The sequence below is a fragment of the Martes martes genome (genome assembly GCF_963455335.1).
Source record: "Martes martes genome assembly, chromosome: 1".
In the NCBI taxonomy this organism is placed as follows: domain Eukaryota; kingdom Metazoa; phylum Chordata; class Mammalia; order Carnivora; family Mustelidae; genus Martes; species Martes martes.
This window is the reverse complement of record NC_137888.1, coordinates 157231279-157298479: the sequence shown is the minus strand read 5'-3', so window position 1 is coordinate 157298479 and position 67201 is coordinate 157231279.

Below are 67201 nucleotides of genomic sequence, written 5' to 3'. Positions count from 1 at the left end.
ATCGGCAGCCTCCTGGTTCCCGGTCCTGGTGGGCGCCTGACGGGGATGTGGCCCCAGGGAGGCATGCAGGGGGCTCCCGCTCTGCGGATTCAGCTCATCTCCAAGGGCGTGCTTTCCTCCTACGCGGAGAGGCCATTGTGGGCTGAAGCTCAGGGCTCGCCCGTCTGGACAGTTTGGGAAGCAGGCCTCTGCGGCCGGAAGCCTGAGCACCCAGGCTGGGCTTCGGGGCAGGTTGAGGCTTAGGGTTCGGGCTCGGCTTAGGGTTCGGGTTAGGTCTGAGGGACGAGGCCCGTCTGATCTGGCAACACCGTCGTGGCCTCACCCCGGGCCTGACTTGAGGGCGGGACTCAGGAGGCTCCTCGGGCCCTGGGTTTGGGGCCTGCAGGGGCCAAGAGAGCGGCAATGGCCTCAAGGGAGCATGCTGTTTCCCACCACTCCGAGGGCAGGAGACTACACCCGATGCAAGCGTGGGCTCCTGGCTGAGAGGCTGAGTCCGGCCGGCAGTCGGAGGCCGCCATGCCCGGGAGGAATTGGGTGGCAGGCCTCTGGGGTCCGGGTCCGGAACACGCCACCTAGGGTTAGGGTTTGGTCCTGGGAGCAGGGCAGGCCTGAAGTGCCGGTGCCCAGGGAGGCTCCGAGGAGGGCCGAGTTGAGGGCGTTGGTCGGGCGGTCCGTCGGGCTGCGGGATTTTGGTGTGGGTGTCCTCCGGAGGTGTGTGGGTCGGAAGGGGGGGCATGTAGGTGTGGGCCGCCCGGAGGGTTCTCCACGGGGCCAAAGGGCACGGTTTCAACGTGGGGGGGCACCCAGAGTCCGACGCTGTGAATCGGGAGTCCCCCAAGTGCAGGGCTGCCGGGCCAGGCCCCTGGGGACGGAAGTCCGAGGAAGCAGCCTAGGGTTAGGGTTAGGCCGACGGGGCCCGGCCGGCCCGAGCTGCCCGCGCTGACGTGGCCTCTACCGAAGGCTGAGTTGAGGGCTTGGGTCTGCAGGATCGGCAGCCTCCTGGTTCCCGGTCCTGGTGGGCGCCTGACGGGGATGTGGCCCCAGGGAGGCATGCAGGGGGCTCCCGCTCTGCGGATTCAGCTCATCTCCAAGGGCGTGCTTTCCTCCTACGCGGAGAGGCCATTGTGGGCTGAAGCTCAGGGCTCGCCCGTCTGGACAGTTTGGGAAGCAGGCATCTGCGGCCGGAAGCCTGAGCACCCAGGCTGGGCTTCGGGGCAGGTTGAGGCTTAGGGTTCGGGCTCGGCTTAGGGTTCGGGTTAGGTCTGAGGGACGAGGCACGTCTGATCTGGCAACACCGTCGTGGCCTCACCCCGGGCCTGACTTGAGGGCGGGACTCAGGAGGCTCCTCGGGCCCTGGGTTTGGGGCCTGCAGGGGCCAAGAGAGCGGCAATGGCCTCAAGGGAGCATGCTGTTTCCCACCACTCCGAGGGCAGGAGACTGCACCCGATGCAAGCGTGGGCTCCTGGCTGAGAGGCTGAGTCCGGCCGGCAGTCGGAGGCCGCCATGCACGGGAGGAATTGGGTGGCAGGCGTCTGGGGTCCGGGTCCGGAACACGCCACCTAGGGTTAGGGTTTGGTCCTGGGAGCAGGGCAGGCCTGAAGTGCCGGTGCCCAGGGAGGCTCCGAGGAGGGCCGAGTTGAGGGCGTTGGTCGGGCGGTCCGTCGGGCTGCGGGATTTTGGTGTGGGTGTCCTCCGGAGGTGTGTGGGTCGGAAGGGGGGGCATGTAGGTGTGGGCCGCCAGGAGGGTTCTCCACGGGGCCAAAGGGCACGGTTTCCACGTGGGGGGGCACCCAGAGTCCGACGCTGTGAATCGGGAGTCCCCCAAGTGCAGGGCTGCCGGGCCAGGCCCCTGGGGACGGAAGTCCGAGGAAGCAGCCTAGGGTTAGGGTTAGGCCGACGGGGCCCGGCCGGCCCGAGCTGCCCGCGCTGACGTGGCCTCTACCGAAGGCTGAGTTGAGGGCTTGGGTCTGCAGGATCGGCAGCCTCCTGGTTCCCGGTCCTGGTGGGCGCCTGACGGGGATGTGGCCCCAGGGAGGCATGCAGGGGGCTCCCGCTCTGCGGATTCAGCTCATCTCCAAGGGCGTGCTTTCCTCCTACGCGGAGAGGCCATTGTGGGCTGAAGCTCAGGGCTCGCCCGTCTGGACAGTTTGGGAAGCAGGCCTCTGCGGCCGGAAGCCTGAGCACCCAGGCTGGGCTTCGGGGCAGGTTGAGGCTTAGGGTTCGGGCTCGGCTTAGGGTTCGGGTTAGGTCTGAGGGACGAGGCACGTCTGATCTCGCAACACCGTCGTGGCCTCACCCCGGGCCTGACTTGAGGGCGGGACTCAGGAGGCTCCTCGGGCCCTGGGTTTGGGGCCTGCAGGGGCCAAGAGAGCGGCAATGGCCTCAAGGGAGCATGCTGTTTCCCACCACACCGAGGGCAGGAGACTGCACCCGATGCAAGCGTGGGCTCCTGGCTGAGAGGCTGAGTCCGGCCGGCAGTCGGAGGCCGCCATGCCCGGGAGGAATTGGGTGGCAGGCCTCTGGGGTCCGGGTCCGGAACACGCCACCTAGGGTTAGGGTTTGGTCCTGGGAGCAGGGCAGGCCTGAAGTGCCGGTGCCCAGGGAGGCTCCGAGGAGGGCCGAGTTGAGGGCGTTGGTCGGGCGGTCCGTCGGGCTGCGGGATTTTAGTGTGGGTGTCCTCCGGAGGTGTGTGGGTCGGAAGGGGGGGCATGTAGGTGTGGGCCGCCAGGAGGGTTCTCCACGGGGCCAAAGGGCACGGTTTCCACGTGGGGGGGCACCCAGAGTCCGACGCTGTGAATCGGGAGTCCCCCAAGTGCAGGGCTGCCGGGCCAGGCCCCTGGGGACGGAAGTCCGAGGAAGCAGCCTAGGGTTAGGGTTAGGCCGACGGGGCCCGGCCGGCCCGAGCTGCCCGCGCTGACGTGGCCTCTACCGAAGGCTGAGTTGAGGGCTTGGGTCTGCAGGATCGGCAGCCTCCTGGTTCCCGGTCCTGGTGGGCTCCTGACGGGGATGTGGCCCCAGGGAGGCATGCAGGGGGCTCCCGCTCTGCGGATTCAGCTCATCTCCAAGGGCGTGCTTTCCTCCTACGCGGAGAGGCCATTGTGGGCTGAAGCTCAGGGCTCGCCCGTCTGGACAGTTTGGGAAGCAGGCCTCTGCGGCCGGAAGCCTGAGCACCCAGGCTGGGCTTCGGGGCAGGTTGAGGCTTAGGGTTCGGGCTAGGCTTAGGGTTCGGGTTAGGTCTGAGGGACGAGGCCCGTCTGATCTGGCAACACCGTCGTGGCCTCACCCCGGGCCTGACTTGAGGGCGGGACTCAGGAGGCTCCTCGGGCCCTGGGTTTGGGGCCTGCAGGGGCCAAGAGAGCGGCAATGGCCTCAAGGGAGCATGCTGTTTCCCACCACTCCGAGGGCAGGAGACTGCACCCGATGCAAGCGTGGGCTCCTGGCTGAGAGGCTGAGTCCGGCCGGCAGTCGGAGGCCGCCATGCCCGGGAGGAATTGGGTGGCAGGCCTCTGGGGTCCGGGTCCGGAACACGCCACCTAGGGTTAGGGTTTGGTCCTGGGAGCAGGGCAGGCCTGAAGTGCCGGTGCCCAGGGAGGCTCCGAGGAGGGCCGAGTTGAGGGCGTTGGTCGGGCGGTCCGTCGGGCTGCGGGATTTTGGTGTGGGTGTCCTCCGGAGGTGTGTGGGTCGGAAGGGGGGGCATGTAGGTGTGGGCCGCCAGGAGGGTTCTCCACGGGGCCAAAGGGCACGGTTTCCACGTGGGGGGGCACCCAGAGTCCGACGCTGTGAATCGGGAGTCCCCCAAGTGCAGGGCTGCCGGGCCAGGCCCCTGGGGACGGAAGTCCGAGGAAGCAGCCTAGGGTTAGGGTTAGGCCGACGGGGCCCGGCCGGCCCGAGCTGCCCGCGCTGACGTGGCCTCTACCGAAGGCTGAGTTGAGGGCTTGGGTCTGCAGGATCGGCAGCCTCCTGGTTCCCGGTCCTGGTGGGCGCCTGACGGGGATGTGGCCCCAGGGAGGCATGCAGGGGGCTCCCGCTCTGCGGATTCAGCTCATCTCCAAGGGCGTGCTTTCCTCCTACGCGGAGAGGCCATTGTGGGCTGAAGCTCAGGGCTCGCCCGTCTGGACAGTTTGGGAAGCAGGCCTCTGCGGCCGGAAGCCTGAGCACCCAGGCTGGGCTTCGGGGCAGGTTGAGGCTTAGGGTTCGGGCTCGGCTTAGGGTTCGGGTTAGGTCTGAGGGACGAGGCCCGTCTGATCTGGCAACACCGTCGTGGCCTCACCCCGGGCCTGACTTGAGGGCGGGACTCAGGAGGCTCCTCGGGCCCTGGGTTTGGGGCCTGCAGGGGCCAAGAGAGCGGCAATGGCCTCAAGGGAGCATGCTGTTTCCCACCACTCCGAGGGCAGGAGACTGCACCCGATGCAAGCGTGGGCTCCTGGCTGAGAGGCTGAGTCCGGCCGGCAGTCGGAGGCCGCCATGCCCGGGAGGAATTGGGTGGCAGGCCTCTGGGGTCCGGGTCCGGAACACGCCACCTAGGGTTAGGGTTTGGTCCTGGGAGCAGGGCAGGCCTGAAGTGCCGGTGCCCAGGGAGGCTCCGAGGAGGGCCGAGTTGAGGGCGTTGGTCGGGCGGTCCGTCGGGCTGCGGGATTTTGGTGTGGGTGTCCTCCGGAGGTGTGTGGGTCGGAAGGGGGGGCATGTAGGTGTGGGCCGCCCGGAGGGTTCTCCACGGGGCCAAAGGGCACGGTTTCCACGTGGGGGGGCACCCAGAGTCCGACGCTGTGAATCGGGAGTCCCCCAAGTGCAGGGCTGCCGGGCCAGGCCCCTGGGGACGGAAGTCCGAGGAAGCAGCCTAGGGTTAGGGTTAGGCCGACGGGGCCCGGCCGGCCCGAGCTGCCCGCGCTGACGTGGCCTCTACCGAAGGCTGAGTTGAGGGCTTGGGTCTGCAGGATCGGCAGCCTCCTGGTTCCCGGTCCTGGTGGGCGCCTGACGGGGATGTGGCCCCAGGGAGGCATGCAGGGGGCTCCCGCTCTGCGGATTCAGCTCATCTCCAAGGGCGTGCTTTCCTCCTACGCGGAGAGGCCATTGTGGGCTGAAGCTCAGGGCTCGCCCGTCTGGACAGTTTGGGAAGCAGGCCTCTGCGGACGGAAGCCTGAGCACCCAGGCTGTGCTTCTTGGCAGGTTGAGGCTTAGGGTTCGGGCTCGGCTTAGGGTTCGGGTTAGGTCTGAGGGACGAGGCACGTCTGATCTGGCAACACCGTCGTGGCCTCACCCCGGGCCTGACTTGAGGGCGGGACTCAGGAGGCTCCTCGGGCCCTGGGTTTGGGGCCTGCAGGGGCCAAGAGAGCGGCAATGGCCTCAAGGGAGCATGCTGTTTCCCACCACTCCGAGGGCAGGAGACTGCACCCGATGCAAGCGTGGGCTCCTGGCTGAGAGGCTGAGTCCGGCCGGCAGTCGGAGGCCGCCATGCACGGGAGGAATTGGGTGGCAGGCCTCTGGGGTCCGGGTCCGGAACACGCCACCTAGGGTTAGGGTTTGGTCCTGGGAGCAGGGCAGGCCTGAAGTGCCGGTGCCCAGGGAGGCTCCGAGGAGGGCCGAGTTGAGGGCGTTGGTCGGGCGGTCCGTCGGGCTGCGGGATTTTGGTGTGGGTGTCCTCCGGAGGTGTGTGGGTCGGAAGGGGGGGCATGTAGGTGTGGGCCGCCAGGAGGGTTCTCCACGGGGCCAAAGGGCACGGTTTCCACGTGGGGGGGCACCCAGAGTCCGACGCTGTGAATCGGGAGTCCCCCAAGTGCAGGGCTGCCGGGCCAGGCCCCTGGGGACGGAAGTCCGAGGAAGCAGCCTAGGGTTAGGGTTAGGCCGACGGGGCCCGGCCGGCCCGAGCTGCCCGCGCTGACGTGGCCTCTACCGAAGGCTGAGTTGAGGGCTTGGGTCTGCAGGATCGGCAGCCTCCTGGTTCCCGGTCCTGGTGGGCGCCTGACGGGGATGTGGCCCCAGGGAGGCATGCAGGGGGCTCCCGCTCTGCGGATTCAGCTCATCTCCAAGGGCGTGCTTTCCTCCTACGCGGAGAGGCCATTGTGGGCTGAAGCTCAGGGCTCGCCCGTCTGGACAGTTTGGGAAGCAGGCCTCTGCGGCCGGAAGCCTGAGCACCCAGGCTGGGCTTCGGGGCAGGTTGAGGCTTAGGGTTCGGGCTCGGCTTAGGGTTAGGGTTAGGTCTGAGGGACGAGGCCCGTCTGATCTGGCAACACCGTCGTGGCCTCACCCCGGGCCTGACTTGAGGGCGGGACTCAGGAGGCTCCTCGGGCCCTGGGTTTGGGGCCTGCAGGGGCCAAGAGAGCGGCAATGGCCTCAAGGGAGCATGCTGTTTCCCACCACTCCGAGGGCAGGAGACTACACCCGATGCAAGCGTGGGCTCCTGGCTGAGAGGCTGAGTCCGGCCGGCAGTCGGAGGCCGCCATGCCCGGGAGGAATTGGGTGGCAGGCCTCTGGGGTCCGGGTCCGGAACACGCCACCTAGGGTTAGGGTTTGGTCCTGGGAGCAGGGCAGGCCTGAAGTGCCGGTGCCCAGGGAGGCTCCGAGGAGGGCCGAGTTGAGGGCGTTGGTCGGGCGGTCCGTCGGGCTGCGGGATTTTGGTGTGGGTGTCCTCCGGAGGTGTGTGGGTCGGAAGGGGGGGCATGTAGGTGTGGGCCGCCAGGAGGGATCTCCACGGGGCCAAAGAGCACGGTTTCCACGTGGGGGGGCACCCAGAGTCCGACGCTGTGAATCGGGAGTCCCCCAAGTGCAGGGCTGCCGGGCCAGGCCCCTGGGGACGGAAGTCCGAGGAAGCAGCCTAGGGTTAGGGTTAGGCCGACGGGGCCCGGCCGGCCCGAGCTGCCCGCGCTGACGTGGCCTCTACCGAAGGCTGAGTTGAGGGCTTGGGTCTGCAGGATCGGCAGCCTCCTGGTTCCCGGTCCTGGTGGGCGCCTGACGGGGATGTGGCCCCAGGGAGGCATGCAGGGGGCTCCCGCTCTGCGGATTCAGCTCATCTCCAAGGGCGTGCTTTCCTCCTACGCGGAGAGGCCATTGTGGGCTGAAGCTCAGGGCTCGCCCGTCTGGACAGTTTGGGAAGCTGGCCTCTGCGGCCGGAAGCCTGAGCACCCAGGCTGGGCTTCGGGGCAGGTTGAGGCTTAGGGTTCGGGCTCGGCTTAGGGTTCGGGTTAGGTCTGAGGGACGAGGCACGTCTGATCTGGCAACACCGTCGTGGCCTCACCCCGGGCCTGACTTGAGGGCGGGACTCAGGAGGCTCCTCGGGCCCTGGGTTTGGGGCCTGCAGGGGCCAAGAGAGCTGCAATGGCCTCACGGGAGCATGCTGTTTCCCACCACTCCGAGGGCAGGAGACTGCACCCGATGCAAGCGAGGGCTCCTGGCTGAGAGGCTGAGTCCGGCCGGCAGTCGGAGGCCGCCATGCCCGGGAGGAATTGGGTGGCAGGCGTCTGGGGTCCGGGTCCGGAACACGCCACCTAGGGTTAGGGTTTGGTCCTGGGAGCAGGGCAGGCCTGAAGTGCCGGTGCCCAGGGAGGCTCCGAGGAGGGCCGAGTTGAGGGCGTTGGTCGGGCGGTCCGTCGGGCTGCGGGATTTTGGTGTGGGTGTCCTCCGGAGGTGTGTGGGTCGGAAGGGGGGACATGTAGGTGTGGGCCGCCAGGAGGGTTCTCCACGGGGCCAAAGGGCACGGTTTCCACGTGGGGGGGCACCCAGAGTCCGACGCTGTGAATCAGGAGTCCCCCAAGTGCAGGGCTGCCGGGCCAGGCCCCTGGGGACGGAAGTCCGAGGAAGCAGCCTAGGGTTAGGGTTAGGCCGACGGGGCCCGGCCGGCCCGAGCTGCCCGCGCTGACGTGGCCTCTACCGAAGGCTGAGTTGAGGGCTTGGGTCTGCAGGATCGGCAGCCTCCTGGTTCCCGGTCCTGGTGGGCGCCTGACGGGGATGTGGCCCCAGGGAGGCATGCAGGGGGCTCCCGCTCTGCGGATTCAGCTCATCTCCAAGGGCGTGCTTTCCTCCTACGCGGAGAGGCCATTGTGGGCTGAAGCTCAGGGCTCGCCCGTCTGGACAGTTTGGGAAGCAGGCCTCTGCGGCCGGAAGCCTGAGCACCCAGGCTGGGCTTCGGGGCAGGTTGAGGCTTAGGGTTCGGGCTCGGCTTAGGGTTCGGGTTAGGTCTGAGGGACGAGGCACGTCTGATCTGGCAACACCGTCGTGGCCTCACCCCGGGCCTGACTTGAGGGCGGGACTCAGGAGGCTCATCGGGCCCTGGGTTTGGGGCCTGCAGGGGCCAAGAGAGCAGCAATGGCCTCAAGGGAGCATGCTGTTTCCCACCACTCCGAGGGCAGGAGACTGCACCCGATGCAAGCGTGGGCTCCTGGCTGAGAGGTTGAGTCCGGCCGGCAGTCGGAGGCTGCCATGCCCGGGAGGAATTGGGTGGCAGGCCTCTGGGGTCCGGGTCCGGAACACGCCACCTAGGGTTAGGGTTTGGTCCTGGGAGCAGGGCAGGCCTGAAGTGCCGGTGCCCAGGGAGGCTCCGAGGAGGGCCGAGTTGAGGGCGTTGGTCGGGCGGTCCGTCGGGCTGCGGGATTTTGGTGTGGGTGTCCTCCGGAGGTGTGTGGGTCGGAAGGGGGGGCATGTAGGTGTGGGCCGCCAGGAGGGTTCTCCACGGGGCCAAAGGGCACGGTTTCCACGTGGGGGGGCACCCAGAGTCCGACGCTGTGAATCGGGAGTCCCCCAAGTGCAGGGCTGCCGGGCCAGGCCCCTGGGGACGGAAGTCCGAGGAAGCAGCCTAGGGTTAGGGTTAGGCCGACGGGGCCCGGCCGGCCCGAGCTGCCCGCGCTGACGTGGCCTCTACCGAAGGCTGAGTTGAGGGCTTGGGTCTGCAGGATCGGCAGCCTCCTGGTTCCCGGTCCTGGTGGGCGCCTGACGGGGATGTGGCCCCAGGGAGGCATGCAGGGGGCTCCCGCTCTGCGGATTCAGCTCATCTCCAAGGGCGTGCTTTCCTCCTACGCGGAGAGGCCATTGTGGGCTGAAGCTCAGGGCTCGCCCGTCTGGACAGTTTGGGAAGCAGGCCTCTGCGGCCGGAAGCCTGAGCACCGAGGCTGGGCTTCGGGGCAGGTTGAGGCTTAGGGTTCGGGCTCGGCTTAGGGTTCGGGTTAGGTCTGAGGGACGAGGCCCGTCTGATCTGGCAACACCGTCGTGGCCTCACCCCGGGCCTGACTTGAGGGCGGGACTCAGGAGGCTCCTCGGGCCCTGGGTTTGGGGCCTGCAGGGGCCAAGAGAGCGGCAATGGCCTCAAGGGAGCATGCTGTTTCCCACCACTCCGAGGGCAGGAGACTGCACCCGATGCAAGCGTGGGCTCCTGGCTGAGAGGCTGAGTCCGGCCGGCAGTCGGAGGCCGCCATGCCCGGGAGGAATTGGGTGGCAGGCCTCTGGGGTCCGGGTCCGGAACACGCCACCTAGGGTTAGGGTTTGGTCCTGGGAGCAGGGCAGGCCTGAAGTGCCGGTGCCCAGGGAGGCTCCGAGGAGGGCCGAGTTGAGGGCGTTGGTCGGGCGGTCCGTCGGGCTGCGGGATTTTGGTGTGGGTGTCCTCCGGAGGTGTGTGGGTCGGAAGGGGGGGCATGTAGGTGTGGGCCGCCAGGAGGGTTCTCCACGGGGCCAAAGGGCACGGTTTCCACGTGGGGGGGCACCCAGAGTCCGACGCTGTGAATCGGGAGTCCCCCAAGTGCAGGGCTGCCGGGCCAGGCCCCTGGGGACGGAAGTCCGAGGAAGCAGCCTAGGGTTAGGGTTAGGCCGACGGGGCCCGGCCGGCCCGAGCTGCCCGCGCTGACGTGGCCTCTACCGAAGGCTGAGTTGAGGGCTTGGGTCTGCAGGATCGGCAGCCTCCTGGTTCCCGGTCCTGGTGGGCGCCTGACGGGGATGTGGCCCCAGGGAGGCATGCAGGGGGCTCCCGCTCTGCGGATTCAGCTCATCTCCAAGGGCGTGCTTTCCTCCTACGCGGAGAGGCCATTGTGGGCTGAAGCTCAGGGCTCGCCCGTCTGGACAGTTTGGGAAGCAGGCCTCTGCGGACGGAAGCCTGAGCACCCAGGCTGTGCTTCTTGGCAGGTTGAGGCTTAGGGTTCGGGCTCGGCTTAGGGTTCGGGTTAGGTCTGAGGGACGAGGCACGTCTGATCTGGCAACACCGTCGTGGCCTCACCCCGGGCCTGACTTGAGGGCGGGACTCAGGAGGCTCCTCGGGCCCTGGGTTTGGGGCCTGCAGGGGCCAAGAGAGCGGCAATGGCCTCAAGGGAGCATGCTGTTTCCCACCACTCCGAGGGCAGGAGACTGCACCCGATGCAAGCGTGGGCTCCTGGCTGAGAGGCTGAGTCCGGCCGGCAGTCGGAGGCCGCCATGCCCGGGAGGAATTGGGTGGCAGGCCTCTGGGGTCCGGGTCCGGAACACGCCACCTAGGGTTAGGGTTTGGTCCTGGGAGCAGGGCAGGCCTGAAGTGCCGGTGCCCAGGGAGGCTCCGAGGAGGGCCGAGTTGAGGGCGTTGGTCGGGCGGTCCGTCGGGCTGCGGGATTTTAGTGTGGGTGTCCTCCGGAGGTGTGTGGGTCGGAAGGGGGGGCATGTAGGTGTGGGCCGCCAGGAGGGTTCTCCACGGGGCCAAAGGGCACGGTTTCCACGTGGGGGGGCACCCAGAGTCCGACGCTGTGAATCGGGAGTCCCCCAAGTGCAGGGCTGCCGGGCCAGGCCCCTGGGGACGGAAGTCCGAGGAAGCAGCCTAGGGTTAGGGTTAGGCCGACGGGGCCCGGCCGGCCCGAGCTGCCCGCGCTGACGTGGCCTCTACCGAAGGCTGAGTTGAGGGCTTGGGTCTGCAGGATCGGCAGCCTCCTGGTTCCCGGTCCTGGTGGGCTCCTGACGGGGATGTGGCCCCAGGGAGGCATGCAGGGGGCTCCCGCTCTGCGGATTCAGCTCATCTCCAAGGGCGTGCTTTCCTCCTACGCGGAGAGGCCATTGTGGGCTGAAGCTCAGGGCTCGCCCGTCTGGACAGTTTGGGAAGCAGGCCTCTGCGGCCGGAAGCCTGAGCACCCAGGCTGGGCTTCGGGGCAGGTTGAGGCTTAGGGTTCGGGCTAGGCTTAGGGTTCGGGTTAGGTCTGAGGGACGAGGCCCGTCTGATCTGGCAACACCGTCGTGGCCTCACCCCGGGCCTGACTTGAGGGCGGGACTCAGGAGGCTCCTCGGGCCCTGGGTTTGGGGCCTGCAGGGGCCAAGAGAGCGGCAATGGCCTCAAGGGAGCATGCTGTTTCCCACCACTCCGAGGGCAGGAGACTGCACCCGATGCAAGCGTGGGCTCCTGGCTGAGAGGCTGAGTCCGGCCGGCAGTCGGAGGCCGCCATGCACGGGAGGAATTGGGTGGCAGGCCTCTGGGGTCCGGGTCCGGAACACGCCACCTAGGGTTAGGGTTTGGTCCTGGGAGCAGGGCAGGCCTGAAGTGCCGGTGCCCAGGGAGGCTCCGAGGAGGGCCGAGTTGAGGGCGTTGGTCGGGCGGTCCGTCGGGCTGCGGGATTTTGGTGTGGGTGTCCTCCGGAGGTGTGTGGGTCGGAAGGGGGGGCATGTAGGTGTGGGCCGCCAGGAGGGTTCTCCACGGGGCCAAAGGGCACGGTTTCCACGTGGGGGGGCACCCAGAGTCCGACGCTGTGAATCGGGAGTCCCCCAAGTGCAGGGCTGCCGGGCCAGGCCCCTGGGGACGGAAGTCCGAGGAAGCAGCCTAGGGTTAGGGTTAGGCCGACGGGGCCCGGCCGGCCCGAGCTGCCCGCGCTGACGTGGCCTCTACCGAAGGCTGAGTTGAGGGCTTGGGTCTGCAGGATCGGCAGCCTCCTGGTTCCCGGTCCTGGTGGGCGCCTGACGGGGATGTGGCCCCAGGGAGGCATGCAGGGGGCTCCCGCTCTGCGGATTCAGCTCATCTCCAAGGGCGTGCTTTCCTCCTACGCGGAGAGGCCATTGTGGGCTGAAGCTCAGGGCTCGCCCGTCTGGACAGTTTGGGAAGCAGGCCTCTGCGGACGGAAGCCTGAGCACCCAGGCTGTGCTTCTTGGCAGGTTGAGGCTTAGGGTTCGGGCTCGGCTTAGGGTTCGGGTTAGGTCTGAGGGACGAGGCACGTCTGATCTGGCAACACCGTCGTGGCCTCACCCCGGGCCTGACTTGAGGGCGGGACTCAGGAGGCTCCTCGGGCCCTGGGTTTGGGGCCTGCAGGGGCCAAGAGAGCGGCAATGGCCTCAAGGGAGCATGCTGTTTCCCACCACTCCGAGGGCAGGAGACTGCACCCGATGCAAGCGTGGGCTCCTGGCTGAGAGGCTGAGTCCGGCCGGCAGTCGGAGGCCGCCATGCCCGGGAGGAATTGGGTGGCAGGCCTCTGGAGTCCGGGTCCGGAACACGCCACCTAGGGTTAGGGTTTGGTCCTGGGAGCAGGGCAGGCCTGAAGTGCCGGTGCCCAGGGAGGCTCCGAGGAGGGCCGAGTTGAGGGCGTTGGTCGGGCGGTCCGTCGGGCTGCGGGATTTTGGTGTGGGTGTCCTCCGGAGGTGTGTGGGTCGGAAGGGGGGGCATGTAGGTGTGGGCCGCCAGGAGGGATCTCCACGGGGCCAAAGGGCACGGTTTCCACGTGGGGGGTCACCCAGAGTCCGACGCTGTGAATCGGGAGTCCCCCAAGTGCAGGGCTGCCGGGCCAGGCCCCTGGGGACGGAAGTCCGAGGAAGCAGCCTAGGGTTAGGGTTAGGCCGACGGGGCCCGGCCGGCCCGAGCTGCCCGCGCTGACGTGGCCTCTACCGAAGGCTGAGTTGAGGGCTTGGGTCTGCAGGATCGGCAGCCTCCTGGTTCCCGGTCCTGGTGGGCGCCTGACGGGGATGTGGCCCCAGGGAGGCATGCAGGGGGCTCCCGCTCTGCGGATTCAGCTCATCTCCAAGGACGTGCTTTCCTCCTACGCGGAGAGGCCATTGTGGGCTGAAGCTCAGGGCTCGCCCGTCTGGACAGTTTGGGAAGCAGGCCTCTGCGGCCGGAAGCCTGAGCACCCAGGCTGGGCTTCGGGGCAGGTTGAGGCTTAGGGTTTGGGCTCGGCTTAGGGTTCGGGTTAGGTCTGAGGGACGAGGCACGTCTGATCTGGCAACACCGTCGTGGCCTCACCCCGGGCCTGACTTGAGGGCGGGACTCAGGAGGCTCCTCGGGCCCTGGGTTTGGGGCCTGCAGGGGCCAAGAGAGCGGCAATGGCCTCAAGGGAGCATGCTGTTTCCCACCACTCCGAGGGCAGGAGACTGCACCCGATGCAAGCGTGGGCTCCTGGCTGAGAGGCTGAGTCCGGCCGGCAGTCGGAGGCCGCCATGCCCGGGAGGAATTGGGTGGCAGGCCTCTGGGGTCCGGGTCCGGAACACGCCACCTAGGGTTAGGGTTTGGTCCTGGGAGCAGGGCAGGCCTGAAGTGCCGGTGCCCAGGGAGGCTCCGAGGAGGGCCGAGTTGAGGGCGTTGGTCGGGCGGTCCGTCGGGCTGCGGGATTTTGGTGTGGGTGTCCTCCGGAGGTGTGTGGGTCGGAAGGGGGGGCATGTAGGTGTGGGCCGCCCGGAGGGTTCTCCACGGGGCCAAAGGGCACGGTTTCAACGTGGGGGGGCACCCAGAGTCCGACGCTGTGAATCGGGAGTCCCCCAAGTGCAGGGCTGCCGGGCCAGGCCCCTGGGGACGGAAGTCCGAGGAAGCAGCCTAGGGTTAGGGTTAGGCCGACGGGGCCCGGCCGGCCCGAGCTGCCCACGCTGACGTGGCCTCTACCGAAGGCTGAGTTGAGGGCTTGGGTCTGCAGGATCGGCAGCCTCCTGGTTCCCGGTCCTGGTGGGCGCCTGACGGGGATGTGGCCCCAGGGAGGCATGCAGGGGGCTCCCGCTCTGCGGATTCAGCTCATCTCCAAGGGCGTGCTTTCCTCCTACGCGGAGAGGCCATTGTGGGCTGAAGCTCAGGGCTCGCCCGGCTGGACAGTTTGGGAAGCAGGCCTCTGCGGCCGGAAGCCTGAGCACCCAGGCTGGGCTTCGGGGCAGGTTGAGGCTTAGGGTTCGGGCTCGGCTTAGGGTTCGGGTTAGGTCTGAGGGACGAGGCACGTCTGATCTGGCAACACCGTCGTGGCCTCACCCCGGGCCTGACTTGAGGGCGGGACTCAGGAGGCTCCTCGGGCCCTGGGTTTGGGGCCTGCAGGGGCCAAGAGAGCGGCAATGGCCTCAAGGGAGCATGCTGTTTCCCACCACTCCGAGGGCAGGAGACTGCACCCGATGCAAGCGTGGGCTCCTGGCTGAGAGGCTGAGTCCGGCCGGCAGTCGGAGGCCGCCATGCCCGGGAGGAATTGGGTGGCAGGCGTCTGGGGTCCGGGTCCGGAACACGCCACCTAGGGTTAGGGTTTGGTCCTGGGAGCAGGGCAGGCCTGAAGTGCCGGTGCCCAGGGAGGCTCCGAGGAGGGCCGAGTTGAGGGCGTTGGTCGGGCGGTCCTTCGGGCTGCGGGATTTTAGTGTGGGTGTCCTCCGGAGGTGTGTGGGTCGGAAGGGGGGGCATGTAGGTGTGGGCCGCCAGGAGGGTTCTCCACGGGGCCAAAGGGCACGGTTTCCACGTGGGGGGGCACCCAGAGTGCGACGCTGTGAATCGGGAGTCCCCCAAGTGCAGGGCTGCCGGGCCAGGCCCCTGGGGACGGAAGTCCGAGGAAGCAGCCTAGGGTTAGGGTTAGGCCGACGGGGCCCGGCCGGCCCGAGCTGCCCGCGCTGACGTGGCCTCTACCGAAGGCTGAGTTGAGGGCTTGGGTCTGCAGGATCGGCAGCCTCCTGGTTCCCGGTCCTGGTGGGCGCCTGACGGGGATGTGGCCCCAGGGAGGCATGCAGGGGGCTCCCGCTCTGCGGATTCAGCTCATCTCCAAGGGCGTGCTTTCCTCCTACGCGGAGAGGCCATTGTGGGCTGAAGCTCAGGGCTCGCCCGTCTGGACAGTTTGGGAAGCAGGCCTCTGCGGACGGAAGCCTGAGCACCCAGGCTGGGCTTCGGGGCAGGTTGAGGCTTAGGGTTCGGGCTCGGCTTAGGGTTCGGGTTAGGTCTGAGGGACGAGGCACGTCTGATCTGGCAACACCGTCGTGGCCTCACCCCGGGCCTGACTTGAGGGCGGGACTCAGGAGGCTCCTCGGGCCCTGGGTTTGGGGCCTGCAGGGGCCAAGAGAGCGGCAATGGCCTCAAGGGAGCATGCTGTTTCCCACCACACCGAGGGCAGGAGACTGCACCCGATGCAAGCGTGGGCTCCTGGCTGAGAGGCTGAGTCCGGCCGGCAGTCGGAGGCCGCCATGCCCGGGAGGAATTGGGTGGCAGGCCTCTGGGGTCCGGGTCCGGAACACGCCACCTAGGGTTAGGGTTTGGTCCTGGGAGCAGGGCAGGCCTGAAGTGCCGGTGCCCAGGGAGGCTCCGAGGAGGGCCGAGTTGAGGGCGTTGGTCGGGCGGTCCGTCGGGCTGCGGGATTTTGGTGTGGGTGTCCTCCGGAGGTGTGTGGGTCGGAAGGGGGGGCATGTAGGTGTGGGCCGCCAGGAGGGTTCTCCACGGGGCCAAAGGGCACGGTTTCCACGTGGGGGGGCACCCAGAGTCCGACGCTGTGAATCGGGAGTCCCCCAAGTGCAGGGCTGCCGGGCCAGGCCCCTGGGGACGGAAGTCCGAGGAAGCAGCCTAGGGTTAGGGTTAGGCCGACGGGGCCCGGCCGGCCCGAGCTGCCCGCGGTGACGTGGTCTCTACCGAAGGCTGAGTTGAGGGCTTGGGTCGGCAGGATCGGCAGCCTCCTGGTTCCCGGTCAGGGTGGGTGCCTGTCGGGGATGTGGCCCCAGGGAGGCATGCAGGGGGCTCCCGCTCTGCGGATTCAGCTCATCTCCAAGGGCGTGCTTTCCTCCTACGCGGAGAGGCCATTGTGGGCTGAAGCTCAGGGCTCGCCCGTCTGGACAGTTTGGGAAGCAGGCCTCTGCGGCCGGAAGCCTGAGCACCCAGGCTGGGCTTCGGGGCAGGTTGAGGCTTAGGGTTCGGGCTCGGCTTAGGGTTCGGGTTAGGTCTGAGGGACGAGGCACGTCTGATCTGGCAACACCGTCGTGGCCTCACCCCGGGCCTGACTTGAGGGCGGGACTCAGGAGGCTCCTCGGGCCCTGGGTTTGGGGCCTGCAGGGGCCAAGAGAGTGGCAATGGCCTCAAGGGAGCATGCTGTTTCCCACCACTCCGAGGGCAGGAGACTGCACCCGATGCAAGCGTGGGCTCCTGGCTGAGAGGCTGAGTCCGGCCGGCAGTCGGAGGCCGCCATGCCCGGGAGGAATTGGGTGGCAGGCGTCTGGGGTCCGGGTCCGGAACACGCCACCTAGGGTTAGGGTTTGGTCCTGGGAGCAGGGCAGGCCTGAAGTGCCGGTGCCCAGGGAGGCTCCGAGGAGGGCCGAGTTGAGGGCGTTGGTCGGGCGGTCCGTCGGGCTGCGGGATTTTGGTGTGGGTGTCCTCCGGAGGTGTGTGGGTCGGAAGGGGGGGCATGTAGGTGTGGGCCGCCAGGAGGGTTCTCCACGGGGCCAAAGGGCACGGTTTCCACGTGGGGGGGCACCCAGAGTCCGACGCTGTGAATCGGGAGTCCCCCAAGTGCAGGGCTGCCGGGCCAGGCCCCTGGGGACGGAAGTCCGAGGAAGCAGCCTAGGGTTAGGGTTAGGCCGACGGGGCCCGGCCGGCCCGAGCTGCCCGCGCTGACGTGGCCTCTACCGAAGGCTGAGTTGAGGGCTTGGGTCTGCAGGATCGGCAGCCTCCTGGTTCCCGGTCCTGGTGGGCGCCTGACGGGGATGTGGCCCCAGGGAGGCATGCAGGGGGCTCCCGCTCTGCGGATTCAGCTCATCTCCAAGGGCGTGCTTTCCTCCTACGCGGAGAGGCCATTGTGGGCTGAAGCTCAGGGCTCGCCCGTCTGGACAGTTTGGGAAGCAGGCCTCTGCGGCCGGAAGCCTGAGCACCCAGGCTGGGCTTCGGGGCAGGTTGAGGCTTAGGGTTCGGGCTCGGCTTAGGGTTCGGGTTAGGTCTGAGGGACGAGGCACGTCTGATCTGGCAACACCGTCGTGGCCTCACCCCGGGCCTGACTTGAGGGCGGGACTCAGGAGGCTCATCGGGCCCTGGGTTTGGGGCCTGCAGGGGCCAAGAGAGCAGCAATGGCCTCAAGGGAGCATGCTGTTTCCCACCACTCCGAGGGCAGGAGACTGCACCCGATGCAAGCGTGGGCTCCTGGCTGAGAGGTTGAGTCCGGCCGGCAGTCGGAGGCTGCCATGCCCGGGAGGAATTGGGTGGCAGGCGTCTGGGGTCCGGGTCCGGAACACGCCACCTAGGGTTAGGGTTTGGTCCTGGGAGCAGGGCAGGCCTGAAGTGCCGGTGCCCAGGGAGGCTCCGAGGAGGGCCGAGTTGAGGGCGTTGGTCGGGCGGTCCGTCGGGCTGCGGGATTTTGGTGTGGGTGTCCTCCGGAGGTGTGTGGGTCGGAAGGGGGGGCATGTAGGTGTGGGCCGCCAGGAGGGTTCTCCACGGGGCCAAAGGGCACGGTTTCCACGTGGGGGGGCACCCAGAGTCCGACGCTGTGAATCGGGAGTCCCCCAAGTGCAGGGCTGCCGGGCCAGGCCCCTGGGGACGGAAGTCCGAGGAAGCAGCCTAGGGTTAGGGTTAGGCCGACGGGGCCCGGCCGGCCCGAGCTGCCCGCGCTGACGTGGCCTCTACCGAAGGCTGAGTTGAGGGCTTGGGTCTGCAGGATCGGCAGCCTCCTGGTTCCCGGTCCTGGTGGGCGCCTGACGGGGATGTGGCCCCAGGGAGGCATGCAGGGGGCTCCCGCTCTGCAGATTCAGCTCATCTCCAAGGGCGTGCTTTCCTCCTACGCGGAGAGGCCATTGTGGGCTGAAGCTCAGGGCTCGCCCGTCTGGACAGTTTGGGAAGCAGGCCTCTGCGGCCGGAAGCCTGAGCACCCAGGCTGGGCTTCGGGGCAGGTTGAGGCTTAGGGTTCGGGCTCGGCTTAGGGTTCGGGTTAGGTCTGAGGGACGAGGCACGTCTGATCTGGCAACACCGTCGTGGCCTCACCCCGGGCCTGACTTGAGGGCGGGACTCAGGAGGCTCCTCGGGCCCTGGGTTTGGGGCCTGCAGGGGCCAAGAGAGCGGCAAAGGCCTCAAGGGAGCATGCTGTATCCCACCACACCGAGGGCAGGAGACTGCACCCGATGCAAGCGTGGGCTCCTGGCTGAGAGGCTGAGTCCGGCCGGCAGTCGGAGGCCGCCATGCACGGGAGGAATTGGGTGGCAGGCCTCTGGGGTCCGGGTCCGGAACACGCCACCTAGGGTTAGGGTTTGGTCCTGGGAGCAGGGCAGGCCTGAAGTGCCGGTGCCCAGGGAGGCTCCGAGGAGGGCCGAGTTGAGGGCGTTGGTCGGGCGGTCCGTCGGGCTGCGGGATTTTGGTGTGGGTGTCCTCCGGAGGTGTGTGGGTCGGAAGGGGGGGCATGTAGGTGTGGGCCGCCAGGAGGGTTCTCCACGGGGCCAAAGGGCACGGTTTCCACGTGGGGGGGCACCCAGAGTCCGACGCTGTGAATCGGGAGTCCCCCAAGTGCAGGGCTGCCGGGCCAGGCCCCTGGGGACGGAAGTCCGAGGAAGCAGCCTAGGGTTAGGGTTAGGCCGACGGGGCCCGGCCGGCCCGAGCTGCCCGCGCTGACGTGGCCTCTACCGAAGGCTGAGTTGAGGGCTTGGGTCTGCAGGATCGGCAGCCTCCTGGTTCCCGGTCCTGGTGGGCGCCTGACGGGGATGTGGCCCCAGGGAGGCATGCAGGGGGCTCCCGCTCTGCGGATTCAGCTCATCTCCAAGGGCGTGCTTTCCTCCTACGCGGAGAGGCCATTGTGGGCTGAAGCTCAGGGCTCGCCCGGCTGGACAGTTTGGGAAGCAGGCCTCTGCGGACGGAAGCCTGAGCACCCAGGCTGTGCTTCTTGGCAGGTTGAGGCTTAGGGTTCGGGCTCGGCTTAGGGTTAGGGTTAGGTCTGAGGGACGAGGCACGTCTGATCTGGCAACACCGTCGTGGCCTCACCCCGGGCCTGACTTGAGGGCGGGACTCAGGAGGCTCCTCGGGCCCTGGGTTTGGGGCCTGCAGGGGCCAAGAGAGTGGCAATGGCCTCAAGGGAGCATGCTGTTTCCCACCACTCCGAGGGCTGGAGACTGCACCCGATGCAAGCGAGGGCTCCTGGCTGAGAGGCTGAGTCCGGAAGGCAGTCGGAGGCCGCCATGCCCGGGAGGAATTGGGTGGCAGGCCTCTGGGGTCCGGGTCCGGAACACGCCACCTAGGGTTAGGGTTTGGTCCTGGGAGCAAGGCAGGCCTGAAGTGCCGGTGCCCAGGGAGGCTCCGAGGAGGGCCGAGTTGAGGGCGTTGGTCGGGCGGTCCGTCGGGCTGCGGGATTTTGGTGTGGGTGTCCTCCGGAGGTGTGTGGGTCGGAAGGGGGGGCATGTAGGTGTGGGCCGCCAGGAGGGATCTCCACGGGGCCAAAGGGCACGGTTTCCACGTGGGGGGGCACCCAGAGTCCGACGCTGTGAATCGGGAGTCCCCCAAGTTCAGGGCTGCCGGGCCAGGCCCCTGGGGACGGAAGTCCGAGGAAGCAGCCTAGGGTTAGGGTTAGGCCGACGGGGCCCGGCCGGCCCGAGCTGCCCGCGCTGACGTGGCCTCTACCGAAGGCTGAGTTGAGGGCTTGGGTCTGCAGGATCGGCAGCCTCCTGGTTCCCGGTCCTGGTGGGCGCCTGACGGGGATGTGGCCCCAGGGAGGCATGCAGGGGGCTCCCGCTCTGCGGATTCAGCTCATCTCCAAGGGCGTGCTTTCCTCCTACGCGGAGAGGCCATTGTGGGCTGAAGCTCAGGGCTCGCCCGTCTGGACAGTTTGGGAAGCAGGCCTCTGCGGCCGGAAGCCTGAGCACCCAGGCTGGGCTTCGGGGCAGGTTGAGGCTTAGGGTTCGGGCTCGGCTTAGGGTTCGGGTTAGGTCTGAGGGACGAGGCACGTTTGATCTGGCAACACCGTCGTGGCCTCACCCCGGGCCTGACTTGAGGGCGGGACTCAGGAGGCTCATCGGGCCCTGGGTTTGGGGCCTGCAGGGGCCAAGAGAGCAGCAATGGCCTCAAGGGAGCATGCTGTTTCCCACCACTCCGAGGGCAGGAGACTGCACCCGATGCAAGCGTGGGCTCCTGGCTGAGAGGCTGAGTCCGGCCGGCAGTCGGAGGCCGCCATGCCCGGGAGGAATTGGGTGGCAGGCCTCTGGGGTCCGGGTCCGGAACACGCCACCTAGGGTTAGGGTTTGGTCCTGGGAGCAGGGCAGGCCTGAAGTGCCGGTGCCCAGGGAGGCTCCGAGGAGGGCTGAGTTGAGGGCGTTGGTCGGGCGGTCCGTCGGGCTGCGGGATTTTGGTGTGGGTGTCCTCCGGAGGTGTGTGGGTCGGAAGGGGGGGCATGTAGGTGTGGGCCGCCAGGAGGGTTCTCCACGGGGCCAAAGGGCACGGTTTCCACGTGGGGGGGCACCCAGAGTGCGACGCTGTGAATCGGGAGTCCCCCAAGTGCAGGGCTGCCGGGCCAGGCCCCTGGGGACGGAAGTCCGAGGAAGCAGCCTAGGGTTAGGGTTAGGCCGACGGGGCCCGGCCGGCCCGAGCTGCCCGCGCTGACGTGGCCTCTACCGAAGGCTGAGTTGAGGGCTTGGGTCTGCAGGATCGGCAGCCTCCTGGTTCCCGGTCCTGGTGGGCGCCTGACGGGGATGTGGCCCCAGGGAGGCATGCAGGGGGCTCCCGCTCTGCGGATTCAGCTCATCTCCAAGGGCGTGCTTTCCTCCTACGCGGAGAGGCCATTGTGGGCTGAAGCTCAGGGCTCGCCCGTCTGGACAGTTTGGGAAGCAGGCCTCTGCGGCCGGAAGCCTGAGCACCCAGGCTGGGCTTCGGGGCAGGTTGAGGCTTAGGGTTCGGGCTCGGCTTAGGGTTCGGGTTAGGTCTGAGGGACGAGGCACGTCTGATCTGGCAACACCGTCGTGGCCTCACCCCGGGCCTGACTTGAGGGCCGGACTCAGGAGGCTCCTCGGGCCCTGGGTTTGGGGCCTGCAGGGGCCAAGAGAGCGGCAATGGCCTCAAGGGAGCATGCTGTTTCCCACCACTCCGAGGGCAGGAGACTGCACCCGATGCAAGCGTGGGCTCCTGGCTGAGAGGCTGAGTCCGGCCGGCAGTCGGAGGCCGCCATGCACGGGAGGAATTGGGTGGCAGGCCTCTGGGGTCCGGGTCCGGAACACGCCACCTAGGGTTAGGGTTTGGTCCTGGGAGCAGGGCAGGCCTGAAGTGCCGGTGCCCAGGGAGGCTCCGAGGAGGGCCGAGTTGAGGGCGTTGGTCGGGCGGTCCGTCGGGCTGCGGGATTTTGGTGTGGGTGTCCTCCGGAGGTGTGTGGGTCGGAAGGGGGGGCATGTAGGTGTGGGCCGCCAGGAGGGATCTCCACGTGGCCAAAGGGCACGGTTTCCACGTGGGGGGGCACCCAGAGTGCGACGCTGTGAATCGGGAGTCCCCCAAGTGCAGGGCTGCCGGGCCAGGCCCCTGGGGACGGAAGTCCGAGGAAGCAGCCTAGGGTTAGGGTTAGGCCGACGGGGCCCGGCCGGCCCGAGCTGCCCGCGCTGACGTGGCCTCTACCGAAGGCTGAGTTGAGGGCTTGGGTCTGCAGGATCGGCAGCCTCCTGGTTCCCGGTCCTGGTGGGCGCCTGACGGGGATGTGGCCCCAGGGAGGCATGCAGGGGGCTCCCGCTCTGCGGATTCAGCTCATCTCCAAGGGCGTGCTTTCCTCCTACGCGGAGAGGCCATTGTGGGCTGAAGCTCAGGGCTCGCCCGTCTGGACAGTTTGGGAAGCTGGCCTCTGCGGCCGGAAGCCTGAGCACCCAGGCTGGGCTTCGGGGCAGGTTGAGGCTTAGGGTTCGGGCTCGGCTTAGGGTTCGGGTTAGGTCTGAGGGACGAGGCACGTCTGATCTGGCAACACCGTCGTGGCCTCACCCCGGGCCTGACTTGAGGGCCGGACTCAGGAGGCTCCTCGGGCCCTGGGTTTGGGGCCTGCAGGGGCCAAGAGAGCGGCAATGGCCTCAAGGGAGCATGCTGTTTCCCACCACTCCGAGGGCAGGAGACTGCACCCGATGCAAGCGTGGGCTCCTGGCTGAGAGGCTGAGTCCGGCCGGCAGTCGGAGGCCGCCATGCCCGGGAGGAATTGGGTGGCAGGCCTCTGGGGTCCGGGTCCGGAACACGCCACCTAGGGTTAGGGTTTGGTCCTGGGAGCAGGGCAGGCCTGAAGTGCCGGTGCCCAGGGAGGCTCCGAGGAGGGCCGAGTTGAGGGCGTTGGTCGGGCGGTCCGTCGGGCTGCGGGATTTTGGTGTGGGTGTCCTCCGGAGGTGTGTGGGTCGGAAGGGTGGGCATGTAGGTGTGGGCCGCCAGGAGGGTTCTCCACGGGGCCAAAGGGCACGGTTTCCACGTGGGGGGGCACCCAGAGTCCGACGCTGTGAATCGGGAGTCCCCCAAGTGCAGGGCTGCCGGGCCAGGCCCCTGGGGACGGAAGTCCGAGGAAGCAGCCTAGGGTTAGGGTTAGGCCGACGGGGCCCGGCCGGCCCGAGTTGCCCGCGCTGACGTGGCCTCTACCGAAGGCTGAGTTGAGGGCTTGGGTCTGCAGGATCGGCAGCCTCCTGGTTCCCGGTCCTGGTGGGCGCCTGACGGGGATGTGGCCCCAGGGAGGCATGCAGGGGGCTCCCGCTCTGCGGATTCAGCTCATCTCTAAGGGCGTGCTTTCCTCCTACGCGGAGAGGCCATTGTGGGCTGAAGCTCAGGGCTCGCCCGTCTGGACAGTTTGGGAAGCAGGCCTCTGCGGCCGGAAGCCTGAGCACCCAGGCTGGGCTTCGGGGCAGGTTGAGGCTTAGGGTTCGGGCTCGGCTTAGGGTTCGGGTTAGGTCTGAGGGACGAGGCACGTCTGATCTGGCAACACCGTCGTGGCCTCACCCCGGGCCTGACTTGAGGGCGGGACTCAGGAGGCTCCTCGGGCCCTGGGTTTGGGGCCTGCAGGGGCCAAGAGAGCGGCAATGGCCTCAAGGGAGCATGCTGTTTCCCACCACTCCGAGGGCAGGAGACTGCACCCGATGCAAGCGTGGGCTCCTGGCTGAGAGGCTGAGTCCGGCCGGCAGTCGGAGGCCGCCATGCACGGGAGGAATTGGGTGGCAGGCCTCTGGGGTCCGGGTCCGGAACACGCCACCTAGGGTTAGGGTTTGGTCCTGGGAGCAGGGCAGGCCTGAAGTGCCGGTGCCCAGGGAGGCTCCGAGGAGGGCCGAGTTGAGGGCGTTGGTCGGGCGGTCCGTCGGGCTGCGGGATTTTGGTGTGGGTGTCCTCCGGAGGTGTGTGGGTCGGAAGGGGGGGCATGTAGGTGTGGGCCGCCAGGAGGGTTCTCCACGGGGCCAAAGGGCACGGTTTCCACGTGGGGGTGCACCCAGAGTCCGACGCTGTGAATCGGGAGTCCCCCAAGTGCAGGGCTGCCGGGCCAGGCCCCTGGGGACGGAAGTCCGAGGAAGCAGCCTAGGGTTAGGGTTAGGCCGACGGGGCCCGGCCGGCCCGAGCTGCCCGCGCTGACGTGGCCTCTACCGAAGGCTGAGTTGAGGGCTTGGGTCTGCAGGATCGGCAGCCTCCTGGTTCCCGGTCCTGGTGGGCGCCTGACGGGGATGTGGCCCCAGGGAGGCATGCAGGGGGCTCCCGCTCTGCGGATTCAGCTCATCTCCAAGGGCGTGCTTTCCTCCTACGCGGAGAGGCCATTGTGGGCTGAAGCTCAGGGCTCGCCCGGCTGGACAGTTTGGGAAGCAGGCCTCTGCGGACGGAAGCCTGAGCACCCAGGCTGTGCTTCTTGGCAGGTTGAGGCTTAGGGTTCGGGCTCGGCTTAGGGTTAGGGTTAGGTCTGAGGGACGAGGCACGTCTGATCTGGCAACACCGTCGTGGCCTCACCCCGGGCCTGACTTGAGGGCGGGACTCAGGAGGCTCCTCGGGCCCTGGGTTTGGGGCCTGCAGGGGCCAAGAGAGTGGCAATGGCCTCAAGGGAGCATGCTGTTTCCCACCACTCCGAGGGCAGGAGACTGCACCCGATGCAAGCGAGGGCTCCTGGCTGAGAGGCTGAGTCCGGAAGGCAGTCGGAGGCCGCCATGCCCGGGAGGAATTGGGTGGCAGGCCTCTGGGGTCCGGGTCCGGAACACGCCACCTAGGGTTAGGGTTTGGTCCTGGGAGCAAGGCAGGCCTGAAGTGCCGGTGCCCAGGGAGGCTCCGAGGAGGGCCGAGTTGAGGGCGTTGGTCGGGCGGTCCGTCGGGCTGCGGGATTTTGGTGTGGGTGTCCTCCGGAGGTGTGTGGGTCGGAAGGGGGGGCATGTAGGTGTGGGCCGCCAGGAGGGTTCTCCACGGGGCCAAAGGGCACGGTTTCCACGTGGGGGGGCACCCAGAGTCCGACGCTGTGAATCGGGAGTCCCCCAAGTGCAGGGCTGCCGGGCCAGGCCCCTGGGGACGGAAGTCCGAGGAAGCAGCCTAGGGTTAGGGTTAGGCCGACGGGGCCCGGCCGGCCCGAGCTGCCCGCGCTGACGTGGCCTCTACCGAAGGCTGAGTTGAGGGCTTGGGTCTGCAGGATCGGCAGCCTCCTGGTTCCCGGTCCTGGTGGGCGCCTGACGGGGATGTGGCCCCAGGGAGGCATGCAGGGGGCTCCCGCTCTGCGGATTCAGCTCATCTCCAAGGGCGTGCTTTCCTCCTACGCGGAGAGGCCATTGTGGGCTGAAGCTCAGGGCTCGCCCGTCTGGACAGTTTGGGAAGCAGGCCTCTGCGGCCGGAAGCCTGAGCACCCAGGCTGGGCTTCGGGGCAGGTTGAGGCTTAGGGTTCGGGCTCGGCTTAGGGTTCGGGTTAGGTCTGAGGGACGAGGCACGTCTGATCTGGCAACACCGTCGTGGCCTCACCCCGGGCCTGACTTGAGGGCGGGACTCAGGAGGCTCCTCGGGCCCTGGGTTTGGGGCCTGCAGGGGCCAAGAGAGCAGCAATGGCCTCAAGGGAGCATGCTGTTTCCCACCACTCCGAGGGCAGGAGACTGCACCCGATGCAAGCGTGGGCTCCTGGCTGAGAGGCTGAGTCCGGCCGGCAGTCGGAGGCCGCCATGCCCGGGAGGAATTGGGTGGCAGGCCTCTGGGGTCCGGGTCCGGAACACGCCACCTAGGGTTAGGGTTTGGTCCTGGGAGCAGGGCAGGCCTGAAGTGCCGGTGCCCAGGGAGGCTCCGAGGAGGGCCGAGTTGAGGGCGTTGGTCGGGCGGTCCGTCGGGCTGCGGGATTTTGGTGTGGGTGTCCTCCGGAGGTGTGTGGGTCGGAAGGGGGGGCATGTAGGTGTGGGCCGCCAGGAGGGTTCTCCACGGGGCCAAAGGGCACGGTTTCCACGTGGGGGGGCACCCAGAGTCCGACGCTGTGAATCGGGAGTCCCCCAAGTGCAGGGCTGCCGGGCCAGGCCCCTGGGGACGGAAGTCCGAGGAAGCAGCCTAGGGTTAGGGTTAGGCCGACGGGGCCCGGCCGGCCCGAGCTGCCCGCGCTGACGTGGCCTCTACCGAAGGCTGAGTTGAGGGCTTGGGTCTGCAGGATCGGCAGCCTCCTGGTTCCCGGTCCTGGTGGGCGCCTGACGGGGATGTGGCCCCAGGGAGGCATGCAGGGGGCTCCCGCTCTGCGGATTCAGCTCATCTCCAAGGGCGTGCTTTCCTCCTACGCGGAGAGGCCATTGTGGGCTGAAGCTCAGGGCTCGCCCGTCTGGATAGTTTGGGAAGCAGGCCTCTGCGGCCGGAAGCCTGAGCACCCAGGCTGGGCTTCGGGGCAGGTTGAGGCTTAGGGTTCGGGCTCGGCTTAGGGTTCGGGTTAGGTCTGAGGGACGAGGCACGTCTGATCTGGCAACACCGTCGTGGCCTCACCCCGGGCCTGACTTGAGGGCCGGACTCAGGAGGCTCCTCGGGCCCTGGGTTTGGGGCCTGCAGGGGCCAAGAGAGCGGCAATGGCCTCAAGGGAGCATGCTGTTTCCCACCACTCCGAGGGCAGGAGACTGCACCCGATGCAAGCGTGGGCTCCTGGCTGAGAGGCTGAGTCCGGCCGGCAGTCGGAGGCCGCCATGCACGGGAGGAATTGGGTGGCAGGCGTCTGGGGTCCGGGTCCGGAACACGCCACCTAGGGTTAGGGTTTGGTCCTGGGAGCAGGGCAGGCCTGAAGTGCCGGTGCCCAGGGAGGCTCCGAGGAGGGCCGAGTTGAGGGCGTTGGTCGGGCGGTCCGTAGGGCTGCGGGATTTTGGTGTGGGTGTCCTCCGGAGGTGTGTGGGTCGGAAGGGGGGGCATGTAGGTGTGGGCCGCCAGGAGGGATCTCCACGTGGCCAAAGGGCACGGTTTCCACGTGGGGGGGCACCCAGAGTGCGACGCTGTGAATCGGGAGTCCCCCAAGTGCAGGGCTGCCGGGCCAGGCCCCTGGGGACGGAAGTCCGAGGAAGCAGCCTAGGGTTAGGGTTAGGCCGTCGGGGCCCGGCCGGCCCGAGCTGCCCGCGCTGACGTGGCCTCTACCGAAGGCTGAGTTGAGGGCTTGGGTCTGCAGGATCGGCAGCCTCCTGGTTCCCGGTCCTGGTGGGCGCCTGACGGGGATGTGGCCCCAGGGAGGCATGCAGGGGGCTCCCGCTCTGCGGATTCAGCTCATCTCCAAGGGCGTGCTTTCCTCCTACGCGGAGAGGCCATTGTGGGCTGAAGCTCAGGGCTCGCCCGTCTGGACAGTTTGGGAAGCAGGCCTCTGCGGCCGGAAGCCTGAGCACCCAGGCTGGGCTTCGGGGCAGGTTGAGGCTTAGGGTTCGGGCTCGGCTTAGGGTTCGGGTTAGGTCTGAGGGACGAGGCACGTCTGATCTGGCAACACCGTCGTGGCCTCACCCCGGGCCTGACTTGAGGGCCGGACTCAGGAGGCTCCTCGGGCCCTGGGTTTGGGGCCTGCAGGGGCCAAGAGAGCGGCAATGGCCTCAAGGGAGCATGCTGTTTCCCACCACTCCGAGGGCAGGAGACTGCACCCGATGCAAGCGTGGGCTCCTGGCTGAGAGGCTGAGTCCGGCCGGCAGTCGGAGGCCGCCATGCACGGGAGGAATTGGGTGGCAGGCGTCTGGGGTCCGGGTCCGGAACACGCCACCTAGGGTTAGGGTTTGGTCCTGGGAGCAGGGCAGGCCTGAAGTGCCGGTGCCCAGGGAGGCTCCGAGGAGGGCCGAGTTGAGGGCGTTGGTCGGGCGGTCCGTCGGGCTGCGGGATTTTGGTGTGGGTGTCCTCCGGAGGTGTGTGGGTCGGAAGGGGGGGCATGTAGGTGTGGGCCGCCAGGAGGGTTCTCCACGGGGCCAAAGGGCACGGTTTCCACGTGGGGGGGCACCCAGAGTCCGACGCTGTGAATCGGGAGTCCCCCAAGTGCAGGGCTGCCGGGCCAGGCCCCTGGGGACGGAAGTCCGAGGAAGCAGCCTAGGGTTAGGGTTAGGCCGACGGGGCCCGGCCGGCCCGAGCTGCCCGCGCTGACGTGGCCTCTACCGAAGGCTGAGTTGAGGGCTTGGGTCTGCAGGATCGGCAGCCTCCTGGTTCCCGGTCCTGGTGGGCGCCTGACGGGGATGTGGCCCCAGGGAGGCATGCAGGGGGCTCCCGCTCTGCGGATTCAGCTCATCTCCAAGGGCGTGCTTTCCTCCTACGCGGAGAGGCCATTGTGGGCTGAAGCTCAGGGCTCGCCCGTCTGGACAGTTTGGGAAGCAGGCCTCTGCGGCCGGAAGCCTGAGCACCCAGGCTGGGCTTCGGGGCAGGTTGAGGCTTAGGGTTCGGGCTCGGCTTAGGGTTCGGGTTAGGTCTGAGGGACGAGGCACGTCTGATCTCGCAACACCGTCGTGGCCTCACCCCGGGCCTGACTTGAGGGCGGGACTCAGGAGGCTCCTCGGGCCCTGGGTTTGGGGCCTGCAGGGGCCAAGAGAGCGGCAATGGCCTCAAGGGAGCATGCTGTTTCCCACCACACCGAGGGCAGGAGACTGCACCCGATGCAAGCGTGGGCTCCTGGCTGAGAGGCTGAGTCCGGAAGGCAGTCGGAGGCCGCCATGCACGGGAGGAATTGGGTGGCAGGCCTCTGGGGTCCGGGTCCGGAACACGCCACCTAGGGTTAGGGTTTGGTCCTGGGAGCAGGGCAGGCCTGAAATGCCGGTGCCCAGGGAGGCTCCGAGGAGGGCCGAGTTGAGGGCGTTGGTCGGGCGGTCCGTCGGGCTGCGGGATTTTGGTGTGGGTGTCCTCCGGAGGTGTGTGGGTCGGAAGGGGGGGCATGTAGGTGTGGGCCGCCAGGAGGGTTCTCCACGGGGCCAAAGGGCACGGTTTCCACGTGGGGGGGCACCCAGAGTCCGACGCTGTGAATCGGGAGTCCCCCAAGTGCAGGGCTGCCGGGCCAGGCCCCTGGGGACGGAAGTCCGAGGAAGCAGCCTAGGGTTAGGGTTAGGCCGACGGGGCCCGGCCGGCCCGAGCTGCCCGCGCTGACGTGGCCTCTACCGAAGGCTGAGTTGAGGGCTTGGGTCTGCAGGATCGGCAGCCTCCTGGTTCCCGGTCCTGGTGGGCGCCTGACGGGGATGTGGCCCCAGGGAGGCATGCAGGGGGCTCCCGCTCTGCGGATTCAGCTCATCTCCAAGGGCGTGCTTTCCTCCTACGCGGAGAGGCCATTGTGGGCTGAAGCTCAGGGCTCGCCCGTCTGGACAGTTTGGGAAGCAGGCCTCTGCGGCCGGAAGCCTGAGCACCCAGGCTGGGCTTCGGGGCAGGTTGAGGCTTAGGGTTCGGGCTCGGCTTAGGGTTCGGGTTAGGTCTGAGGGACGAGGCACGTCTGATCTGGCAACACCGTCGTGGCCTCACCCCGGGCCTGACTTGAGGGCGGGACTCAGGAGGCTCCTCGGGCCCTGGGTTTGGGGCCTGCAGGGGCCAAGAGAGCGGCAATGGCCTCAAGGGAGCATGCTGTTTCCCACCACTCCGAGGGCAGGAGACTGCACCCGATGCAAGCGTGGGCTCCTGGCTGAGAGGCTGAGTCCGGCCGGCAGTCGGAGGCCGCCATGCACGGGAGGAATTGGGTGGCAGGCCTCTGGGGTCCGGGTCCGGAACACGCCACCTAGGGTTAGGGTTTGGTCCTGGGAGCAGGGCAGGCCTGAAATGCCGGTGCCTAGGGAGGCTCCGAGGAGGGCCGAGTTGAGGGCGTTGGTCGGGCGGTCCGTCGGGCTGCGGGATTTTGGTGTGGGTGTCCTCCGGAGGTGTGTGGGTCGGAAGGGGGGGCATGTAGGTGTGGGCCGCCAGGAGGGTTCTCCACGGGGCCAAAGGGCACGGTTTCCACGTGGGGGGGCACCCAGAGTCCGACGCTGTGAATCGGGAGTCCCCCAAGTGCAGGGCTGCCGGGCCAGGCCCCTGGGGACGGAAGTCCGAGGAAGCAGCCTAGGGTTAGGGTTAGGCCGACGGGGCCCGGCCGGCCCGAGCTGCCCGCGCTGACGTGGCCTCTACCGAAGGCTGAGTTGAGGGCTTGGGTCTGCAGGATCGGCAGCCTCCTGGTTCCCGGTCCTGGTGGGCGCCTGACGGGGATGTGGCCCCAGGGAGGCATGCAGGGGGCTCCCGCTCTGCGGATTCAGCTCATCTCCAAGGGCGTGCTTTCCTCCTACGCGGAGAGGCCATTGTGGGCTGAAGCTCAGGGCTCGCCCGTCTGGACAGTTTGGGAAGCAGGCCTCTGCGGCCGGAAGCCTGAGCACCCAGGCTGGGCTTCGGGGCAGGTTGAGGCTTAGGGTTCGGGCTCGGCTTAGGGTTCGGGTTAGGTCTGAGGGACGAGGCACGTCTGATCTGGCAACACCGTCGTGGCCTCACCCCGGGCCTGACTTGAGGGCCGGACTCAGGAGGCTCCTCGGGCCCTGGGTTTGGGGCCTGCAGGGGCCAAGAGAGCGGCAATGGCCTCAAGGGAGCATGCTGTTTCCCACCACTCCGAGGGCAGGAGACTGCACCCGATGCAAGCGTGGGCTCCTGGCTGAGAGGCTGAGTCCGGCCGGCAGTGGAGGCCGCCATGCACGGGAGGAATTGGGTGGCAGGCCTCTGGGGTCCGGGTCCGGAACACGCCACCTAGGGTTAGGGTTTGGTCCTGGGAGCAGGGCAGGCCTGAAGTGCCGGTGCCCAGGGAGGCTCCGAGGAGGGCCGAGTTGAGGGCGTTGGTCGGGCGGTCCGTCGGGCTGCGGGATTTTGGTGTGGGTGTCCTCCGGAGGTGTGTGGGTCGGAAGGGGGGGCATGTAGGTGTGGGCCGCCAGGAGGGTTCTCCACGGGGCCAAAGGGCACGGTTTCCACGTGGGGGGGCACCCAGAGTCCGACGCTGTGAATCGGGAGTCCCCCAAGTGCAGGGCTGCCGGGCCAGGCCCCTGGGGACGGAAGTCCGAGGAAGCAGCCTAGGGTTAGGGTTAGGCCGACGGGGCCCGGCCGGCCCGAGCTGCCCGCGCTGACGTGGCCTCTACCGAAGGCTGAGTTGAGGGCTTGGGTCTGCAGGATCGGCAGCCTCCTGGTTCCCGGTCCTGGTGGGCGCCTGACGGGGATGTGGCCCCAGGGAGGCATGCAGGGGGCTCCCGCTCTGCGGATTCAGCTCATCTCCAAGGGCGTGCTTTCCTCCTACGCGGAGAGGCCATTGTGGGCTGAAGCTCAGGGCTCGCCCGTCTGGACAGTTTGGGAAGCAGGCCTCTGCGGCCGGAAGCCTGAGCACCCAGGCTGGGCTTCGGGGCAGGTTGAGGCTTAGGGTTCGGGCTCGGCTTAGGGTTCGGGTTAGGTCTGAGGGACGAGGCACGTCTGATCTGGCAACACCGTCGTGGCCTCACCCCGGGCCTGACTTGAGGGCGGGACTCAGGAGGCTCCTCGGGCCCTGGGTTTGGGGCCTGCAGGGGCCAAGAGAGCGGCAATGGCCTCAAGGGAGCATGCTGTTTCCCACCACTCCGAGGGCAGGAGACTGCACCCGATGCAAGCGTGGGCTCCTGGCTGAGAGGCTGAGTCCGGCCGGCAGTCGGAGGCCGCCATGCACGGGAGGAATTGGGTGGCAGGCCTCTGGGGTCCGGGTCCGGAACACGCCACCTAGGGTTAGGGTTTGGTCCTGGGAGCAGGGCAGGCCTGAAGTGCCGGTGCCCAGGGAGGCTCCGAGGAGGGCCGAGTTGAGGGCGTTGGTCGGGCGGTCCGTCGGGCTGCGGGATTTTGGTGTGGGTGTCCTCCGGAGGTGTGTGGGTCGGAAGGGGGGGCATGTAGGTGTGGGCCGCCAGGAGGGTTCTCCACGGGGCCAAAGGGCACGGTTTCCACGTGGGGGGGCACCCAGTGTCCGACGCTGTGAATCGGGAGTCCCCCAAGTGCAGGGCTGCCGGGCCAGGCCCCTGGGGACGGAAGTCCGAGGAAGCAGCCTAGGGTTAGGGTTAGGCCGACGGGGCCCGGCCGGCCCGAGCTGCCCGCGCTGACGTGGCCTCTACCGAAGGCTGAGTTGAGGGCTTGGGTCTGCAGGATCGGCAGCCTCCTGGTTCCCGGTCCTGGTGGGCGCCTGACGGGGATGTGGCCCCAGGGAGGCATGCAGGGGGCTCCCGCTCTGCGGATTCAGCTCATCTCCAAGGGCGTGCTTTCCTCCTACGCGGAGAGGCCATTGTGGGCTGAAGCTCAGGGCTCGCCCGTCTGGACAGTTTGGGAAGCAGGCCTCTGCGGCCGGAAGCCTGAGCACCCAGGCTGGGCTTCGGGGCAGGTTGAGGCTTAGGGTTCGGGCTCGGCTTAGGGTTCGGGTTAGGTCTGAGGGACGAGGCACGTCTGATCTGGCAACACCGTCGTGGCCTCACCCCGGGCCTGACTTGAGGGCCGGACTCAGGAGGCTCATCGGGCCCTGGGTTTGGGGCCTGCAGGGGCCAAGAGAGCGGCAATGGCCTCAAGGGAGCATGCTGTTTCCCACCACTCCGAGGGCAGGAGACTGCACCCGATGCAAGCGTGGGCTCCTGGCTGAGAGGCTGAGTCCGGCCGGCAGTGGAGGCCGCCATGCACGGGAGGAATTGGGTGGCAGGCCTCTGGGGTCCGGGTCCGGAACACGCCACCTAGGGTTAGGGTTTGGTCCTGGGAGCAGGGCAGGCCTGAAGTGCCGGTGCCCAGGGAGGCTCCGAGGAGGGCCGAGTTGAGGGCGTTGGTCGGGCGGTCCGTCGGGCTGCGGGATTTTGGTGTGGGTGTCCTCCGGAGGTGTGTGGGTCGGAAGGGGGGGCATGTAGGTGTGGGCCGCCAGGAGGGATCTCCACGGGGCCAAAGGGCACGGTTTCCACGTGGGGGGGCACCCAGAGTCCGACGCTGTGAATCGGGAGTCCCCCAAGTGCAGGGCTGCCGGGCCAGGCCCCTGGGGACGGAAGTCCGAGGAAGCAGCCTAGGGTTAGGGTTAGGCCGACGGGGCCCGGCCGGCCCGAGCTGCCCGCGCTGACGTGGCCTCTACCGAAGGCTGAGTTGAGGGCTTGGGTCTGCAGGATCGGCAGCCTCCTGGTTCCCGGTCCTGGTGGGCGCCTGACGGGGATGTGGCCCCAGGGAGGCATGCAGGGGGCTCCCGCTCTGCGGATTCAGCTCATCTCCAAGGGCATGCTTTCCTCCTACGCGGAGAGGCCATTGTGGGCTGAAGCTCAGGGCTCGCCCGTCTGGACAGTTTGGGAAGCAGGCCTCTGCGGCCGGAAGCCTGAGCACCCAGGCTGGGCTTCGGGGCAGGTTGAGGCTTAGGGTTCGGGCTCGGCTTAGGGTTCGGGTTAGGTCTGAGGGACGAGGCACGTCTGATCTGGCAACACCGTCGTGGCCTCACCCCGGGCCTGACTTGAGGGCGGGACTCAGGAGGCTCCTCGGGCCCTGGGTTTGGGGCCTGCAGGGGCCAAGAGAGCGGCAATGGCCTCAAGGGAGCATGCTGTTTCCCACCACTCCGAGGGCAGGAGACTGCACCCGATGCAAGCGTGGGCTCCTGGCTGAGAGGCTGAGTCCGGCCGGCAGTCGGAGGCCGCCATGCCCGGGAGGAATTGGGTGGCAGGCCTCTGGGGTCCGGGTCCGGAACACGCCACCTCGGGTTAGGGTTTGGTCCTGGGAGCAGGGCAGGCCTGAAGTGCCGGTGCCCAGGGAGGCTCCGAGGAGGGCCGAGTTGAGGGCGTTGGTCGGGAGGTCCGTCGGGCTGCGGGATTTTGGTGTGGGTGTCCTCCGGAGGTGTGTGGGTCGGAAGGGGGGGCATGTAGGTGTGGGCCGCCAGGAGGGTTCTCCACGGGGCCAAAGGGCACGGTTTCCACGTGGGGGGGCACCCAGAGTCCGACGCTGTGAATCGGGAGTCCCCCAAGTGCAGGGCTGCCGGGCCAGGCCCCTGGGGACAGAAGTCCGAGGAAGCAGCCTAGGGTTAGGGTTAGGCCGACGGGGCCCGGCCGGCCCGAGCTGCCCGCGCTGACGTGGCCTCTACCGAAGGCTGAGTTGAGGGCTTGGTTCTGCAGGATCGGCAGCCTCCTGGTTCCCGGTCCTGGTGGGCGCCTGACGGGGATGTGGCCCCAGGGAGGCATGCAGGGGGCTCCCGCTCTGCGGATTCAGCTCATCTCCAAGGGCGTGCTTTCCTCCTACGCGGAGAGGCCATTGTGGGCTGAAGCTCAGGGCTCGCCCGTCTGGACAGTTTGGGAAGCAGGCCTCTGCGGCCGGAAGCCTGAGCACCCAGGCTGGGCTTCGGGGCAGGTTGAGGCTTAGGGTTCGGGCTCGGCTTAGGGTTCGGGTTAGGTCTGAGGGACGAGGCACGTCTGATCTGGCAACACCGTCGTGGCCTCACCCCGGGCCTGACTTGAGGGCGGGACTCAGGAGGCTCCTCGGGCCCTGGGTTTGGGGCCTGCAGGGGCCAAGAGAGCGGCAATGGCCTCAAGGGAGCATGCTGTTTCCCACCACTCCGAGGGCAGGAGACTGCACCCGATGCAAGCGTGGGCTCCTGGCTGAGAGGCTGAGTCCGGCCGGCAGTCGGAGGCCGCCATGCACGGGAGGAATTGGGTGGCAGGCCTCTGGGGTCCGGGTCCGGAACACGCCACCTAGGGTTAGGGTTTGGTCCTGGGAGCAGGGCAGGCCTGAAGTGCCGGTGCCCAGGGAGGCTCCGAGGAGGGCCGAGTTGAGGGCGTTGGTCGGGCGGTCCGTCGGGCTGCGGGATTTTGGTGTGGGTGTCCTCCGGAGGTGTGTGGGTCGGAAGGGGGGGCATGTAGGTGTGGGCCGCCAGGAGGGTTCTCCACGGGGCCAAAGGGCACGGTTTCCACGTGGGGGGGCACCCAGAGTCCGACGCTGTGAATCGGGAGTCCCCCAAGTGCAGGGCTGCCGGGCCAGGCCCCTGGGGACGGAAGTCCGAGGAAGCAGCCTAGGGTTAGGGTTAGGCCGACGGGGCCCGGCCGGCCCGAGCTGCCCGCGGTGACGTGGTCTCTACCGAAGGCTGAGTTGAGGGCTTGGGTCGGCAGGATCGGCAGCCTCCTGGTTCCCGGTCAGGGTGGGTGCCTGACGGGGATGTGGCCCCAGGGAGGCATGCAGGGGGCTCCCGCTCTGCGGATTCAGCTCATCTCCAAGGGCGTGCTTTCCTCCTACGCGGAGAGGCCATTGTGGGCTGAAGCTCAGGGCTCGCCCGTCTGGACAGTTTGGGAAGCAGGCCTCTGCGGCCGGAAGCCTGAGCACCCAGGCTGGGCTTCGGGGCAGGTTGAGGCTTAGGGTTCGGGCTCGGCTTAGGGTTCGGGTTAGGTCTGAGGGACGAGGCACGTCTGATCTGGCAACACCGTCGTGGCCTCACCCCGGGCCTGACTTGAGGGCCGGACTCAGGAGGCTCATCGGGCCCTGGGTTTGGGGCCTGCAGGGGCCAAGAGAGCGGCAATGGCCTCAAGGGAGCATGCTGTTTCCCACCACTCCGAGGGCAGGAGACTGCACCCGATGCAAGCGTGGGCTCCTGGCTGAGAGGCTGAGTCCGGCCGGCAGTGGAGGCCGCCATGCACGGGAGGAATTGGGTGGCAGGCCTCTGGGGTCCGGGTCCGGAACACGCCACCTAGGGTTAGGGTTTGGTCCTGGGAGCAGGGCAGGCCTGAAGTGCCGGTGCCCAGGGAGGCTCCGAGGAGGGCCGAGTTGAGGGCGTTGGTCGGGCGGTCCGTCGGGCTGCGGGATTTTGGTGTGGGTGTCCTCCGGAGGTGTGTGGGTCGGAAGGGGGGGCATGTAGGTGTGGGCCGCCAGGAGGGATCTCCACGGGGCCAAAGGGCACGGTTTCCACGTGGGGGGGCACCCAGAGTCCGACGCTGTGAATCGGGAGTCCCCCAAGTGCAGGGCTGCCGGGCCAGGCCCCTGGGGACGGAAGTCCGAGGAAGCAGCCTAGGGTTAGGGTTAGGCCGACGGGGCCCGGCCGGCCCGAGCTGCCCGCGCTGACGTGGCCTCTACCGAAGGCTGAGTTGAGGGCTTGGGTCTGCAGGATCGGCAGCCTCCTGGTTCCCGGTCCTGGTGGGCGCCTGACGGGGATGTGGCCCCAGGGAGGCATGCAGGGGGCTCCCGCTCTGCGGATTCAGCTCATCTCCAAGGGCATGCTTTCCTCCTACGCGGAGAGGCCATTGTGGGCTGAAGCTCAGGGCTCGCCCGTCTGGACAGTTTGGGAAGCAGGCCTCTGCGGCCGGAAGCCTGAGCACCCAGGCTGGGCTTCGGGGCAGGTTGAGGCTTAGGGTTCGGGCTCGGCTTAGGGTTCGGGTTAGGTCTGAGGGACGAGGCACGTCTGATCTGGCAACACCGTCGTGGCCTCACCCCGGGCCTGACTTGAGGGCGGGACTCAGGAGGCTCCTCGGGCCCTGGGTTTGGGGCCTGCAGGGGCCAAGAGAGCGGCAATGGCCTCAAGGGAGCATGCTGTTTCCCACCACTCCGAGGGCAGGAGACTGCACCCGATGCAAGCGTGGGCTCCTGGCTGAGAGGCTGAGTCCGGCCGGCAGTCGGAGGCCGCCATGCCCGGGAGGAATTGGGTGGCAGGCCTCTGGGGTCCGGGTCCGGAACACGCCACCTCGGGTTAGGGTTTGGTCCTGGGAGCAGGGCAGGCCTGAAGTGCCGGTGCCCAGGGAGGCTCCGAGGAGGGCCGAGTTGAGGGCGTTGGTCGGGAGGTCCGTCGGGCTGCGGGATTTTGGTGTGGGTGTCCTCCGGAGGTGTGTGGGTCGGAAGGGGGGGCATGTAGGTGTGGGCCGCCAGGAGGGTTCTCCACGGGGCCAAAGGGCACGGTTTCCACGTGGGGGGGCACCCAGAGTCCGACGCTGTGAATCGGGAGTCCCCCAAGTGCAGGGCTGCCGGGCCAGGCCCCTGGGGACAGAAGTCCGAGGAAGCAGCCTAGGGTTAGGGTTAGGCCGACGGGGCCCGGCCGGCCCGAGCTGCCCGCGCTGACGTGGCCTCTACCGAAGGCTGAGTTGAGGGCTTGGTTCTGCAGGATCGGCAGCCTCCTGGTTCCCGGTCCTGGTGGGCGCCTGACGGGGATGTGGCCCCAGGGAGGCATGCAGGGGGCTCCCGCTCTGCGGATTCAGCTCATCTCCAAGGGCGTGCTTTCCTCCTACGCGGAGAGGCCATTGTGGGCTGAAGCTCAGGGCTCGCCCGTCTGGACAGTTTGGGAAGCAGGCCTCTGCGGCCGGAAGCCTGAGCACCCAGGCTGGGCTTCGGGGCAGGTTGAGGCTTAGGGTTCGGGCTCGGCTTAGGGTTCGGGTTAGGTCTGAGGGACGAGGCCCGTCTGATCTGGCAACACCGTCGTGGCCTCACCCCGGGCCTGACTTGAGGGCGGGACTCAGGAGGCTCCTCGGGCCCTGGGTTTGGGGCCTGCAGGGGCCAAGAGAGCGGCAATGGCCTCAAGGGAGCATGCTGTTTCCCACCACTCCGAGGGCAGGAGACTGCACCCGATGCAAGCGTGGGCTCCTGGCTGAGAGGCTGAGTCCGGCCGGCAGTCGGAGGCCGCCATGCACGGGAGGAATTGGGTGGCAGGCCTCTGGGGTCCGGGTCCGGAACACGCCACCTAGGGTTAGGGTTTGGTCCTGGGAGCAGGGCAGGCCTGAAGTGCCGGTGCCCAGGGAGGCTCCGAGGAGGGCCGAGTTGAGGGCGTTGGTCGGGCGGTCCGTCGGGCTGCGGGATTTTGGTGTGGGTGTCCTCCGGAGGTGTGTGGGTCGGAAGGGGGGGCATGTAGGTGTGGGCCGCCAGGAGGGTTCTCCACGGGGCCAAAGGGCACGGTTTCCACGTGGGGGGGCACCCAGAGTCCGACGCTGTGAATCGGGAGTCCCCCAAGTGCAGGGCTGCCGGGCCAGGCCCCTGGGGACGGAAGTCCGAGGAAGCAGCCTAGGGTTAGGGTTAGGCCGACGGGGCCCGGCCGGCCCGAGCTGCCCGCGGTGACGTGGTCTCTACCGAAGGCTGAGTTGAGGGCTTGGGTCGGCAGGATCGGCAGCCTCCTGGTTCCCGGTCAGGGTGGGTGCCTGACGGGGATGTGGCCCCAGGGAGGCATGCAGGGGGCTCCCGCTCTGCGGATTCAGCTCATCTCCAAGGGCGTGCTTTCCTCCTACGCGGAGAGGCCATTGTGGGCTGAAGCTCAGGGCTCGCCCGTCTGGACAGTTTGGGAAGCAGGCCTCTGCGGCCGGAAGCCTGAGCACCCAGGCTGGGCTTCGGGGCAGGTTGAGGCTTAGGGTTCGGGCTCGGCTTAGGGTTCGGGTTAGGTCTGAGGGACGAGGCACGTCTGATCTGGCAACACCGTCGTGGCCTCACCCCGGGCCTGACTTGAGGGCGGGACTCAGGAGGCTCCTCGGGCCCTGGGTTTGGGGCCTGCAGGGGCCAAGAGAGTGGCAATGGCCTCAAGGGAGCATGCTGTTTCCCACCACTCCGAGGGCAGGAGACTGCACCCGATGCAAGCGTGGGCTCCTGGCTGAGAGGCTGAGTCCGGCCGGCAGTCGGAGGCCGCCATGCCCGGGAGGAATTGGGTGGCAGGCGTCTGGGGTCCGGGTCCGGAACACGCCACCTAGGGTTAGGGTTTGGTCCTGGGAGCAGGGCAGGCCTGAAGTGCCGGTGCCCAGGGAGGCTCCGAGGAGGGCCGAGTTGAGGGCGTTGGTCGGGCGGTCCGTCGGGCTGCGGGATTTTGGTGTGGGTGTCCTCCGGAGGTGTGTGGGTCGGAAGGGGGGGCATGTAGGTGTGGGCCGCCAGGAGGGTTCTCCACGGGGCCAAAGGGCACGGTTTCCACGTGGGGGGGCACCCAGAGTCCGACGCTGTGAATCGGGAGTCCCCCAAGTGCAGGGCTGCCGGGCCAGGCCCCTGGGGACGGAAGTCCGAGGAAGCAGCCTAGGGTTAGGGTTAGGCCGACGGGGCCCGGCCGGCCCGAGCTGCCCGCGGTGACGTGGTCTCTACCGAAGGCTGAGTTGAGGGCTTGGGTCGGCAGGATCGGCAGCCTCCTGGTTCCCGGTCAGGGTGGGTGCCTGTCGGGGATGTGGCCCCAGGGAGGCATGCAGGGGGCTCCCGCTCTGCGGATTCAGCTCATCTCCAAGGGCGTGCTTTCCTCCTACGCGGAGAGGCCATTGTGGGCTGAAGCTCAGGGCTCGCCCGTCTGGACAGTTTGGGAAGCAGGCCTCTGCGGCCGGAAGCCTGAGCACCCAGGCTGGGCTTCGGGGCAGGTTGAGGCTTAGGGTTCGGGCTCGGCTTAGGGTTCGGGTTAGGTCTGAGGGACGAGGCACGTCTGATCTGGCAACACCGTCGTGGCCTCACCCCGGGCCTGACTTGAGGGCGGGACTCAGGAGGCTCCTCGGGCCCTGGGTTTGGGGCCTGCAGGGGCCAAGAGAGTGGCAATGGCCTCAAGGGAGCATGCTGTTTCCCACCACTCCGAGGGCAGGAGACTGCACCCGATGCAAGCGTGGGCTCCTGGCTGAGAGGCTGAGTCCGGCCGGCAGTCGGAGGCCGCCATGCCCGGGAGGAATTGGGTGGCAGGCGTCTGGGGTCCGGGTCCGGAACACGCCACCTAGGGTTAGGGTTTGGTCCTGGGAGCAGGGCAGGCCTGAAGTGCCGGTGCCCAGGGAGGCTCCGAGGAGGGCCGAGTTGAGGGCGTTGGTCGGGCGGTCCGTCGGGCTGCGGGATTTTGGTGTGGGTGTCCTCCGGAGGTGTGTGGGTCGGAAGGGGGGGCATGTAGGTGTGGGCCGCCAGGAGGGTTCTCCACGGGGCCAAAGGGCACGGTTTCCACGTGGGGGGGCACCCAGAGTCCGACGCTGTGAATCGGGAGTCCCCCAAGTGCAGGGCTGCCGGGCCAGGCCCCTGGGGACGGAAGTCCGAGGAAGCAGCCTAGGGTTAGGGTTAGGCCGACGGGGCCCGGCCGGCCCGAGCTGCCCGCGCTGACGTGGCCTCTACCGAAGGCTGAGTTGAGGGCTTGGGTCTGCAGGATCGGCAGCCTCCTGGTTCCCGGTCCTGGTGGGCGCCTGACGGGGATGTGGCCCCAGGGAGGCATGCAGGGGGCTCCCGCTCTGCGGATTCAGCTCATCTCCAAGGGCGTGCTTTCCTCCTACGCGGAGAGGCCATTGTGGGCTGAAGCTCAGGGCTCGCCCGTCTGGACAGTTTGGGAAGCAGGCCTCTGCGGCCGGAAGCCTGAGCACCCAGGCTGGGCTTCGGGGCAGGTTGAGGCTTAGGGTTCGGGCTCGGCTTAGGGTTCGGGTTAGGTCTGAGGGACGAGGCACGTCTGATCTGGCAACACCGTCGTGGCCTCACCCCGGGCCTGACTTGAGGGCGGGACTCAGGAGGCTCATCGGGCCCTGGGTTTGGGGCCTGCAGGGGCCAAGAGAGCAGCAATGGCCTCAAGGGAGCATGCTGTTTCCCACCACTCCGAGGGCAGGAGACTGCACCCGATGCAAGCGTGGGCTCCTGGCTGAGAGGTTGAGTCCGGCCGGCAGTCGGAGGCTGCCATGCCCGGGAGGAATTGGGTGGCAGGCGTCTGGGGTCCGGGTCCGGAACACGCCACCTAGGGTTAGGGTTTGGTCCTGGGAGCAGGGCAGGCCTGAAGTGCCGGTGCCCAGGGAGGCTCCGAGGAGGGCCGAGTTGAGGGCGTTGGTCGGGCGGTCCGTCGGGCTGCGGGATTTTGGTGTGGGTGTCCTCCGGAGGTGTGTGGGTCGGAAGGGGGGGCATGTAGGTGTGGGCCGCCAGGAGGGTTCTCCACGGGGCCAAAGGGCACGGTTTCCACGTGGGGGGGCACCCAGAGTCCGACGCTGTGAATCGGGAGTCCCCCAAGTGCAGGGCTGCCGGGCCAGGCCCCTGGGGACGGAAGTCCGAGGAAGCAGCCTAGGGTTAGGGTTAGGCCGACGGGGCCCGGCCGGCCCGAGCTGCCCGCGCTGACGTGGCCTCTACCGAAGGCTGAGTTGAGGGCTTGGGTCTGCAGGATCGGCAGCCTCCTGGTTCCCGGTCCTGGTGGGCGCCTGACGGGGATGTGGCCCCAGGGAGGCATGCAGGGGGCTCCCGCTCTGCAGATTCAGCTCATCTCCAAGGGCGTGCTTTCCTCCTACGCGGAGAGGCCATTGTGGGCTGAAGCTCAGGGCTCGCCCGTCTGGACAGTTTGGGAAGCAGGCCTCTGCGGCCGGAAGCCTGAGCACCCAGGCTGGGCTTCGGGGCAGGTTGAGGCTTAGGGTTCGGGCTCGGCTTAGGGTTCGGGTTAGGTCTGAGGGACGAGGCACGTCTGATCTGGCAACACCGTCGTGGCCTCACCCCGGGCCTGACTTGAGGGCGGGACTCAGGAGGCTCCTCGGGCCCTGGGTTTGGGGCCTGCAGGGGCCAAGAGAGCGGCAAAGGCCTCAAGGGAGCATGCTGTATCCCACCACACCGAGGGCAGGAGACTGCACCCGATGCAAGCGTGGGCTCCTGGCTGAGAGGCTGAGTCCGGCCGGCAGTCGGAGGCCGCCATGCACGGGAGGAATTGGGTGGCAGGCCTCTGGGGTCCGGGTCCGGAACACGCCACCTAGGGTTAGGGTTTGGTCCTGGGAGCAGGGCAGGCCTGAAGTGCCGGTGCCCAGGGAGGCTCCGAGGAGGGCCGAGTTGAGGGCGTTGGTCGGGCGGTCCGTCGGGCTGCGGGATTTTGGTGTGGGTGTCCTCCGGAGGTGTGTGGGTCGGAAGGGGGGGCATGTAGGTGTGGGCCGCCAGGAGGGTTCTCCACGGGGCCAAAGGGCACGGTTTCCACGTGGGGGGGCACCCAGAGTCCGACGCTGTGAATCGGGAGTCCCCCAAGTGCAGGGCTGCCGGGCCAGGCCCCTGGGGACGGAAGTCCGAGGAAGCAGCCTAGGGTTAGGGTTAGGCCGACGGGGCCCGGCCGGCCCGAGCTGCCCGCGCTGACGTGGCCTCTACCGAAGGCTGAGTTGAGGGCTTGGGTCTGCAGGATCGGCAGCCTCCTGGTTCCCGGTCCTGGTGGGCGCCTGACGGGGATGTGGCCCCAGGGAGGCATGCAGGGGGCTCCCGCTCTGCGGATTCAGCTCATCTCCAAGGGCGTGCTTTCCTCCTACGCGGAGAGGCCATTGTGGGCTGAAGCTCAGGGCTCGCCCGTCTGGACAGTTTGGGAAGCAGGCCTCTGCGGACGGAAGCCTGAGCACCCAGGCTGTGCTTCTTGGCAGGTTGAGGCTTAGGGTTCGGGCTCGGCTTAGGGTTAGGGTTAGGTCTGAGGGACGAGGCACGTCTGATCTGGCAACACCGTCGTGGCCTCACCCCGGGCCTGACTTGAGGGCGGGACTCAGGAGGCTCCTCGGGCCCTGGGTTTGGGGCCTGCAGGGGCCAAGAGAGCGGCAATGGCCTCAAGGGAGCATGCTGTTTCCCACCACTCCGAGGGCTGGAGACTGCACCCGATGCAAGCGAGGGCTCCTGGCTGAGAGGCTGAGTCCGGAAGGCAGTCGGAGGCCGCCATGCCCGGGAGGAATTGGGTGGCAGGCCTCTGGGGTCCGGGTCCGGAACACGCCACCTAGGGTTAGGGTTTGGTCCTGGGAGCAAGGCAGGCCTGAAGTGCCGGTGCCCAGGGAGGCTCCGAGGAGGGCCGAGTTGAGGGCGTTGGTCGGGCGGTCCGTCGGGCTGCGGGATTTTGGTGTGGGTGTCCTCCGGAGGTGTGTGGGTCGGAAGGGGGGGCATGTAGGTGTGGGCCGCCAGGAGGGTTCTCCACGGGGCCAAAGGGCACGGTTTCCACGTGGGGGGGCACCCAGAGTCCGACGCTGTGAATCGGGAGTCCCCCAAGTTCAGGGCTGCCGGGCCAGGCCCCTGGGGACGGAAGTCCGAGGAAGCAGCCTAGGGTTAGGGTTAGGCCGACGGGGCCCGGCCGGCCCGAGCTGCCCGCGCTGACGTGGCCTCTACCGAAGGCTGAGTTGAGGGCTTGGGTCTGCAGGATCGGCAGCCTCCTGGTTCCCGGTCCTGGTGGGCGCCTGACGGGGATGTGGCCCCAGGGAGGCATGCAGGGGGCTCCCGCTCTGCGGATTCAGCTCATCTCCAAGGGCGTGCTTTCCTCCTACGCGGAGAGGCCATTGTGGGCTGAAGCTCAGGGCTCGCCCGTCTGGACAGTTTGGGAAGCAGGCCTCTGCGGCCGGAAGCCTGAGTACCCAGGCTGGGCTTCGGGGCAGGTTGAGGCTTAGGGTTCGGGCTCGGCTTAGGGTTCGGGTTAGGTCTGAGGGACGAGGCACGTTTGATCTGGCAACACCGTCGTGGCCTCACCCCGGGCCTGACTTGAGGGCGGGACTCAGGAGGCTCATCGGGCCCTGGGTTTGGGGCCTGCAGGGGCCAAGAGAGCAGCAATGGCCTCAAGGGAGCATGCTGTTTCCCACCACTCCGAGGGCAGGAGACTGCACCCGATGCAAGCGTGGGCTCCTGGCTGAGAGGCTGAGTCCGGCCGGCAGTCGGAGGCCGCCATGCCCGGGAGGAATTGGGTGGCAGGCCTCTGGGGTCCGGGTCCGGAACACGCCACCTAGGGTTAGGGTTTGGTCCTGGGAGCAGGGCAGGCCTGAAGTGCCGGTGCCCAGGGAGGCTCCGAGGAGGGCTGAGTTGAGGGCGTTGGTCGGGCGGTCCGTCGGGCTGCGGGATTTTGGTGTGGGTGTCCTCCGGAGGTGTGTGGGTCGGAAGGGGGGGCATGTAGGTGTGGGCCGCCAGGAGGGTTCTCCACGGGGCCAAATGGCACGGTTTCCACGTGGGGGGGCACCCAGAGTGCGACGCTGTGAATCGGGAGTCCCCCAAGTGCAGGGCTGCCGGGCCAGGCCCCTGGGGACGGAAGTCCGAGGAAGCAGCCTAGGGTTAGGGTTAGGCCGACGGGGCCCGGCCGGCCCGAGCTGCCCGCGCTGACGTGGCCTCTACCGAAGGCTGAGTTGAGGGCTTGGGTCTGCAGGATCGGCAGCCTCCTGGTTCCCGGTCCTGGTGGGCGCCTGACGGGGATGTGGCCCCAGGGAGGCATGCAGGGGGCTCCCGCTCTGCGGATTCAGCTCATCTCCAAGGGCGTGCTTTCCTCCTACGCGGAGAGGCCATTGTGGGCTGAAGCTCAGGGCTCGCCCGTCTGGACAGTTTGGGAAGCAGGCCTCTGCGGCCGGAAGCCTGAGCACCCAGGCTGGGCTTCGGGGCAGGTTGAGGCTTAGGGTTCGGGCTCGGCTTAGGGTTCGGGTTAGGTCTGAGGGACGAGGCACGTCTGATCTGGCAACACCGTCGTGGCCTCACCCCGGGCCTGACTTGAGGGCCGGACTCAGGAGGCTCCTCGGGCCCTGGGTTTGGGGCCTGCAGGGGCCAAGAGAGCGGCAATGGCCTCAAGGGAGCATGCTGTTTCCCACCACTCCGAGGGCAGGAGACTGCACCCGATGCAAGCGTGGGCTCCTGGCTGAGAGGCTGAGTCCGGCCGGCAGTCGGAGGCCGCCATGCACGGGAGGAATTGGGTGGCAGGCCTCTGGGGTCCGGGTCCGGAACACGCCACCTAGGGTTAGGGTTTGGTCCTGGGAGCAGGGCAGGCCTGAAGTGCCGGTGCCCAGGGAGGCTCCGAGGAGGGCCGAGTTGAGGGCGTTGGTCGGGCGGTCCGTCGGGCTGCGGGATTTTGGTGTGGGTGTCCTCCGGAGGTGTGTGGGTCGGAAGGGGGGGCATGTAGGTGTGGGCCGCCAGGAGGGATCTCCACGTGGCCAAAGGGCACGGTTTCCACGTGGGGGGGCACCCAGAGTGCGACGCTGTGAATCGGGAGTCCCCCAAGTGCAGGGCTGCCGGGCCAGGCCCCTGGGGACGGAAGTCCGAGGAAGCAGCCTAGGGTTAGGGTTAGGCCGACGGGGCCCGGCCGGCCCGAGCTGCCCGCGCTGACGTGGCCTCTACCGAAGGCTGAGTTGAGGGCTTGGGTCTGCAGGATCGGCAGCCTCCTGGTTCCCGGTCCTGGTGGGCGCCTGACGGGGATGTGGCCCCAGGGAGGCATGCAGGGGGCTCCCGCTCTGCGGATTCAGCTCATCTCCAAGGGCGTGCTTTCCTCCTACGCGGAGAGGCCATTGTGGGCTGAAGCTCAGGGCTCGCCCGTCTGGACAGTTTGGGAAGCTGGCCTCTGCGGCCGGAAGCCTGAGCACCCAGGCTGGGCTTCGGGGCAGGTTGAGGCTTAGGGTTCGGGCTCGGCTTAGGGTTCGGGTTAGGTCTGAGGGACGAGGCACGTCTGATCTGGCAACACCGTCGTGGCCTCACCCCGGGCCTGACTTGAGGGCCGGACTCAGGAGGCTCCTCGGGCCCTGGGTTTGGGGCCTGCAGGGGCCAAGAGAGCGGCAATGGCCTCAAGGGAGCATGCTGTTTCCCACCACTCCGAGGGCAGGAGACTGCACCCGATGCAAGCGTGGGCTCCTGGCTGAGAGGCTGAGTCCGGCCGGCAGTCGGAGGCCGCCATGCCCGGGAGGAATTGGGTGGCAGGCCTCTGGGGTCCGGGTCCGGAACACGCCACCTAGGGTTAGGGTTTGGTCCTGGGAGCAGGGCAGGCCTGAAGTGCCGGTGCCCAGGGAGGCTCCGAGGAGGGCCGAGTTGAGGGCGTTGGTCGGGCGGTCCGTCGGGCTGCGGGATTTTGGTGTGGGTGTCCTCCGGAGGTGTGTGGGTCGGAAGGGGGGGCATGTAGGTGTGGGCCGCCAGGAGGGTTCTCCACGGGGCCAAAGGGCACGGTTTCCACGTGGGGGGGCACCCAGAGTCCGACGCTGTGAATCGGGAGTCCCCCAAGTGCAGGGCTGCCGGGCCAGGCCCCTGGGGACGGAAGTCCGAGGAAGCAGCCTAGGGTTAGGGTTAGGCCGACGGGGCCCGGCCGGCCCGAGTTGCCCGCGCTGACGTGGCCTCTACCGAAGGCTGAGTTGAGGGCTTGGGTCTGCAGGATCGGCAGCCTCCTGGTTCCCGGTCCTGGTGGGCGCCTGACGGGGATGTGGCCCCAGGGAGGCATGCAGGGGGCTCCCGCTCTGCGGATTCAGCTCATCTCTAAGGGCGTGCTTTCCTCCTACGCGGAGAGGCCATTGTGGGCTGAAGCTCAGGGCTCGCCCGTCTGGACAGTTTGGGAAGCAGGCCTCTGCGGCCGGAAGCCTGAGCACCCAGGCTGGGCTTCGGGGCAGGTTGAGGCTTAGGGTTCGGGCTCGGCTTAGGGTTCGGGTTAGGTCTGAGGGACGAGGCACGTCTGATCTGGCAACACCGTCGTGGCCTCACCCCGGGCCTGACTTGAGGGCGGGACTCAGGAGGCTCCTCGGGCCCTGGGTTTGGGGCCTGCAGGGGCCAAGAGAGCGGCAATGGCCTCAAGGGAGCATGCTGTTTCCCACCACTCCGAGGGCAGGAGACTGCACCCGATGCAAGCGTGGGCTCCTGGCTGAGAGGCTGAGTCCGGCCGGCAGTCGGAGGCCGCCATGCACGGGAGGAATTGGGTGGCAGGCCTCTGGGGTCCGGGTCCGGAACACGCCACCTAGGGTTAGGGTTTGGTCCTGGGAGCAGGGCAGGCCTGAAGTGCCGGTGCCCAGGGAGGCTCCGAGGAGGGCCGAGTTGAGGGCGTTGGTCGGGCGGTCCGTCGGGCTGCGGGATTTTGGTGTGGGTGTCCTCCGGAGGTGTGTGGGTCGGAAGGGGGGGCATGTAGGTGTGGGCCGCCAGGAGGGTTCTCCACGGGGCCAAAGGGCACGGTTTCCACGTGGGGGTGCACCCAGAGTCCGACGCTGTGAATCGGGAGTCCCCCAAGTGCAGGGCTGCCGGGCCAGGCCCCTGGGGACGGAAGTCCGAGGAAGCAGCCTAGGGTTAGGGTTAGGCCGACGGGGCCCGGCCGGCCCGAGCTGCCCGCGCTGACGTGGCCTCTACCGAAGGCTGAGTTGAGGGCTTGGGTCTGCAGGATCGGCAGCCTCCTGGTTCCCGGTCCTGGTGGGCGCCTGACGGGGATGTGGCCCCAGGGAGGCATGCAGGGGGCTCCCGCTCTGCGGATTCAGCTCATCTCCAAGGGCGTGCTTTCCTCCTACGCGGAGAGGCCATTGTGGGCTGAAGCTCAGGGCTCGCCCGGCTGGACAGTTTGGGAAGCAGGCCTCTGCGGACGGAAGCCTGAGCACCCAGGCTGTGCTTCTTGGCAGGTTGAGGCTTAGGGTTCGGGCTCGGCTTAGGGTTAGGGTTAGGTCTGAGGGACGAGGCACGTCTGATCTGGCAACACCGTCGTGGCCTCACCCCGGGCCTGACTTGAGGGCGGGACTCAGGAGGCTCCTCGGGCCCTGGGTTTGGGGCCTGCAGGGGCCAAGAGAGTGGCAATGGCCTCAAGGGAGCATGCTGTTTCCCACCACTCCGAGGGCAGGAGACTGCACCCGATGCAAGCGAGGGCTCCTGGCTGAGAGGCTGAGTCCGGAAGGCAGTCGGAGGCCGCCATGCCCGGGAGGAATTGGGTGGCAGGCCTCTGGGGTCCGGGTCCGGAACACGCCACCTAGGGTTAGGGTTTGGTCCTGGGAGCAGGGCAGGCCTGAAGTGCCGGTGCCCAGGGAGGCTCCGAGGAGGGCCGAGTTGAGGGCGTTGGTCGGGCGGTCCGTCGGGCTGCGGGATTTTGGTGTGGGTGTCCTCCGGAGGTGTGTGGGTCGGAAGGGGGGGCATGTAGGTGTGGGCCGCCAGGAGGGTTCTCCACGGGGCCAAAGGGCACGGTTTCCACGTGGGGGGGCACCCAGAGTCCGACGCTGTGAATCGGGAGTCCCCCAAGTGCAGGGCTGCCGGGCCAGGCCCCTGGGGACGGAAGTCCGAGGAAGCAGCCTAGGGTTAGGGTTAGGCCGACGGGGCCCGGCCGGCCCGAGCTGCCCGCGCTGACGTGGCCTCTACCGAAGGCTGAGTTGAGGGCTTGGGTCTGCAGGATCGGCAGCCTCCTGGTTCCCGGTCCTGGTGGGCGCCTGACGGGGATGTGGCCCCAGGGAGGCATGCAGGGGGCTCCCGCTCTGCGGATTCAGCTCATCTCCAAGGGCGTGCTTTCCTCCTACGCGGAGAGGCCATTGTGGGCTGAAGCTCAGGGCTCGCCCGTCTGGACAGTTTGGGAAGCAGGCCTCTGCGGCCGGAAGCCTGAGCACCCAGGCTGGGCTTCGGGGCAGGTTGAGGCTTAGGGTTCGGGCTCGGCTTAGGGTTCGGGTTAGGTCTGAGGGACGAGGCACGTCTGATCTGGCAACACCGTCGTGGCCTCACCCCGGGCCTGACTTGAGGGCCGGACTCAGGAGGCTCCTCGGGCCCTGGGTTTGGGGCCTGCAGGGGCCAAGAGAGCGGCAATGGCCTCAAGGGAGCATGCTGTTTCCCACCACTCCGAGGGCAGGAGACTGCACCCGATGCAAGCGTGGGCTCCTGGCTGAGAGGCTGAGTCCGGCCGGCAGTCGGAGGCCGCCATGCACGGGAGGAATTGGGTGGCAGGCCTCTGGGGTCCGGGTCCGGAACACGCCACCTAGGGTTAGGGTTTGGTCCTGGGAGCAGGGCAGGCCTGAAGTGCCGGTGCCCAGGGAGGCTCCGAGGAGGGCCGAGTTGAGGGCGTTGGTCGGGCGGTCCGTAGGGCTGCGGGATTTTGGTGTGGGTGTCCTCCGGAGGTGTGTGGGTCGGAAGGGGGGGCATGTAGGTGTGGGCCGCCAGGAGGGATCTCCACGTGGCCAAAGGGCACGGTTTCCACGTGAGGGGGCACCCAGAGTGCGACGCTGTGAATCGGGAGTCCCCCAAGTGCAGGGCTGCCGGGCCAGGCCCCTGGGGACGGAAGTCCGAGGAAGCAGCCTAGGGTTAGGGTTAGGCCGACGGGGCCCGGCCGGCCCGAGCTGCCCGCGCTGACGTGGCCTCTACCGAAGGCTGAGTTGAGGGCTTGGGTCTGCAGGATCGGCAGCCTCCTGGTTCCCGGTCCTGGTGGGCGCCTGACGGGGATGTGGCCCCAGGGAGGCATGCAGGGGGCTCCCGCTCTGCGGATTCAGCTCATCTCCAAGGGCGTGCTTTCCTCCTACGCGGAGAGGCCATTGTGGGCTGAAGCTCAGGGCTCGCCCGTCTGGACAGTTTGGGAAGCTGGCCTCTGCGGCCGGAAGCCTGAGCACCCAGGCTGGGCTTCGGGGCAGGTTGAGGCTTAGGGTTCGGGCTCGGCTTAGGGTTCGGGTTAGGTCTGAGGGACGAGGCACGTCTGATCTGGCAACACCGTCGTGGCCTCACCCCGGGCCTGACTTGAGGGCCGGACTCAGGAGGCTCCTCGGGCCCTGGGTTTGGGGCCTGCAGGGGCCAAGAGAGCGGCAATGGCCTCAAGGGAGCATGCTGTTTCCCACCACTCCGAGGGCAGGAGACTGCACCCGATGCAAGCGTGGGCTCCTGGCTGAGAGGCTGAGTCCGACCGGCAGTCGGAGGCCGCCATGCACGGGAGGAATTGGGTGGCAGGCGTCTGGGGTCCGGGTCCGGAACACGCCACCTAGGGTTAGGGTTTGGTCCTGGGAGCAGGGCAGGCCTGAAGTGCCGGTGCCCAGGGAGGCTCCGAGGAGGGCCGAGTTGAGGGCGTTGGTCGGGCGGTCCGTCGGGCTGCGGGATTTTGGTGTGGGTGTCCTCCGGAGGTGTGTGGGTCGGAAGGGGGGGCATGTAGGTGTGGGCCGCCAGGAGGGTTCTCCACGGGGCCAAAGGGCACGGTTTCCACGTGGGGGGGCACCCAGAGTCCGACGCTGTGAATCGGGAGTCCCCCAAGTGCAGGGCTGCCGGGCCAGGCCCCTGGGGACGGAAGTCCGAGGAAGCAGCCTAGGGTTAGGGTTAGGCCGACGGGGCCCGGCCGGCCCGAGCTGCCCGCGCTGACGTGGCCTCTACCGAAGGCTGAGTTGAGGGCTTGGGTCTGCAGGATCGGCAGCCTCCTGGTTCCCGGTCCTGGTGGGCGCCTGACGGGGATGTGGCCCCAGGGAGGCATGCAGGGGGCTCCCGCTCTTCGGATTCAGCTCATCTCCAAGGGCGTGCTTTCCTCCTACGCGGAGAGGCCATTGTGGGCTGAAGCTCAGGGCTCGCCCGTCTGGACAGTTTGGGAAGCTGGCCTCTGCGGCCGGAAGCCTGAGCACCCAGGCTGGGCTTCGGGGCAGGTTGAGGCTTAGGGTTCGGGCTCGGCTTAGGGTTCGGGTTAGGTCTGAGGGACGAGGCACGTCTGATCTGGCAACACCGTCGTGGCCTCACCCCGGGCCTGACTTGAGGGCCGGACTCAGGAGGCTCCTCGGGCCCTGGGTTTGGGGCCTGCAGGGGCCAAGAGAGCGGCAATGGCCTCAAGGGAGCATGCTGTTTCCCACCACTCCGAGGGCAGGAGACTGCACCCGATGCAAGCGTGGGCTCCTGGCTGAGAGGCTGAGTCCGACCGGCAGTCGGAGGCCGCCATGCACGGGAGGAATTGGGTGGCAGGCGTCTGGGGTCCGGGTCCGGAACACGCCACCTAGGGTTAGGGTTTGGTCCTGGGAGCAGGGCAGGCCTGAAGTGCCGGTGCCCAGGGAGGCTCCGAGGAGGGCCGAGTTGAGGGCGTTGGTCGGGCGGTCCGTCGGGCTGCGGGATTTTGGTGTGGGTGTCCTCCGGAGGTGTGTGGGTCGGAAGGGGGGGCATGTAGGTGTGGGCCGCCAGGAGGGTTCTCCACGGGGCCAAAGGGCACGGTTTCCACGTGGGGGGGCACCCAGAGTCCGACGCTGTGAATCGGGAGTCCCCCAAGTGCAGGGCTGCCGGGCCAGGCCCCTGGGGACGGAAGTCCGAGGAAGCAGCCTAGGGTTAGGGTTAGGCCGACGGGGCCCGGCCGGCCCGAGCTGCCCGCGCTGACGTGGCCTCTACCGAAGGCTGAGTTGAGGGCTTGGGTCTGCAGGATCGGCAGCCTCCTGGTTCCCGGTCCTGGTGGGCGCCTGACGGGGATGTGGCCCCAGGGAGGCATGCAGGGGGCTCCCGCTCTTCGGATTCAGCTCATCTCCAAGGGCGTGCTTTCCTCCTACGCGGAGAGGCCATTGTGGGCTGAAGCTCAGGGCTCGCCCGTCTGGACAGTTTGGGAAGCAGGCCTCTGCGGCCGGAAGCCTGAGCACCCAGGCTGGGCTTCGGGGCAGGTTGAGGCTTAGGGTTCGGGCTCGGCTTAGGGTTCGGGTTAGGTCTGAGGGACGAGGCACGTCTGATCTCGCAACACCGTCGTGGCCTCACCCCGGGCCTGACTTGAGGGCGGGACTCAGGATGCTCCTCGGGCCCTGGGTTTGGGGCCTGCAGGGGCCAAGAGAGCGGCAATGGCCTCAAGGGAGCATGCTGTTTCCCACCACACCGAGGGCAGGAGACTGCACCCGATGCAAGCGTGGGCTCCTGGCTGAGAGGCTGAGTCCGGAAGGCAGTCGGAGGCCGCCATGCACGGGAGGAATTGGGTGGCAGGCCTCTGGGGTCCGGGTCCGGAACACGCCACCTAGGGTTAGGGTTTGGTCCTGGGAGCAGGGCAGGCCTGAAATGCCGGTGCCCAGGGAGGCTCCGAGGAGGGCCGAGTTGAGGGCGTTGGTCGGGCGGTCCGTCGGGCTGCGGGATTTTGGTGTGGGTGTCCTCCGGAGGTGTGTGGGTCGGAAGGGGGGGCATGTAGGTGTGGGCCGCCAGGAGGGATCTCCACGGGGCCAAAGGGCACGGTTTCCACGTGGGGGGGCACCCAGAGTCCGACGCTGTGAATCGGGAGTCCCCCAAGTGCAGGGCTGCCGGGCCAGGCCCCTGGGGACGGAAGTCCGAGGAAGCAGCCTAGGGTTAGGGTTAGGCCGACGGGGCCCGGCCGGCCCGAGCTGCCCGCGCTGACGTGGCCTCTACCGAAGGCTGAGTTGAGGGCTTGGGTCTGCAGGATCGGCAGCCTCCTGGTTCCCGGTCCTGGTGGGCGCCTGACGGGGATGTGGCCCCAGGGAGGCATGCAGGGGGCTCCCGCTCTGCGGATTCAGCTCATCTCCAAGGGCGTGCTTTCCTCCTACGCGGAGAGGCCATTGTGGGCTGAAGCTCAGGGCTCGCCCGTCTGGACAGTTTGGGAAGCAGGCCTCTGCGGCCGGAAGCCTGAGCACCCAGGCTGGGCTTCGGGGCAGGTTGAGGCTTAGGGTTCGGGCTCGGCTTAGGGTTCGGGTTAGGTCTGAGGGACGAGGCACGTCTGATCTGGCAACACCGTCGTGGCCTCACCCCGGGCCTGACTTGAGGGCCGGACTCAGGAGGCTCCTCGGGCCCTGGGTTTGGGGCCTGCAGGGGCCAAGAGAGCGGCAATGGCCTCAAGGGAGCATGCTGTTTCCCACCACTCCGAGGGCAGGAGACTGCACCCGATGCAAGCGTGGGCTCCTGGCTGAGAGGCTGAGTCCGGCCGGCAGTGGAGGCCGCCATGCACGGGAGGAATTGGGTGGCAGGCCTCTGGGGTCCGGGTCCGGAACACGCCACCTAGGGTTAGGGTTTGGTCCTGGGAGCAGGGCAGGCCTGAAGTGCCGGTGCCCAGGGAGGCTCCGAGGAGGGCCGAGTTGAGGGCGTTGGTCGGGCGGTCCGTCGGGCTGCGGGATTTTGGTGTGGGTGTCCTCCGGAGGTGTGTGGGTCGGAAGGGGGGGCATGTAGGTGTGGGCCGCCAGGAGGGTTCTCCACGGGGCCAAAGGGCACGGTTTCCACGTGGGGGGGCACCCAGAGTCCGACGCTGTGAATCGGGAGTCCCCCAAGTGCAGGGCTGCCGGGCCAGGCCCCTGGGGACGGAAGTCCGAGGAAGCAGCCTAGGGTTAGGGTTAGGCCGACGGGGCCCGGCCGGCCCGAGCTGCCCGCGCTGACGTGGCCTCTACCGAAGGCTGAGTTGAGGGCTTGGGTCTGCAGGATCGGCAGCCTCCTGGTTCCCGGTCCTGGTGGGCGCCTGACGGGGATGTGGCCCCAGGGAGGCATGCAGGGGGCTCCCGCTCTTCGGATTCAGCTCATCTCCAAGGGCGTGCTTTCCTCCTACGCGGAGAGGCCATTGTGGGCTGAAGCTCAGGGCTCGCCCGTCTGGACAGTTTGGGAAGCAGGCCTCTGCGGCCGGAAGCCTGAGCACCCAGGCTGGGCTTCGGGGCAGGTTGAGGCTTAGGGTTCGGGCTCGGCTTAGGGTTCGGGTTAGGTCTGAGGGACGAGGCACGTCTGATCTGGCAACACCGTCGTGGCCTCACCCCGGGCCTGACTTGAGGGCGGGACTCAGGAGGCTCCTCGGGCCCTGGGTTTGGGGCCTGCAGGGGCCAAGAGAGCGGCAATGGCCTCAAGGGAGCATGCTGTTTCCCACCACTCCGAGGGCAGGAGACTGCACCCGATGCAAGCGTGGGCTCCTGGCTGAGAGGCTGAGTCCGGCCGGCAGTCGGAGGCCGCCATGCACGGGAGGAATTGGGTGGCAGGCCTCTGGGGTCCGGGTCCGGAACACGCCACCTAGGGTTAGGGTTTGGTCCTGGGAGCAGGGCAGGCCTGAAGTGCCGGTGCCCAGGGAGGCTCCGAGGAGGGCCGAGTTGAGGGCGTTGGTCGGGCGGTCCGTCGGGCTGCGGGATTTTGGTGTGGGTGTCCTCCGGAGGTGTGTGGGTCGGAAGGGGGGGCATGTAGGTGTGGGCCGCCAGGAGGGTTCTCCACGGGGCCAAAGGGCACGGTTTCCACGTGGGGGGGCACCCAGAGTCCGACGCTGTGAATCGGGAGTCCCCCAAGTGCAGGGCTGCCGGGCCAGGCCCCTGGGGACGGAAGTCCGAGGAAGCAGCCTAGGGTTAGGGTTAGGCCGACGGGGCCCGGCCGGCCCGAGCTGCCCGCGCTGACGTGGCCTCTACCGAAGGCTGAGTTGAGGGCTTGGGTCTGCAGGATCGGCAGCCTCCTGGTTCCCGGTCCTGGTGGGCGCCTGACGGGGATGTGGCCCCAGGGAGGCATGCAGGGGGCTCCCGCTCTGCGGATTCAGCTCATCTCCAAGGGCGTGCTTTCCTCCTACGCGGAGAGGCCATTGTGGGCTGAAGCTCAGGGCTCGCCCGTCTGGACAGTTTGGGAAGCAGGCCTCTGCGGCCGGAAGCCTGAGCACCCAGGCTGGGCTTCGGGGCAGGTTGAGGCTTAGGGTTCGGGCTCGGCTTAGGGTTCGGGTTAGGTCTGAGGGACGAGGCACGTCTGATCTGGCAACACCGTCGTGGCCTCACCCCGGGCCTGACTTGAGGGCCGGACTCAGGAGGCTCATCGGGCCCTGGGTTTGGGGCCTGCAGGGGCCAAGAGAGCGGCAATGGCCTCAAGGGAGCATGCTGTTTCCCACCACTCCGAGGGCAGGAGACTGCACCCGATGCAAGCGTGGGCTCCTGGCTGAGAGGCTGAGTCCGGCCGGCAGTGGAGGCCGCCATGCACGGGAGGAATTGGGTGGCAGGCCTCTGGGGTCCGGGTCCGGAACACGCCACCTAGGGTTAGGGTTTGGTCCTGGGAGCAGGGCAGGCCTGAAGTGCCGGTGCCCAGGGAGGCTCCGAGGAGGGCCGAGTTGAGGGCGTTGGTCGGGCGGTCCGTCGGGCTGCGGGATTTTGGTGTGGGTGTCCTCCGGAGGTGTGTGGGTCGGAAGGGGGGGCATGTAGGTGTGGGCCACCAGGAGGGATCTCCACGGGGCCAAAGGGCACGGTTTCCACGTGGGGGGGCACCCAGAGTCCGACGCTGTGAATCGGGAGTCCCCCAAGTGCAGGGCTGCCGGGCCAGGCCCCTGGGAACGGAAGTCCGAGGAAGCAGCCTAGGGTTAGGGTTAGGCCGACGGGGCCCGGCCGGCCCGAGCTGCCCGCGCTGACGTGGCCTCTACCGAAGGCTGAGTTGAGGGCTTGGGTCTGCAGGATCGGCAGCCTCCTGGTTCCCGGTCCTGGTGGGCGCCTGACGGGGATGTGGCCCCAGGGAGGCATGCAGGGGGCTCCCGCTCTGCGGATTCAGCTCATCTCCAAGGGCATGCTTTCCTCCTACGCGGAGAGGCCATTGTGGGCTGAAGCTCAGGGCTCGCCCGTCTGGACAGTTTGGGAAGCAGGCCTCTGCGGCCGGAAGCCTGAGCACCCAGGCTGGGCTTCGGGGCAGGTTGAGGCTTAGGGTTCGGGCTCGGCTTAGGGTTCGGGTTAGGTCTGAGGGACGAGGCACGTCTGATCTGGCAACACCGTCGTGGCCTCACCCCGGGCCTGACTTGAGGGCGGGACTCAGGAGGCTCCTCGGGCCCTGGGTTTGGGGCCTGCAGGGGCCAAGAGAGCGGCAATGGCCTCAAGGGAGCATGCTGTTTCCCACCACTCCGAGGGCAGGAGACTGCACCCGATGCAAGCGTGGGCTCCTGGCTGAGAGGCTGAGTCCGACCGGCAGTCGGAGGCCGCCATGCACGGGAGGAATTGGGTGGCAGGCGTCTGGGGTCCGGGTCCGGAACACGCCACCTAGGGTTAGGGTTTGGTCCTGGGAGCAGGGCAGGCCTGAAGTGCCGGTGCCCAGGGAGGCTCCGAGGAGGGCCGAGTTGAGGGCGTTGGTCGGGCGGTCCGTCGGGCTGCGGGATTTTGGTGTGGGTGTCCTCCGGAGGTGTGTGGGTCGGAAGGGGGGGCATGTAGGTGTGGGCCGCCAGGAGGGTTCTCCACGGGGCCAAAGGGCACGGTTTCCACGTGGGGGGGCACCCAGAGTCCGACGCTGTGAATCGGGAGTCCCCCAAGTGCAGGGCTGCCGGGCCAGGCCCCTGGGGACGGAAGTCCGAGGAAGCAGCCTAGGGTTAGGGTTAGGCCGACGGGGCCCGGCCGGCCCGAGCTGCCCGCGCTGACGTGGCCTCTACCGAAGGCTGAGTTGAGGGCTTGGGTCTGCAGGATCGGCAGCCTCCTGGTTCCCGGTCCTGGTGGGCGCCTGACGGGGATGTGGCCCCAGGGAGGCATGCAGGGGGCTCCCGCTCTTCGGATTCAGCTCATCTCCAAGGGCGTGCTTTCCTCCTACGCGGAGAGGCCATTGTGGGCTGAAGCTCAGGGCTCGCCCGTCTGGACAGTTTGGGAAGCTGGCCTCTGCGGCCGGAAGCCTGAGCACCCAGGCTGGGCTTCGGGGCAGGTTGAGGCTTAGGGTTCGGGCTCGGCTTAGGGTTCGGGTTAGGTCTGAGGGACGAGGCACGTCTGATCTGGCAACACCGTCGTGGCCTCACCCCGGGCCTGACTTGAGGGCCGGACTCAGGAGGCTCCTCGGGCCCTGGGTTTGGGGCCTGCAGGGGCCAAGAGAGCGGCAATGGCCTCAAGGGAGCATGCTGTTTCCCACCACTCCGAGGGCAGGAGACTGCACCCGATGCAAGCGTGGGCTCCTGGCTGAGAGGCTGAGTCCGACCGGCAGTCGGAGGCCGCCATGCACGGGAGGAATTGGGTGGCAGGCGTCTGGGGTCCGGGTCCGGAACACGCCACCTAGGGTTAGGGTTTGGTCCTGGGAGCAGGGCAGGCCTGAAGTGCCGGTGCCCAGGGAGGCTCCGAGGAGGGCCGAGTTGAGGGCGTTGGTCGGGCGGTCCGTCGGGCTGCGGGATTTTGGTGTGGGTGTCCTCCGGAGGTGTGTGGGTCGGAAGGGGGGGCATGTAGGTGTGGGCCGCCAGGAGGGTTCTCCACGGGGCCAAAGGGCACGGTTTCCACGTGGGGGGGCACCCAGAGTCCGACGCTGTGAATCGGGAGTCCCCCAAGTGCAGGGCTGCCGGGCCAGGCCCCTGGGGACGGAAGTCCGAGGAAGCAGCCTAGGGTTAGGGTTAGGCCGACGGGGCCCGGCCGGCCCGAGCTGCCCGCGCTGACGTGGCCTCTACCGAAGGCTGAGTTGAGGGCTTGGGTCTGCAGGATCGGCAGCCTCCTGGTTCCCGGTCCTGGTGGGCGCCTGACGGGGATGTGGCCCCAGGGAGGCATGCAGGGGGCTCCCGCTCTTCGGATTCAGCTCATCTCCAAGGGCGTGCTTTCCTCCTACGCGGAGAGGCCATTGTGGGCTGAAGCTCAGGGCTCGCCCGTCTGGACAGTTTGGGAAGCAGGCCTCTGCGGCCGGAAGCCTGAGCACCCAGGCTGGGCTTCGGGGCAGGTTGAGGCTTAGGGTTCGGGCTCGGCTTAGGGTTCGGGTTAGGTCTGAGGGACGAGGCACGTCTGATCTCGCAACACCGTCGTGGCCTCACCCCGGGCCTGACTTGAGGGCGGGACTCAGGATGCTCCTCGGGCCCTGGGTTTGGGGCCTGCAGGGGCCAAGAGAGCGGCAATGGCCTCAAGGGAGCATGCTGTTTCCCACCACACCGAGGGCAGGAGACTGCACCCGATGCAAGCGTGGGCTCCTGGCTGAGAGGCTGAGTCCGGAAGGCAGTCGGAGGCCGCCATGCACGGGAGGAATTGGGTGGCAGGCCTCTGGGGTCCGGGTCCGGAACACGCCACCTAGGGTTAGGGTTTGGTCCTGGGAGCAGGGCAGGCCTGAAATGCCGGTGCCCAGGGAGGCTCCGAGGAGGGCCGAGTTGAGGGCGTTGGTCGGGCGGTCCGTCGGGCTGCGGGATTTTGGTGTGGGTGTCCTCCGGAGGTGTGTGGGTCGGAAGGGGGGGCATGTAGGTGTGGGCCGCCAGGAGGGATCTCCACGGGGCCAAAGGGCACGGTTTCCACGTGGGGGGGCACCCAGAGTCCGACGCTGTGAATCGGGAGTCCCCCAAGTGCAGGGCTGCCGGGCCAGGCCCCTGGGGACAGAAGTCCGAGGAAGCAGCCTAGGGTTAGGGTTAGGCCGACGGGGCCCGGCCGGCCCGAGCTGCCCGCGCTGACGTGGCCTCTACTGAAGGCTGAGTTGAGGGCTTGGTTCTGCAGGATCGGCAGCCTCCTGGTTCCCGGTCCTGGTGGGCGCCTGACGGGGATGTGGCCCCAGGGAGGCATGCAGGGGGCTCCTGCTCTGCGGATTCAGCTCATCTCCAAGGGCGTGCTTTCCTCCTACGCGGAGAGGCCATTGTGGGCTGAAGCTCAGGGCTCGCCCGTCTGGACAGTTTGGGAAGCAGGCCTCTGCGGCCGGAAGCCTGAGCACCCAGGCTGGGCTTCGGGGCAGGTTGAGGCTTAGGGTTCGGGCTCGGCTTAGGGTTCGGGTTAGGTCTGAGGGACGAGGCCCGTCTGATCTGGCAACACCGTCGTGGCCTCACCCCGGGCCTGACTTGAGGGCGGGACTCAGGAGGCTCCTCGGGCCCTGGGTTTGGGGCCTGCAGGGGCCAAGAGAGCGGCAATGGCCTCAAGGGAGCATGCTGTTTCCCACCACTCCGAGGGCAGGAGACTGCACCCGATGCAAGCGTGGGCTCCTGGCTGAGAGGCTGAGTCCGGCCGGCAGTCGGAGGCCGCCATGCACGGGAGGAATTGGGTGGCAGGCCTCTGGGGTCCGGGTCCGGAACACGCCACCTAGGGTTAGGGTTTGGTCCTGGGAGCAGGGCAGGCCTGAAGTGCCGGTGCCCAGGGAGGCTCCGAGGAGGGCCGAGTTGAGGGCGTTGGTCGGGCGGTCCGTCGGGCTGCGGGATTTTGGTGTGGGTGTCCTCCGGAGGTGTGTGGGTCGGAAGGGGGGGCATGTAGGTGTGGGCCGCCAGGAGGGATCTCCACGTGGCCAAAGGGCACGGTTTCCACGTGGGGGGGCACCCAGAGTGCGACGCTGTGAATCGGGAGTCCCCCAAGTGCAGGGCTGCCGGGCCAGGCCCCTGGGGACGGAAGTCCGAGGAAGCAGCCTAGGGTTAGGGTTAGGCCGACGTGGCCCGGCCGGCCCGAGCTGCCCGCGCTGACGTGGCCTCTACCGAAGGCTGAGTTGAGGGCTTGGGTCTGCAGGATCGGCAGCCTCCTGGTTCCCGGTCCTGGTGGGCGCCTGACGGGGATGTGGCCCCAGGGAGGCATGCAGGGGGCTCCCGCTCTGCGGATTCAGCTCATCTCCAAGGGCGTGCTTTCCTCCTACGCGGAGAGGCCATTGTGGGCTGAAGCTCAGGGCTCGCCCGTCTGGACAGTTTGGGAAGCAGGCCTCTGCGGCCGGAAGCCTGAGCACCCAGGCTGGGCTTCGGGGCAGGTTGAGGCTTAGGGTTCGGGCTCGGCTTAGGGTTCGGGTTAGGTCTGAGGGACGAGGCACGTCTGATCTCGCAACACCGTCGTGGCCTCACCCCGGGCCTGACTTGAGGGCGGGACTCAGGAGGCTCCTCGGGCCCTGGGTTTGGGGCCTGCAGGGGCCAAGAGAGCGGCAATGGCCTCAAGGGAGCATGCTGTTTCCCACCACACCGAGGGCAGGAGACTGCACCCGATGCAAGCGTGGGCTCCTGGCTGAGAGGCTGAGTCCGGCCGGCAGTCGGAGGCCGCCATGCACGGGAGGAATTGGGTGGCAGGCGTCTGGGGTCCGGGTCCGGAACACGCCACCTAGGGTTAGGGTTTGGTCCTGGGAGCAGGGCAGGCCTGAAGTGCCGGTGCCCAGGGAGGCTCCGAGGAGGGCCGAGTTGAGGGCGTTGGTCGGGCGGTCCGTCGGGCTGCGGGATTTTGTTGTGGGTGTCCTCCGGAGGTGTGTGGGTCGGAAGGGGGGGCATGTAGGTGTGGGCCGCCAGGAGGGTTCTCCACGGGGCCAAAGGGCACGGTTTCCACGTGGGGGGGCACCCAGAGTCCGACGCTGTGAATCGGGAGTCCCCCAAGTGCAGGGCTGCCGGGCCAGGCCCCTGGGGACGGAAGTCCGAGGAAGCAGCCTAGGGTTAGGGTTAGGCCGACGGGGCCCGGCCGGCCCGAGCTAACCGCCGTGACGTGGTCTCTACCGAAGGCTGAGTTGAGGGCTTGGGTCGGCAGGATCGGCAGCCTCCTGGTTCCCGGTCCTGGTGGGCGCCTGACGGGGATGTGGCCCCAGGGAGGCATGCAGGGGGCTCCCGCTCTGCGGATTCAGCTCATCTCCAAGGGCGTGCTTTCCTCCTACGCGGAGAGGCCATTGTGGGCTGAAGCTCAGGGCTCGCCCGTCTGGACAGTTTGGGAAGCAGGCCTCTGCGTCCGGAAGCCTGAGCACCCAGGCTGGGCTTCTTGGCAGGTTGAGGCTTAGGGTTCGGGCTCGGCTTAGGGTTCGGGTTAGGTCTGAGGGACGAGGCACGTCTGATCTGGCAACACCGTCGTGGCCTCACCCCGGGCCTGACTTGAGGGCGGGACTCAGGAGGCTCCTCGGGCCCTGGGTTTGGGGCCTGCAGGGGCCAAGAGAGCGGCAATGGCCTCAAGGGAGCATGCTGTTTCCCACCACTCCGAGGGCAGGAGACTTCACCCGATGCAAGCGTGGGTTCCTGGCTGAGAGGCTGAGTCCGGAAGGCAGTCGGAGGCCGCCATGCACGGGAGGAATTGGGTGGCAGGCCTCTGGGGTCCGGGTCCGGAACACGCCACCTAGGGTTAGGGTTTGGTCCTGGGAGCAAGGCAGGCCTGAAGTGCCGGTGCCCAGGGAGGCTCCGAGGAGGGCCGAGTTGAGGGCGTTGGTCGGGCGGTCCGTCGGGCTGCGGGATTTTGGTGTGGGTGTCCTCCGGAGGTGTGTGGGTCGGAAGGGGGGGCATGTAGGTGTGGGCCGCCAGGAGGGATCTCCACGGGGCCAAAGGGCACGGTTTCCACGTGGGGGGGCACCCAGACTCCGACGCTGTGAATCGGGAGTCCCCCAAGTGCAGGGCTGCCGGGCCAGGCCCCTGGGGACGGAAGTCCGAGGAAGCAGCCTAGGGTTAGGGTTAGGCCGACGGGGCCCGGCCGGCCCGAGCTGCCCGCGCTGACGTGGCCTCTACCGAAGGCTGAGTTGAGGGCTTGGGTCTGCAGGATCGGCAGCCTCCTGGTTCCCGGTCCTGGTGGGCGCCTGACGGGGATGTGGCCCCAGGGAGGCATGCAGGGGGCTCCCGCTCTGCGGATTCAGCTCATCTCCAAGGGCATGCTTTCCTCCTACGCGGAGAGGCCATTGTGGGCTGAAGCTCAGGGCTCGCCCGTCTGGACAGTTTGGGAAGCAGGCCTCTGCGGCCGGAAGCCTGAGCACCCAGGCTGGGCTTCGGGGCAGGTTGAGGCTTAGGGTTCGGGCTCGGCTTAGGGTTCGGGTTAGGTCTGAGGGACGAGGCACGTCTGATCTGGCAACACCGTCGTGGCCTCACCCCGGGCCTGACTTGAGGGCGGGACTCAGGAGGCTCATCGGGCCCTGGGTTTGGGGCCTGCAGGGGCCAAGAGAGCAGCAATGGCCTCAAGGGAGCATGCTGTTTCCCACCACTCCGAGGGCAGGAGACTGCACCCGATGCAAGCGTGGGCTCCTGGCTGAGAGGCTGAGTCCGGCCGGCAGTCGGAGGCCGCCATGCCCGGGAGGAATTGGGTGGCAGGCGTCTGGGGTCCGGGTCCGGAACACGCCACCTAGGGTTAGGGTTTGGTCCTGGGAGCAGGGCAGGCCTGAAGTGCCGGTGCCCAGGGAGGCTCCGAGGAGGGCCGAGTTGAGGGCGTTGGTCGGGCGGTCCGTCGGGCTGCGGGATTTTGTTGTGGGTGTCCTCCGGAGGTGTGTGGGTCGGAAGGGGGGGCATGTAGGTGTGGGCCGCCAGGAGGGTTCTCCACGGGGCCAAAGGGCACGGTTTCCACGTGGGGGGGCACCCAGAGTGCGACGCTGTGAATCGGGAGTCCCCCAAGTGCAGGGCTGCCGGGCCAGGCCCCTGGGGACGGAAGTCCGAGGAAGCAGCCTAGGGTTAGGGTTAGGCCGACGGGGCCCGGCCGGCCCGAGCTGCCCGCGGTGACGTGGTCTCTACCGAAGGCTGAGTTGAGGGCTTGGGTCGGCAGGATCGGCAGCCTCCTGGTTCCCGGTCCTGGTGGGCGCCTGACGGGGATGTGGCCCCAGGGAGGCATGCAGGGGGCTCCCGCTCTGCGGATTCAGCTCATCTCCAAGGGCGTGCTTTCCTCCTACGCGGAGAGGACATTGTGGGCTGAAGCTCAGGGCTCGCCCGTCTGGACAGTTTGGGAAGCAGGCCTCTGCGGCCGGAAGCCTGAGCACCCAGGCTGTGCTTCTTGGCAGGTTGAGGCTTAGGGTTCGGGCTCGGCTTAGGGTTAGGGTTAGGTCTGAGGGACGAGGCACGTCTGATCTGGCAACACCGTCGTGGCCTCACCCCGGGCCTGACTTGAGGGCGGGACTCAGGAGGCTCCTCGGGCCCTGGGTTTGGGGCCTGCAGGGGCCAAGAGAGCGGCAATGGCCTCAAGGGAGCATGCTGTTTCCCACCACTCCGAGGGCAGGAGACTGCACCCGATGCAAGCGAGGGCTCCTGGCTGAGAGGCTGAGTCCGGAAGGCAGTCGGAGGCCGCCATGCCCGGGAGGAATTGGGTGGCAGGCCTCTGGGGTCCGGGTCCGGAACACGCCACCTAGGGTTAGGGTTTGGTCCTGGGAGCAAGGCAGGCCTGAAGTGCCGGTGCCCAGGGAGGCTCCGAGGAGGGCCGAGTTGAGGGCGTTGGTCGGGCGGTCCGTCGGGCTGCGGGATTTTGGTGTGGGTGTCCTCCGGAGGTGTGTGGGTCGGAAGGGGGGGCATGTAGGTGTGGGCCGCCAGGAGGGATCTCCACGGGGCCAAAGGGCACGGTTTCCACGTGGGGGGGCACCCAGAGTCCGACGCTGTGAATCGGGAGTCCCCCAAGTGCAGGGCTGCCGGGCCAGGCCCCTGGGGACGGAAGTCCGAGGAAGCAGACTAGGGTTAGGGTTAGGCCGACGGGGCCCGGCCGGCCCGAGCTGCCCGCGCTGACGTGGCCTCTACCGAAGGCTGAGTTGAGGGCTTGGGTCTGCAGGATCGGCAGCCTCCTGGTTCCCGGTCCTGGTGGGCGCCTGACGGGGATGTGGCCCCAGGGAGGCATGCAGGGGGCTCCCGCTCTGCGGATTCAGCTCATCTCCAAGGGCGTGCTTTCCTCCTACGCGGAGAGGCCATTGTGGGCTGAAGCTCAGGGCTCGCCCGTCTGGACAGTTTGGGAAGCAGGCCTCTGCGGACGGAAGCCTGAGCACCCAGGCTGGGCTTCGGGGCAGGTTGAGGCTTAGGGTTCGGGCTCGGCTTAGGGTTCGGGTTAGGTCTGAGGGCCGAGGCACGTCTGATCTCGCAACACCGTCGTGGCCTCACCCCGGGCCTGACTTGAGGGCGGGACCCAGGAGGCTCCTCGGGCCCTGGGTTTGGGGCCTGCAGGGGCCAAGAGAGCAGCAATGGCCTCAAGGGAGCATGCTGTTTCCCACCACTCCGAGGGCAGGAGACTGCACCCGATGCAAGCGTGGGCTCCTGGCTGAGAGGCTGAGTCCGGCCGGCAGTCGGAGGCCGCCATGCCCGGGAGGAATTGGGTGGCAGGCCTCTGGGGTCCGGGTCCGGAACACGCCACCTAGGGTTAGGGTTTGGTCCTGGGAGCAGGGCAGGCCTGAAGTGCCGGTGCCCAGGGAGGCTCCGAGGAGGGCCGAGTTGAGGGCGTTGGTCGGGCGGTCCGTCGGGCTGCGGGATTTTGGTGTGGGTGTCCTCCGGAGGTGTGTGGGTCGGAAGGGGGGGCATGTAGGTGTGGGCCGCCAGGAGGGATCTCCACGGGGCCAAAGGGCACGGTTTCCACGTGGGGGGGCACCCAGAGTCCGACGCTGTGAATCGGGAGTCCCCCAAGTGCAGGGCTGCCGGGCCAGGCCCCTGGGGACGGAAGTCCGAGGAAGCAGCCTAGGGTTAGGTTTAGGCCGACGGGGCCCGGCCGGCCCGAGCTGCCCACGCTGACGTGGCCTCTACCGAAGGCTGAGTTGAGGGCTTGGGTCTGCAGGATCGGCAGCCTCCTGGTTCCCGGTCCTGGTGGGCGCCTGACGGGGATGTGGCCCCAGGGAGGCATGCAGGGGGCTCCCGCTCTGCGGATTCAGCTCATCTCCAAGGGCATGCTTTCCTCCTACGCGGAGAGGCCATTGTGGGCTGAAGCTCAGGGCTCGCCCGTCTGGACAGTTTGGGAAGCAGGCCTCTGCGGCCGGAAGCCTGAGCACCCAGGCTGGGCTTCGGGGCAGGTTGAGGCTTAGGGTTCGGGCTCGGCTTAGGGTTCGGGTTAGGTCTGAGGGACGAGGCACGTCTGATCTCGCAACACCGTCGTGGCCTCACCCCGGGCCTGACTTGAGGGCCGGACTCAGGAGGCTCCTCGGGCCCTGGGTTTGGGGCCTGCAGGGGCCAAGAGAGCGGCAATGGCCTCAAGGGAGCATGCTGTTTCCCACCACTCCGAGGGCAGGAGACTGCACCCGATGCAAGCGTGGGCTCCTGGCTGAGAGGCTGAGTCCGGCCGGCAGTCGGAGGCCGCCTTGCACGGGAGGAATTGGGTGGCAGGCCTCTGGGGTCCGGGTCCGGAACAAGCCACCTAGGGTTAGGGTTTGGTCCTGGGAGCAGGGCGGGCCTGAAGTGCCGGTGCCCAGGGAGGCTCCGAGGAGGGCCGAGTTGAGGGCGTTGGTCGGGCGGTCCGTCGGGCTGCGGGATTTTGGTGTGGGTGTCCTCCGGAGGTGTGTGGGTCGGAAGGGGGGGCATGTAGGTGTGGGCCGCCAGGAGGGTTCTCCACGGGGCCAAAGGGCACGGTTTCCACGTGGGGGGGCACCCAGAGTCCGACGCTGTGAATCGGGAGTCCCCCAAGTGCAGGGCTGCCGGGCCAGGCCCCTGGGGACGGAAGTCCGAGGAAGCAGCCTAGGGTTAGGGTTAGGCCGACGGGGCCCGGCCGGCCCGAGCTGCCCGCGCTGACGTGGCCTCTACCGAAGGCTGAGTTGAGGGCTTGGGTCTGCAGGATCGGCAGCCTCCTGGTTCCCGGTCCTGGTGGGCGCCTGACGGGGATGTGGCCCCAGGGAGGCATGCAGGGGGCTCCCGCTCTGCGGATTCAGCTCATCTCCAAGGGCGTGCTTTCCTCCTACGCGGAGAGTCCATTGTGGGCTGAAGCTCAGGGCTCGCCCGTCTGGACAGTTTGGGAAGCAGGCCTCTGCGGCCGGAAGCCTGAGCACCCAGGCTGGGCTTCGGGGCAGGTTGAGGCTTAGGGTTCGGGCTCGGCTTAGGGTTCGGTTTAGGTCTGAGGGACGAGGCACGTCTGATCTGGCAACACCGTCGTGGCCTCGCCCCGGGCCTGACTTGAGGGCGGGACTCAGGAGGCTCCTCGGGCCCTGGGTTTGGGGCCTGCAGGGGCCAAGAGAGCGGCAATGGCCTCAAGGGAGCATGCTGTTTCCCACCACTCCGAGGGCAGGAGACTGCACCCGATGCAAGCGTGGGCTCCTGGCTGAGAGGCTGAGTCCGGCCGGCAGTCGGAGGCCGCCATGCCCGGGAGGAATTGGGTGGCAGGCGTCTGGGGTCCGGGTCCGGAACACGCCACCTAGGGTTAGGGTTTGGTCCTGGGAGCAGGGCAGGCCTGAAGTGCCCGTGCCCAGGGAGGCTCCGAGGAGGGCCGAGTTGAGGGCGTTGGTCGGGCGGTCCGTCGGGCTGCGGGATTTTGGTGTGGGTGTCCTCCGGAGGTGTGTGGGTCGGAAGGGGGGGCATGTAGGTGTGGGCCGCCAGGAGGGTTCTCCACGGGGCCAAAGGGCACGGTTTCCACGTGGGGGGGCACCCAGAGTCCGACGCTGTGAATCGGGAGTCCCCCAAGTGCAGGGCTGCCGGGCCAGGCCCCTGGGGACGGAAGTCCGAGGAAGCAGCCTAGGGTTAGGGTTAGGCCGACGGGGCCCGGCCGGCCCGAGCTGCCCGCGCTGACGTGGCCTCTACCGAAGGCTGAGTTGAGGGCTTGGGTCTGCAGGATCGGCAGCCTCCTGGTTCCCGGTCCTGGTGGGCGCCTGACGGGGATGTGGCCCCAGGGAGGCATGCAGGGGGCTCCCGCTCTGCAGATTCAGCTCATCTCCAAGGGCGTGCTTTCCTCCTACGCGGTGAGGCCATTGTGGGCTGAAGCTCAGGGCTCGCCCGTCTGGACAGTTTGGGAAGCAGGCCTCTGCGGCCGGAAGCCTGAGCACCCAGGCTGGGCTTCGGGGCAGGTTGAGGCTTAGGGTTCGGGCTCGGCTTAGGGTTCGGGTTAGGTCTGAGGGACGAGGCACGTCTGATCTCGCAACACCGTCGTGGCCTCACCCCGGGCCTGACTTGAGGGCGGGACTCAGGAGGCTCCTCGGGCCCTGGGTTTGGGGCCTGCAGGGGCCAAGAGAGCGACAATGGCCTCAAGGGAGCATGCTGTTTCCCACCACACCGAGGGCAGGAGACTGCACCCGATGCAAGCGTGGGCTCCTGGCTGAGAGGCTGAGTCCGGCCGGCAGTCGGAGGCCGCCATGCACGGGAGGAATTGGGTGGCAGGCCTCTGGGGTCCGGGTCCGGAACACGCCACCTAGGGTTAGGGTTTGGTCCTGGGAGCAAGGCAGGCCTGAAGTGCCGGTGCCCAGGGAGGCTCCGAGGAGGGCCGAGTTGAGGGCGTTGGTCGGGCGGTCCGTCGGGCTGCGGGATTTTGGTGTGGGTGTCCTCCGGAGGTGTGTGGGTCGGAAGGGGGGGCATGTAGGTGTGGGCCGCCAGGAGGGATCTCCACGGGGCCAAAGGGCACGGTTTCCACGTGGGGGGGCACCCAGAGTCCGACGCTGTGAATCGGGAGTCCCCCAAGTGCAGGGCTGCCGGGCCAGGCCCCTGGGGACGGAAGTCCGAGGAAGCAGCCTAGGGTTAGGGTTAGGCCGACGGGGCCCGGCCGGCCCGAGCTGCCCGCGGTGACGTGGTCTCTACCGAAGGCTGAGTTGAGGGCTTGGGTCGGCAGGATCGGCAGCCTCCTGGTTCCCGGTCCTGGTGGGCGCCTGACGGGGATGTGGCCCCAGGGAGGCATGCAGGGGGCTCCCGCTCTGCGGATTCAGCTCATCTCCAAGGGCGTGCTTTCCTCCTACGCGGAGAGGCCATTGTGGGCTGAAGCTCAGGGCTCGCCCGTCTGGACAATTTGGGAAGCAGGCCTCTGCGGCCGGAAGCCTGAGCACCCAGGCTGGGCTTCGGGGCAGGTTGAGGCTTAGGGTTCGGGCTCGGCTTAGGGTTCGGGTTAGGTCTGAGGGACGAGGCACGTCTGATCTGGCAACACCGTCGTGGCCTCACCCCGGGCCTGACTTGAGGGCGGGACTCAGGAGGCTCCTCGGGCCCTGGGTTTGGGGCCTGCAGGGGCCAAGAGAGCGGCAATGGCCTCAAGGGAGCATGCTGTTTCCCACCACTCCGAGGGCAGGAGACTGCACCCGATGCAAGCGTGGGCTCCTGGCTGAGAGGCTGAGTCCGGCCGGCAGTCGGAGGCCGCCATGCACGGGAGGAATTGGGTGGCAGGCCTCTGGGGTCCGGGTCCGGAACACGCCACCTAGGGTTAGGGTTTGGTCCTGGGAGCAGGGCAGGCCTGAAGTGCCGGTGCCCAGGGAGGCTCCGAGGAGGGCCGAGTTGAGGGCGTTGGTCGGGCGGTCCGTCGGGCTGCGGGATTTTGGTGTGGGTGTCCTCCGGAGGTGTGTGGGTCGGAAGGGGGGGCATGTAGGTGTGGGCCGCCAGGAGGGTTCTCCACGGGGCCAAAGGGCACGGTTTCCACGTGGGGGGGCACCCAGAGTCCGACGCTGTGAATCGGGAGTCCCCCAAGTGCAGGGCTGCCGGGCCAGGCCCCTGGGGACGGAAGTCCGAGGAAGCAGCCTAGGGTTAGGGTTAGGCCGACGGGGCCCGGCCGGCCCGAGCTGCCCGCGCTGACGTGGCCTCTACCGAAGGCTGAGTTGAGGGCTTGGGTCTGCAGGATCGGCAGCCTCCTGGTTCCCGGTCCTGGTGGGCGCCTGACGGGGATGTGGCCCCAGGGAGGCATGCAGGGGGCTCCCGCTCTGCGGATT